Source organism: Eleutherodactylus coqui, chromosome 13 (assembly GCF_035609145.1).
Source record: "Eleutherodactylus coqui strain aEleCoq1 chromosome 13, aEleCoq1.hap1, whole genome shotgun sequence".
NCBI classification, from domain to species: domain Eukaryota; kingdom Metazoa; phylum Chordata; class Amphibia; order Anura; family Eleutherodactylidae; genus Eleutherodactylus; species Eleutherodactylus coqui.
In genome coordinates, this window is record NC_089849.1 from 128,453,755 (window position 1) to 128,513,965 (window position 60,211).

At 54.5% G+C, this 60,211-nt stretch overlaps 1 protein-coding gene across 1 annotated transcript; it reads right to left on the reverse strand.

The window, feature by feature from the left end:
• Positions 1–14,887: 14,887 nt before the first annotated feature.
• LOC136588319 (zinc finger protein 665-like) lies at positions 14,888–46,562 on the reverse strand. The gene is made up of 11 exons (XM_066587432.1): positions 46,493–46,562; positions 41,884–42,527; positions 40,573–40,704; positions 35,443–35,625; positions 29,116–29,239; positions 28,924–29,009; positions 26,848–26,929; positions 24,023–24,949; positions 20,683–20,783; positions 20,492–20,597; positions 14,888–15,925 (listed from the first exon to the last, which is right to left on the reverse strand). Exons 2-11 carry the CDS (start codon positions 42,514–42,516, stop codon positions 14,922–14,924), a joined length of 3,378 nt encoding a protein of 1,125 aa, XP_066443529.1. The 5' UTR covers positions 42,517–42,527; positions 46,493–46,562; the 3' UTR covers positions 14,888–14,921.
• Between the last annotated feature and the right edge of the window lie 13,649 nt (positions 46,563–60,211).

Sequence of the window (60,211 nt, forward strand, 5' to 3'; positions counted from 1 at the left end):
TGGTTGTTTAGGTTGGCTCATTCACGGTGATTGGCTGTTTAGGTTAGCTCATTCACGGTGATTGGCTGTTTAGGTTGGCTCCAGTAGAGGTGCTGTGGAATATAGATGTATGCCTCCCCCGCAGGGTAGTGATCCGCCCTCGGTGCCTCCTCACAGCCGACGCCGGGGGGCGCTCACTGGGAGAGTATCGGTCAGCAGTGGGTGTTTCGGCCGGGTCTGCTGGGAGATGATGGCCGGTGACTCGGTGTGTTTACCCCGTGGCTGGCGGTCCGGTCGTTCTCCTCTGCGGGTCTGCGGCAGGCGGTTGCGTCCTCAGCTGACAGTCTGCATACAGCGGTTACCTCACAGCTGACAGTCTGCATACAGGGGTTACCTCACAGCTGACAGTCTGCATACAGCGGTTACCTCAGAGCCGACAGTCTGCATACAGCGGTTACCTCACAGCTGACAGTCTGCATACAGTGGTTACCTCACAGCTGACAGTCTGCATACAGCGGTTACCTCAGAGCTGACAGTCTGCATACAGCGGTTACCTCACAGCTGACAGTCTGCATACAGTGGTTGCCTCACAGCTGACAGTCTGCATACAGCGGTTACCTCACAGCTGACAGTCTGCATACAGCGGTTACCTCACAGCTGACAGTCTGCATGCAGCGGTTACCTCACAGCTGACAGTCTGCATACAGTGGTTACCTCACAGCTGACAGTCTGCATACAGGGGTTACCTCAGAGCTGACAGTCTGCATGCAGCGGTTACCTCAGAGCTGACAGTCTGCATGCAGCGGTTACCTCACAGCTGACAGTCTGCATACAGCGGTTACCTCAGAGCTGACAGTCTGCATACAGTGGTTACCTCACAGCTGACAGTCTGCATACAGCGGTTACCTCACAGCTGACAGTCTGCATACAGTGGTTACCTCACAGCTGACAGTCTGCATACAGTGGTTACCTCACAGCTGACAGTCTGCATACAGTGGTTACCTCACAGCTGACAGTCTGCATGCAGTGGTTACCTCAGAGCTGACAGTCTGTATACAGTGGTTACCTCACAGCTGACAGTCTGCATACAGTGGTTACCTCACAGCTGACAGTCTGCATGCAGCGGTTACCTCACAGCTGACAGTCTGCATACAGCGGTTACCTCAGAGCTGACAGTCTGCATACAGCGGTTACCTCACAGCTGACAGTCTGCATATAGTGGTTACCTCACAGCTGACAGTCTGCATACAGTGGTTACCTCACAGCTGACAGTCTGCATATAGTGGTTACCTCAGAGCTGACAGTCTGCATACAGTGGTTACCTCACAGCTGACAGTCTGCATATAGTGGTTACCTCACAGCTGACTGCCTGCATACAGTGGTTACCTCACAGCTGACTGCCTGCATACAGTGGTTACCTCACAGCTGACAGTCTGCATACAGTGGTTACCGCACAGCTGACAGTCTGCATACAGTGGTTACCTCACAGCTGACTGCCTGCATACAGTGGTTACCGCACAGCTGACAGTCTGCATACAGTGGTTACCGCACAGCTGACAGTCTGCATACAGTGGTTACCTCACAGCTGACAGACTGCATACAGCGGTTACCTCACAGCTGACAGACTGCATGCAGCGGTTACCTCACAGCTGACAGTCTGCATACAGTGGTTACCTCACAGCCGACAGACTGCATACAGGGGTTACCTCACAGCTGACAGTCTGCATACAGTGGTTACCTCACAGCTGACAGTCTGCATACAGTGGTTACCTCACAGCTGACAGTCTGCATGCAGTGGTTACCTCAGAGGTGACTGTCTGCATACAGCGGTTACCTCACAGCTGACAGTCTGCATACAGCGGTTACCTCACAGCTGACAGTCTGCATACAGTGGTTACCTCAGAGCTGACAGTCTGCATACAGTGGTTACCTCACAGATGACAGTCTGCGGGCAGCGGTTACCTCACAGCTGACAGTCTGCATACAGTGGTTACCTCACAGCTGACAGTCTGCATACAGCGGTTACCTCAGAGCTGACAGTCTGCATACAGTGGTTACCTCACAGCTGACTGCCTGCATACAGTGGTTACCTCACAGCTGACAGTCTGCATACAGTGGTTACCTCACAGCTGACAGTCTGCATGCAGCGGTTACCTCAGAGCTGACAGTCTGCATACAGCGGTTACCTCACAGCTGAAAGTCTGCATACAGCGGTTACCTCACAGCTGACAGTCTGCATGCAGTGGTTACCTCAGAGGTGACTGTCTGCATACAGCGGTTACCTCACAGCTGACAGTCTGCATACAGTGGTTACCTCAGAGCTGACAGTCTGCATACAGCGGTTACCTCAGAGGTGACTGTCTGCATACAGCGGTTACCTCACAGATGACAGTCTGCGGGCAGCGGTTACCTCACAGCTGACAGTCTGCATACAGTGGTTACCTCACAGCTGACAGTCTGCATACAGTGGTTACCTCACGGCTGACAGTCTGCATACAGTGGTTACCTCAGATCTGACAGTCTGCATACAGTGGTTACCTCAGAGCTGACAGTCTGCATGCAGCGGTTACCTCAGAGCTGACAGTCTGCATACAGCGGTTACCTCACAGCTGACAGTCTGCATACAGTGGTTACCTCACAGCTGACTGCCTGCATACAGTGGTTACCTCACAGCTGACAGTCTGCATACAGTGGTTACCGCACAGCTGACAGTCTGCATACAGTGGTTACCTCACAGCTGACAGTCTGCATACAGTGGTTACCTCAGAGCTGACAGTCTGCATACAGTGGTTACCTCACAGCTGACAGACTGCATACAGCGGTTACCTCACAGCTGACAGACTGCATGCAGCGGTTACCTCACAGCTGACAGTCTGCATACAGTGGTTACCTCACAGCCGACAGTCTGCATACAGCGGTTACCTCACAGCTGACAGTCTGCATACAGTGGTTACCTCACAGCCGACAGACTGCATACAGGGGTTACCTCACAGCTGACAGTCTGCATACAGTGGTTACCTCACAGCTGACAGTCTGCATACAGTGGTTACCTCACAGCTGACAGTCTGCATACAGTGGTTACCTCACAGCTGACAGTCTGCATGCAGTGGTTACCTCAGAGGTGACTGTCTGCATACAGCGGTTACCTCACAGCTGACAGTCTGCATACAGCGGTTACCTCACAGCTGACAGTCTGCATACAGTGGTTACCTCAGAGCTGACAGTCTGCATACAGTGGTTACCTCAGAGGTGACTGTCTGCATACAGCGGTTACCTCACAGATGACAGTCTGCGGGCAGCGGTTACCTCACAGCTGACAGTCTGCATACAGTGGTTACCTCACAGCTGACAGTCTGCATACAGTAGTTACCTCACGGCTGACAGTCTGCATACAGTGGTTACCTCAGATCTGACAGTCTGCATACAGTGGTTACCTCAGAGCTGACAGTCTGCATGCAGCGGTTACCTCAGAGCTGACAGTCTGCATACAGCGGTTACCTCACAGCTGACAGTCTGCATACAGTGGTTACCTCACAGCTGACTGCCTGCATACAGTGGTTACCTCACAGCTGACAGTCTGCATACAGTGGTTACCGCACAGCTGACAGTCTGCATACAGTGGTTACCTCACAGCTGACAGTCTGCATACAGTGGTTACCTCACAGCTGACAGACTGCATACAGCGGTTACCTCACAGCTGACAGACTGCATGCAGCGGTTACCTCACAGCTGACAGTCTGCATACAGTGGTTACCTCACAGCCGACAGTCTGCATACAGCGGTTACCTCACAGCCGACAGACTGCATACAGGGGTTACCTCACAGCTGACAGTCTGCATACAGTGGTTACCTCACAGCTGACAGTCTGCATACAGTGGTTACCTCACAGCTGACAGACTGCATACAGTGGTTACCTCACAGCTGACAGTCTGCATACAGGGGTTACCTCAGAGCTGACAGTCTGCATACAGGGGTTACCTCAGAGCTGACAGTCTGCATACAGTGGTTACCTCACAGCTGACAGTCTGCATACAGTGGTTACCTCACAGCCGACAGACTGCATACAGCGGTTACCTCAGAGCTGACAGTCTGCATACAGCGGTTACCTCACAGCTGACAGTCTGCATACAGCGGTTACCTCACAGCTGACAGTCTGCATGCACTGGTTACCTCACAGCTGACTGCCTGCATACAGTGGTTGCCTCACAGCTGACAGTCTGCATACAGTGGTTACCTAACAGCTGACAGTCTGCATACAGTGGTTACCTCACAGCTGACAGACTGCATACAGTGGTTACCTCACAGCTGACAGTCTGCATACAGCGGTTACCTCACAGCTTACAGTCTGCAAACAGTGGTTACCTAACAGCTGACTGTCTGTATACAGTGCTTACTTCAGAGCTGACAGTCTGCATACAGCGGTTGCCTCAGAGCTGACAGTCTGCATACAGTGGTTGCCTCACAGCAGACAGTCTGCATACAGCGGTTACCTCACAGCTGACAGTCTGCATACAGTGGTTACCTCACAGCTGGCTGCCTGCATACAGTGGTTACCTCGGAGCTGACAGTCTCCATACAGTGGTTGCCTCAGAGCTGACAGTCTGCATACAGTGGTTGCCTCACAGCTGACAGTCTGCATACAGTAGTTACCTCACAGTCTGCCTACAGTGGTTGCCTCACAGCTGACAGTCTGCATACAGTGGTTGCCTCACAGCAGACAGTCTGCATACAGTGGTTACCTCACAGCTGACAGTCTGCATGCAGTGGTTACCTCAGAGCTGGCAGTCTGCATACAGTGGTTACCTCGGAGCTGACAGTCTCCATACAGTGGTTACCTCACAGCTGACAGTCTGCATACAGTGGTTACCTCGGAGCTGACAGTCTGCATACAGTGGTTACCTCACAGCTGACAGTCTGCATACAGTGGTTACTTCACAGCTGACAGTCTGCATGCAGTGGTTACCTCAGAGCTGACAGTCTGCATACAGTGGTTGCCTCAGAGCTGACAGTCTGCATACAGTGGTTACCTCGGAGCTGACAGTCTGCATACAGTGGTTGCCTCACAGCAGACAGTCTGCATACAGCGGTAACCTCAGAGCTGACAGTCTGCATACAGCGGTTACCTCAGAGCTGACAGTCTGCATACAGTGGTTACCTCACAGCTGACAGTCTGCATGCAGTGGTTACTTCAGAGCTGACAGTCTGCATACAGTGGTTACCTCAGAGCTGGCTGCCTGCATACAGTGGTTACCTCACAGCTGACAGTCTGCATACAGTGGTTACCTCACAGCCGACAGACTGCATACAGTGGTTACCTCACAGCTGACAGTCTGCATACAGTGGTTACCTCACAGCTGACAGTCTGCACACGGCAGTTACCTCACAGCTGACTGTCTGCATACAGCGGTTACCTCACGGCTGACTGTCTGCATACAGCGGTTGCCTCACGACTGACAGTCTGCATGCAGCGGTTACCTCAGAGCTGGCAGTCTGCATACAGTAGTTACCTCACAGTCTGCCTACAGTGGTTGCCTCAAAGCAGACAGTCTGCATACAGTGGTTACCTCAGAGCTGACAGTCTGCATACAGTGGTTACCTCACAGCTGACAGTCTGCATACAGTGGTTACCTCGGAGCTGACAGTCTGCATACAGTGGTTACCTCAGAGCTGACAGTCTGCATACAGTGGTTACCTCAGAGCTGACAGTCTGCATACAGTGGTTACCTCACAGCTGACAGTCTGCATACAGTGGTTGCCTCAGAGCTGACAGTCTGCATGCAGTGGTTGCCTCACAGCTGACAGTCTGCATGCAGCACTCCGTTACCTCAGCTCAGACATGATACCATTAATAAAACACAACTGTTAAGCAGACATACCTTCCCCCTCATCACCCTGACTCGCCCTTTCTTTACAGCCTAGTAAGGGTTAACATTAACATTTAAAACTGACAAATCTATCTTAGGGGGCGCTCACACGACGGCCCCCATGCCCAGCACCCTGTGAGCCAAAGCCAGGAGCAGAGAGAGAGAGTACAATGGACAGATTCACATGTCTTCCCTATAATGGAGCCGCTCCTGGCTCCGGCCCGCCAAAAAACGAACACAAAAACCGCCGTGCGAAATCACTCCTAACTGCTACACAAGCTAAATCCTTCTATACAGAGGTGCCAGTAACCAGGGGTGAGAGAATAGAAAGAAAAAAAATGGCAATGAAGATGGCGCAACACTCCAGATTTAAGCAATATAAGGAGTGACCAAATGTATGTGAAACTTCTCCTTTTATTTAATAAAGTACGTGGACAGCTTGTGAAAACGCGTTTCGGGGATAACCCCTTCGTCAGTTCAGCTGGTGTTTAAAATATACAGGCAATTGGTGGGTCCCAAAAGATTAGATCTGTTTGCCTGTGGAGTGTGGGTCAGCCAGGGCAGGAGCAGGAGAAGTTACCGGGGGTCTCACCAACTTGTAGAGCTTCACCCATACCCTGCAACTACAGCAGCACAGGACTTGGCAGAGCTGCCGTCGCCATCTTGTAGAGCTTCACCTGAACTCTGCAGCAGTACAGGACTTGGTGTTGGCATCTGGTGGCACTGTTCCTGCTGGTGTTGGCATCTGGTGGCACTGTTCCTGCTGGTGTTGGCATCTGCTGGGCACTGTTCCCGCTGGCAGGTTTCAGTCACCTCCGATCGGATGAAGGTAAAGGCAGCCCCTGTGTTCGCTTTGCTGGTGGTTTTCTACAGACAAGTCCTCCTCAGATACAAGCGTTCACACGATGTCCTCTGCAGCTCCTCCTGGCCGGCGCTGCTGACAAGTCCTAAGCTGAAGTGCAGGGGATTCCAGACATCTCCTCAGCTATTCCTCACCGTCCGCTTCATACACGCCGACAATCAGCCGCTGCAGAAGGTGCTCCATCTTCACAGAGGCTGTGACAGGAATTGTGAGGGGAGCTGACAGAAACAGGGAGCTGTCACCGGGATGCTGCTTCCTTTCCAGATAATGATGGCCCACATCTCTGCACCTCCATATCTCACTGTTGCTCCTCTCAGCTTGTTCCTCTGGACCAATCACCAGCCACTGTCAGGCCACCAGATTCCGCCTGACTACCACAGGCATTTCCCGCCATTTTTCTTCAGCCAATCAGCTGCTGCTGCCAACCAGTCCATCACAGGGCAGAACTCACTCTGTGCCATCTCATCTGACCCAGTAATGACCTTTGTAACATATCATGGTTAACCAAAAAACCTCCTCCATAGAAGGTGACATATCATCCATCCGTCATGTACATAAAGCTCCCAGATCCCATGAGGCTCCATAGAGGGTGACATATCATCCATCCATCATGCACATAAAGCTCCCAGATCCCATGAGGCTCCATAGAGGGTGACATATCATCCATCCATCATGTACATAAAGCTCCCAGATCCCATGAGGCTCCATAGAAGGTGACATATCATCCATCCATCCATCCATCATGTACATAAAGCTCCCAGATCCCATGAGACTCCATAGAGGGTGACATATCATCCACCCATCATGTACATAAAGCTCCCAGATCCCATGAGGCTCCATAGAGAGTGACATATCATCCATCCATCATGTACATAAAGCTCCCAGATCCCATGAGGCTCCATAGAAGGTGACATATCATCCATCCATCATGTACATAAAGCTTCCAGATCCCATGAGGCTCCATAGAGAGTGACATATCATCCATCCATCATGTACATAAAGCTCCCAGATCCCATGAGGCTCCATAGAGGGTGACATATCATCCATCCATCAAGTACATAAAGCTCCCAGATCCCATGAGGCTCCATAGAAGGTGACATATCATCCATCTATCATGTACATAGAGCTCCCAGATCCCATGAGGCTCCATTGAAGGTGACATATCATCCATCCATCATGTACATAAAGCTCCCAGATCCCATGAGGCTCCATAGAGAGTGACATATCATCCATCCATCATGTACATAAAGCTCCCAGATCCCATGAGGCTCCATAGAGGGTGACATATCATCCATCCATCATGTACATAAAGGTCCCAGATCCCATGATGCTCCATAGAGGGTGACATATCATCCATCCACCATGTACATAAAGCTCCCAGATCCCATGAGGCTCCATAGAAGGTGACATATCATCCATCCATCATGTGCATAAAGCTCCCAGATCCCAGGAGGCTCCAAAGAAGGTGACATACCATCCATCATGTACATAAAGCTAACAGATCCCATGAGGCTCCATAGAGGGTGACATATCATCCATCCATCATGTACATAAAGCTCCCAGATCCCATGAGGCTCCATAGAGAGTGACATATCATCCATCCATCATGTACATAAAGCTGCCAGATCCCATGAGGCTCCATAGAGGGTTACATATCATCCATCCATCATGTACATAAAGCTCCCAGATCCCACGAGACTCCATAGAAGGTGACATATCATCCATCCATCATGTACATAAAGCTCCCAGATCCCATGAGGCTCCATAGAAGGTGACATATCATCCATCCATCATGTACATAAAGCTCCCAGATCCCATGAGGCTCCATAGACAGTGACATATCATCCATCCATCATGTACATAAAGCTCCCAGATCCCAGGAGGCTCCATAGACAGTGACATATCATCCATCCATCATGTACATAAAGCTCCCAGATCCCATGAGGCTCCATAGAGAGTGACATATCATCCATCCATCCATCATGTACATAAAGCTCCCAGATCCCATGAGGCTCCATAGAGGGTGACATATCATCCATCCATCATGTACATAAAGCTCCCAGATCTCATGAGGCTCCATAGCAGGTGAAAAATCATCCATCATGTACATAAAGCTCCCAGATCCCATGAGGCTCCATAGAGAGTGACATATCATCCATCCATCATGTACATAAAGCTCCTAGATCCCATGAGGCTCCATAGAGGGTGACATATCATCCATCCATCATGTACATAAAGCTCCCAGATCCCATGAGGCTCCATAGAGGGTGACATATCATCCATCCATCATGTACATAAAGCTCCCAGATCCCATGAGGCTCCATAGAAGGTGACATATCATCCATCCATCATGTACATAAAGATCCCAGATCCCAGGAGGCTCCAAAGAAGGTGACATATCATCCATCCATCATGTACATAAAGCTAACAGATCCCATGAGGCTCCATAGAGGGTGACATATCATCCATCCATCATGTACATAAAGCTCCCAGATCCCATGAGGCTCCATAGAGAGTGACATATCATCCATCCATCATGTACATAAAGCTCCCAGATCCCATGAGGCTCCATAGAAGGTGACATATCATCCATCCATCATGTACATAAAGCTCCCAGATCCCATGAGGCTCCATGGAGGGTGACATATCATCCATCCATCCATCATGTACATAAAGCTCCCAGATCCCATGAGGCTCCATAGACAGCGACATATCATCCATCCATCATGTACATAAAGCTCCCAGATCCCATGAGGCTCCATAGACAGTGACATATCATCCATCCATCATGTACATAAAGCTCCCAGATCCCATGAGGCTCCATAGAGAGTGACATATCATCCATCCATCATGTACATAAAGCTCCCAGATCCCATGAGGCTCCATAGAGGGTGACATATCATCCATCCATCATGTACATAAAGCTGCCAGATCCCATGAGGCTCATCCATCCATCATGTACATAAAGCTCCCCGATCCCATGAGGCTCCATAGAGAGTGACATATCATCCATCCATCATGTACATAAAGCTCCTAGATCCCATGAGGCTCCATAGAGGGTGACATATCATCCATCCATCATGTACATAAAGCTCCCAGATCCCATGAGGCTCCATAGAAGGTGACATATCATCCATCCATCCATCATGTACATAAAGCTCCCAGATCCCAGGAGGCTCCAAAGAAGGTGACATATCATCCATCCATCATGTACATAAAGCTAACAGATCCCATGAGGCTCCATAGAGGGTGACATATCATCCATCCATCATGTACATAAAGCTCCCAGATCCCATGAGGCTCCATAGAGAGTGACATATCATCCATCCATCATGTACATAAAGCTCCCAGATCCCATGAGGCTCCATAGAGGGTGACATATCATCCATCCATCATGTACATAAAGCTCCCCGATCCCATGAGGCTCCATAGACAGTGACATATCATCCATCCATCATGTACATAAAGCTCCCAGATCCCATGAGGCTCCATACAGTGACATATCATCCATCCATCATGTACATAAAGCTCCCAGATCCCATGAGGCTCCATAGAGAGTGACATATCATCCATCCATCCATCATGTACATAAAGCTCCCAGATCCCATGAGGCTCCATAGAGGGTGACATATCATCCATCCATCATGTACATAAAGCTCCCAGATCCCATGAGGCTCCATAGAAGGTGAAAACTCATCCATCCATCATGTACATAAAGCTCCCAGATCCCAGGAGGCTCCAAAGAAGGTGACATATCATCCATCCATCATGTACATAAAGCTAACAGATCCCATGAGGCTCCATAGAGGGTGACATATCATCCATCCATCATGTACATAAAGCTAACAGATCCCATGAGGCTCCATAGAGGGTGACATATCATCCATCCATCATGTACATAAAGCTCCCAGATCCCATGAGGCTCCATAGAGGGTGACATATCATCCATCCATCATGTACATAAAGCTCCCATATCCCATGAGGCTCCATAGATGGTGACATATCATCCATCCATCATGTACATAAAGCTCCCAGATCCCAGGAGGCTCCATAGAAGGTGACATATCATCCATCCATCATGTACATAAAGCTCCCAGATCCCACGAGACTCCATAGAAGGTGACATATCATCCATCCATCATGTACATAAAGCTCCCAGATCCCATGAGGCTCTATAGAAGGTGAAAAATCATCCATTCATCATGTACATAAAGCTCCCCGATCCCATGAGGCTCCATAGAGAGTGACATATCATCCATACATCCATCATGTACATAAAGCTCCCAGATCCCATGAGGCTCCATAGAGGGTGACATATCATCCATCCATCATGTACATAAAGCTCCCAGATCCCATGAGGCTCCATAGAGAGTGACATATCATCCATCCATCATGTACATAAAGCTCCATAGAAGGTGACATATCATCCATCCATCATGTACATAAAGCTCCCAGATCCCACGAGACTCCATAGAAGGTGACATATCATCCATCCATCATGTACATAAAGCTCCCAGATCCCATGAGGCTCCATTGAGGGTGACATATCATCCATCCATCCATCATGTACATAAAGCTCCCAGATCCCAGGAGGCTCCATAGAGAGTGATATATCATCCATCCATCATGTACATAAAGCTCCCAGATCCCATGAGGCTCCATAGAGGGTGACATATCATCCATCCATCATGTACATAAAGCTCCCATATCCCATGAGGCTCCATAGAGAGTGACATATCATCCATCCATCATGTACTTAAAGCTCCCCGATCCCATGAGGCTCCATAGAGAGTGACATATCATCCATCCATCTATCATGTACATAAAGCTCCCAGATCCCATGAGGCTCCATAGAGGGTGACATATCATCCATCCATTATGTACATAAAGCTCCCAGATCCCATGAGGCTCCATAGAGAGTGACATATCATCCATCCATCCATCATGTACATAAAGCTCCATAGAAGGTGACATATCATCCATCCATCATGTACATAAAGCTCCCAGATCCCACGAGACTCCATAGAAGGTGACATATCATCCATCCATCATGTACATAAAGCTCCCAGATCCCATGAGGCTCCATTGAGGGTGACATATCATCCATCCATCCATCATGTACATAAAGCTCCCAGATCCCAGGAGGCTCCATAGAGAGTGATATATCATCCATCCATCATGTACATAAAGCTCCCAGATCCCATGAGGCTCCATAGAGAGTGGCATATCATCCATCCATCATGTACATAAAGCTCCCCGATCCCATGAGGCTCCATAGAGAGTGACATATCATCCATCCATCTATCATGTACATAAAGCTCCCAGATCCCATGAGGCTCCATAGAGGGTGACATATCATCCATCCATCATGTACATAAAGCTCCCATATCCCATGAGGCTCCATAGAGAGTGACATATCATCCATCCATCATGTACATAAAGCTCCCCGATCCCATGAGGCTCCATAGAGAGTGACATATCATCCATCCGTCTATCATGTACATAAAGCTCCCAGATCCCATGAGGCTCCATAGAGGGTGACATATCATCCATCCATCATGTACATAAAGCTCCCAGATCCCACGAGACTCCATAGAAGGTGACATATCATCCATCCATCATGTACATAAAGCTCCCAGATCCCATGAGGCTCCATTGAGGGTGACATATCATCCATCCATCCATCATGTACATAAAGCTCCCAGATCCCAGGAGGCTCCATAGAGAGTGATATATCATCCATCCATCATGTACATAAAGCTCCCAGATCCCATGAGGCTCCATAGAGGGTGACATATCATCCATCCATCATGTACATAAAGCTCCCATATCCCATGAGGCTCCATAGAGAGTGACATATCATCCATCCATCATGTACATAAAGCTCCCCGATCCCATGAGGCTCCATAGAGAGTGACATATCATCCATCCATCTATCATGTACATAAAGCTCCCAGATCCCATGAGGCTCCATAGAGAGTGACATATCATCCATCCATCCATCCATCATGTACATAAAGCTCCCAGATCCCATATGGCTCCATAGAAGGTGACATATCATCCATCCATCATGTACATAAAGCTTCATAGAAGGTGACACATCATCCATCCATCATGTACATAAAGCTCCCAGATCCCATGAGGCTCCATAGAAGGTGACATATCATCCACCCATCATGTACATAAAGCTCCCAGATCCTATGAGGCTCCATAGAGGGTGACATATCATCCATCCATCATGTATATAAAGCTCCCAGATCCTATGAGGCTTTCCCTCCTAACTGTCCCTCAAGCCTTACAATAGGAAGAAGAAATAGAGTAAAGGAAAACTGAAACAGAAGTAAGAGCCCACACAGAGGACTGGCCCGTACTTGGAGGTTGTGGAGAGGTGCCAATGTGGCTTGTGGGCTCCTTTCTCTGGGCAGACGGAACCGCTGTGCTGCTTGGATCTACTCCACTGCAGGAAGTGCCACAAGGCCCGTTGTATTGTGTGCTGCAACTGAAAAGTGTATTTGTTTTACGGTTACCCTGTCTTCTGGAGCTCCTTCTCACCACGACACCATCTGCACACAGGTACCACATCACTCTCCGGGGGTAAGGACTACAACCCACATTTTATTTTAGCCTTTTTTGTTTTCCTTTCGCCTGAAGCAGATTTTGATCTGTGTTCAGGCTCGCATGATGAACTTTGACTTTTTCCCATTTTTATTTACTTGTGGGTAGCTGCCATGGTTGGGAGGGAAGCAGTGGATTCATTGCCACCGCCGACCCGGTCACCAACTCCTCCGCAGATGGGCACCACAATTAGTTTAATATGTGCTATTTCTGTGCGAACGAAATGTGAACGAATGCATTGGAATCATTGAGTTCCATTCACTGCCTATTATACACACAAACGTTATCTGTGGAATGCGCAGCGCAAATATAACCGTGTGGATAAGATGGGATTCACACGGGTGTATGTGCTTTTACGTGTGTATTTGCGCATTGGGTTTTTGATCACGCCTGTGTTTTTTACTGTACTTTTTGTGTGCGCAAAACTCTGTCCTAGGCTTATTGTTATAAATGATCTGGAGGAGGGAATTATGGGAAACTGATCAAATTTGCCGACGACACAAAGCTAGGAGGGATAGCTAACACTAGGGAAGTGAGAGAGTATTCAAAAAGATCTAGAAAAGCTTGAAAAGTGGTCGGCGACTAACAGAATAGTATTTACCAAGGAGAAATGCCAAGTCCTACATCTGGGCAAGAAAAATGAAGAAAGCACATACAGAATGGGAGGAATTGGGCTAAGCAGCAGCAGATGGGAAAAAGACTTGGGTATACTAATAGATCATAGACTGAACATGAGTCAGCAATGTGATGCAGCAGCCAAAAAGGCAAACCCAATTCTGGGATGTATTAGGAGAAGCATAGAGTCTGGATCACGTGAGGTCATTATCCCCTCTACTCCTCCTTAGTCAGACCTCATCTGGAATACTGGGTCCAGTTCTGGGCACCCCACTTTATAACAGACATAGACAAACTGGAGCAAGTTCAGAGAAGAGTTACCAAGATGGGGAGCGGTCTGCAAATCATGTCCTATGAGGAACAGTTAAAGGATCTGGGAATGTTTAGCAGAAGAGAAGGCTGAGAGGAGACTTAATAGCGGTCTACAAATATCTGAAGGGCTGTCACAGTGCAGAGGGATCAGCCCTATTCTCATCTGCACAAGGAAAGACTAGAAGCAATGGGATGAAACTGGAAGGGAGGAGACACAGATTACATATTAGACAGTGAGGGTGATCAATGAGTGGAACAGGTTACCACAGGAGGTGGGGAGCTCTCCTTCAATGGAAGTCTTCAGAGGCCGGACAGACATCCTGATGACCCTTCCATCTCTGCCATTCTATGCAGCCTACCTGATGCACAGTGGGCAGTAGTATGTATTGGTAGTCTAAGACCCTACATGCTGCTCTGATTAGCTGGCACTGCTCATGTGGTCTGCACTGGCCGATCAAAGCAGCCTGTAATTTCTTAGACTAATGATGCATGGTAATACACAGTGTGTATCAGGTAGCCAGAGAAGCTGAGGCGGCCATCTTTGTTTGTCCAGGGTCGGAGGGCTGCTTTAAATATTCAATGAAATTAAGAATTGTTTTTATGCGTTCGGAAAAATATTGTCGGCAGAAAACAGAAGAAGTCGAGAAAGAAGTGATATTTAATAGGTTATCGGGTTAGTTTTCCATAAAAGCGTAATCTGAGCGCTGTAGAAAATACTTTTTATAATCGGGATACAGTAGCGGGGGCCTCTCCTCCACGTGACTCAGCTGATGGGTAAGGAGCGATTTCTGATTATAACATTTCCCACATTGGTCGCACGGATAAAGCCTTTCTCCTACGTGGATTCTCTGATGTTGGACAAGGTTGGACTTGTGAGTAAAGCATTTAGCACACTGAGGACATGAATAGGGCTTCTCCCCTGTGTGGATTCTCTGATGCGTATGAAGATTGGATTTGAGGGTGAAGCACTTTCCGCAGTAAGAACAGGAGAAGGGCTTGTGGCCGGAGTGGATCCTCTCATGTCTGCCAAGGTCCGACTTCAACGAAAAGCATTTCCCACACGCGGAGCAAGAGAACGGTCTCTGCCCCGTGTGAATTCGCTGATGTCTGACCATGTCCGATTTTAGTGTGAAGCATTTCCCACACTCTGGACATGGATGTGGTTTCTGGTCCGTGTGAAGGTTATGATGCTCGACAAGGTGCTGCTTGTGACCAAAGCACGCCCCACGCTCTGAACACACCAATGGCTGCTCACCTGTATAGATGCGCTGGTGAACAATTAGATTGGATCTCCTTGTAAACTGGTTTTCACTTTCTAGACATGGAAATATTTTACCCCCCGTAGGATCTGCACTTCGTATAGAAACATGGGACTCGTCTAAGGAACGATCCGGCGGCTCACATGGTAGGCTTCCACTGTAAAGGTCTGGGGGTATATTTGAGGTAATGGGGTTTTGTGTGCTAATATATGAAGTGTCAGGAGAAGCTTCCCGGTCCTCAGGGGGGTCCGCAGATAGATCCCCCCCATAAAGCACTGCTGGGGTATTTGGGGTCAGATCTTTATTTGTAAGGACTGCAGTTTCTCTTGGAAGAACTTGTCCCCTGACTTGGCCTTCCGTCTCCTTGTCTGGAGATGATGCATGGTGGCTTCTTGAGATGTTACATTCGAAAGGTTCTCCTGTTAGAGAGAAAATAAGTAACGATTCACTCACCAGTCTGTATAGAATCTCAGACACAAACCCGCCAAAGGCTTCTGTTGGCCCTAATGCCGTATTCTTAATGCCGCTGGAAGTTTAAGGGTTCTAAAAAGATGCCATGAATGTCACATTTTTCTACAAGGACTTTTCAATGGCTCTTTAGGGGGGGGGGGGGCACACATTTTTGCATTTGAACAAAGAACAAAAGCCACACCCAGAGCAATGCTGCATTTTAAAAGCTTGGCTAGTGAGAGGCTTATGACGCGGGTCAGGAGGGGTATAGCTTCTTCTTAGGGGGAGAACGTCTGTGAGGAGGTTTATGAGGCTCCTCTGGGAGATACAGGCCTCTCACTAACGAAGCCAGAAAGGGGCAATGCCCTAGAAACAGTCTGTGGATGGTTTCTGTTTTTTGCTCACAATTCCCAGGTCATGATTACAACATTTCTAACATTGACTTGCAGGAATGCTGCCTTCCAATGGGTGGTGCTGCAGGGGTATTGTTCCATCTTCTCATTTGCATAAGTCCCCTCCCACCTTCTAGGTGTCTCCCTAAGCAGTAGCTGTACCGTTCCTGCCCCAGTAGATATGCTGATGTATCGGAGGCACAGGACGACTGGACATTACTGAACGAGTTAGAAGAGTCTAGGAGTAACCAGATCAGGGTTCGTCCCACCCGTGATATTCCCACCATATGCAGACATGTGTTTCTTAATGGTCTCTTCCCGCTTGATGGGAGTAGTAATCTCGCCACAACTGGTCACTCGGAGCAGGATGGGTGCAAGGCTCCAACAAGGAGCACATATAGCAGGGGAGGAATCGTCGCGTGCGGCGGGGAGGAATCGTCGCGTGCGGCGGGGAGGAATCGTCGCGTGCGGCGGGGAGGAATCGTCGCGTGCGGCGGGGAGGAATCGTCGCGTGCGGCGGGGAGGAATCGTCGCGTGTAATCTTCACATGTAGCGGGGGGGGGGGGGGGAATCTTCACATGTAGCGAGGGGGGGGGGGGGAATCTTCACATGTAGCGGGGGGGGGGGGGGGGGGAGGAATCTTCACATGTAGCGGGGGGGGGGGGGGGAATCTTCACATGTAGCCGGGGGGGAAATCTTCACATGTAGCGTGGGAGGGGGAGGAAATCTTCACATGTAGTGGGAGGGGAATCATTACTTCTAGCGGGGGGGGGGGGGGGGGGGTAATCTTGACATGTAGTGGGGGGAGGGGGGGGTGTAATCTTACGGTGCCAGCAGTGCAGATGAAATCCCCAAAGCTCCATCCACAAGCTGCATAAAAATATCATTGCATCCCCTGCAACTCCTAGAACACACGGATCATACCGGAAGGAAGTGTCTCCACGGTAACGGCCCGAGAAAGGCTTCAAAAATAAAAATGAAATATATGAGTCGTTCCCTTTAATAACAGGCGCTCACATCCCGTGCCAAGTCATAGGCCTGGTCTTCGGTGCCGCCACGCTACGCGGGGGCGCTCACACCCATATCCCGTAAAGTTGTGATGTTCACGGCAAATATGTTGCGATTTGCAAGAAAATGGCGTCTCAGAACCGAGATTCAAGTGTGAAAATCGCATGTATTATCCATAGGAAAATTTGAAAATCGCATCCCACTTGCATGAAAGTCGCATGAAGACGCAAGCGAGTCGCCATTATTATTGGAAACAACGGCTAAGATTTCTACGGACTCACAGAAAGAGTGCGGCGACCGTATCCTGCAGCGGCGCCGGGAGAGGAAAGTCACACGTGTAAAACTGAGGGGGCGATTTATGGGCACGTTTGTGGATCACAAGGGTCAGAAGCGGTGTCTTCCCAAGGAGAGCACCCAGAGGGGTGTGGGGACACGTAGGGGGTGAGTGGATCAGGGGATGGTATAGTCTCTTCCCAAGGAGAGCACCCAGAGGGGTGTGGGGACACGTAGGGGGTGAGTGGATCGGGGGATGGTATAGTCTCTCCCCAAGGAGAGCACCCAGAGGGGTGTGGGGACACATATGGGGTGAGTGGATCGGGGGATGGTATAGTCTCTTCCCAAGGAGAGCACCCAGAGGGGTGTGGGGACACGTAGGGGGGTGAGTGGATCGGGGGATGGTATAGTCTCTTCCCAAGGAGAGCACCCAGAGGGGTGTGGGGACACGTAGGGGGTGAGTGGATCAGGGGATGGTATAGTCTCTTCCCAAGGAGAGCACCCAGAGGGGTGTGGGGACACGTAGGGGGTGAGTGGATCGGGGGATGGTATAGTCTCTTCCCAAGGAGAGCACCCAGAGGGGTGTGGGGACACGTAGGGGGTGAGTGGATCGGGGGATGGTATAGTCTCTTCCCAAGGAGAGCACCCAGAGGGGTGTGGGGACACGTAGGGGGTGAGTGGATCGGGGGATGGTATAGTCTCTTCCCAAGGAGAGCACCCAGAGGGGTGTGGGGACACGTAGGGGGTGAGTGGATCGAGGGATGGTATAGTCTCTCCCCAAGGAGAGCACCCAGAGGGGTGTGGGGACACGTATGGGGTGAGTGGATCGGGGGATGGTATAGTCTCTCCCCAAGGAGAGCACCCAGAGGGGTGTGGGGACACGTATGGGGTGAGTGGATCGGGGGATGGTATAGTCTATCCCCAAGGAGAGCACCCAGAGGGGTGTGGGGACACGTATGGGGTGAGTGGATCGAGGGATGGTATAGTCTCTCCCCAAGGAGAGCACCCAGAGGGGTGTGGGGACACGTAGGGGGTGAGTGGATCGGGGGATGGTATAGTCTCTTCCCAAGGAGAGCACCCAGAGGGGTGTGGGGACACGTAGGGGGTGAGTGGATCGGGGGATGGTATAGTCTCTTCCCAAGGAGAGCACCCAGAGGGGTGTGGGGACACGTAGGGGGTGAGTGGATCGAGGGATGGTATAGTCTCTCCCCAAGGAGAGCACCCAGAGGGGTGTGGGGACACGTATGGGGTGAGTGGATCGGGGGATGGTATAGTCTCTCCCCAAGGAGAGCACCCAGAGGGGTGTGGGGACACGTATGGGGTGAGTGGATCGGGGGATGGTATAGTCTATCCCCAAGGAGAGCACCCAGAGGGGTGTGGGGACACGTATGGGGTGAGTGGATCGAGGGATGGTATAGTCTCTCCCCAAGGAGAGCACCCAGAGGGGTGTGGGGACACGTAGGGGGTGAGTGGATCGGGGGATGGTATAGTCTCTCCCCAAGGAGAGCACCCAGAGGGGTGTGGGGACACGTAGGGGGTGAGTGGATCGGGGGATGGTATAGTCTCTTCCCAAGGAGAGCACCCAGAGGGGTGTGGGGACACGTAGGGGGTGAGTGGATCGAGGGATGGTATAGTCTCTCCCCAAGGAGAGCACCCAGAGGGGTGTGGGGACACGTATGGGGTGAGTGGATCGAGGGATGGTATAGTCTCTCCCCAAGGAGAGCACCCAGAGGGGTGTGGGGACACGTATGGGGTGAGTGGATCGGGGGATGGTATAGTCTCTCCCCAAGGAGAGCACCCAGAGGGGTGTGGGGACACGTATGGGGTGAGTGGATCGGGGGATGGTATAGTCTCTCCCCAAGGAGAGCACCCAGAGGGGTGTGGGGACACGTATGGGGTGAGTGGATCGAGGGATGGTATAGTCTCTCCCCAAGGAGAGCACCCAGAGGGGTGTGGGGACACGTAGGGGGTGAGTGGATCGGGGGATGGTATAGTCTCTCCCCAAGGAGAGCACCCAGAGGGGTGTGGGGACACGTAGGGGGTGAGTGGATCGGGGGATGGTATAGCCTCTTCCCAAGGAGAGCACCCAGAGGGGTGTGGGGACACCTAAGAGACGAGTAAGTAGACTTATAAGGCCATGCTAGCTCCTCTGAGAAATGAGCGCCTTCTGTCGATGCATTTCGTTCCCGCAGTTCTGGACTTGTACGTATTGACACGAAAAAAAGCACCTATTAAACGATTTAAGCGTACTCGCCCATTGGAGTCCACAGTGGCACGCCTGCATGATCTTTAGTGCGCTCACATGTCCGCAGCGCATGCGCGTGCGTAAAATACACGCAGGGGTGTGCCAGGACACAACATCAATCCACAATGTGCACTAAATCCGCTTACGCCCGTGTGAAGCCGGCCACTAGCGTATGTGTAAAATGGCGCGGGAATCTGCCATCACAGACACGCGCAGCATGGATACGTATGGAAACAGCACCCTCTTGCAGTGCCTGCGTAGGGACATAGAAGGGCGCCGTATCACACGCAGACAGAGCATGCTGCCATTTATGTCTCTTGTGCATGTAAACGCAGCGTCCGTAGAATGGCAGGCCATTGACTTTCATTGCCTCTGCTCACCACGTATGACGCGTTCATGTAGCACGCATCTAGTGCGCGGTGGACAACCGCCTGTGGCCATGAGCCCTGAGTAGCAGACTTGAGGATTTCCGCTTTCCTACGGTGGCGCGGGCTGTGAAGGGGGCGGTCTGGAGACCTCCAACAGATCTGCGCCTCCACAGAACCCGCCGGATCTCCATGACAACCTCATGTCCCCTAAAGACGTGAAGCGCGGGAGGTCCGGCGGGTGTCACTCACCTCTGTCACCGGGGTGTTCCGTCCCCATGAAGTGATGATCATCCATCAGGAATGTGTCTATTTCATCATCCAGGTCTTCCACTTTAATATTGAGGAAGCTTTCATCCTAAGCGCACACATATAACAACGTGTGTGAGAATGGCGCAGTGCCGCTATAGAGGGTAGAGTACATATCCGCCCGGTCCTCCTACCTGATCGTCCTGCGGGGCAGTGCGGCTCTCCTCCGAAGAGTCCTGGAGGTCTGGCGGGGCGCTGGGACTTCTCTCCGATGGGTTTCCTTTCTTGGTTCTGTCTGTATAAGCAGACACACGTTAATGGCGTCCGGCGCCCTCCTAGGCCCCGCCCACCTCTTGTGCGCAGTGACAATGAGGAGCGTTCAGTGCTACATTTTATCGTAATGACTGAGGGCGGTCAGGCGGAGGTCCAGGACTCCTTCCGGCTGCTTGTATTAAAGGCGGTCCGTTACAATGAAGTGTAAGTGCCACCTTTCAGAACAGCCGCCTCTTTCAAGTTGCCACGTTTGGCTTTATTGTACCGGACCGCATTTAATAAAAGCGGCCCAAAAGACGTCCTGGACCTCGGCCGGGCCCTCCGGGGTCTGGTGTGCAGCGACTGGCCACAGTGTAGCCCTGCGATCTCAGAGCGCTCAATGTGGCTCACAAGCAGATCGCCCAAATGCCACCCAGGTTGTAGTGATCACAATGCGGATCATCCTGGTAAGTCATCCATAGTAGGAGCCCAAACAACAACGGAAACCTCTAGAGGGCGCCACCGGCTGCTGACTGCAATCTGTAATACATGGAGTCCGTGGAAAGAGAAGCCGCCATCTGACAGGCACTCTGTAATGACAGCTCTGGGGCCTTTCAGAAGGCCCCCGGCTGCCACGACAACCGCACAGCAACCCGCAATCTTATTGCAGGGGACAGTGCGGGACCCCTGAACACCGAGGCATTAAAAGGGTTGACAGCTCCAATGAGCGGTGCGGCTTATCAGAGCTGTTGCGGGCGGGTGTGGGCTGTAAGAAACAGCCGGCACCTGTATTGTATGGAGCGGGATCTATACACCCTACGGCCTCATGTCCACGGGCAAATTAACTATTTAAATCCGCAGCGTTTCTCCCGCCCGTGGATCCGTGCCCCATAGGGATGCATTAGACTCCCGCAGGTAGTTAAATATCTGCGGATGTCATTCTTCCCTGAAGGCGCGGGTCCCACGTGCAGGAAAAAATCCGGACATGCTCCATTTAGGTGCGGGGCTCCCGCAGGCTTCTATTGAAGCCTATGGAAGCCGTCCGGATCCGCGGGAGACCCGCGCCTGAATTAAACTCACCTGCTCCGGGCGATGCAGGTCTTCCTTCCTTCGCGGCCGGATCTTCTTTCTTCGGCCCGGCGGATGTGCCTGGCGCATGCGCGCAGCATGCAGCCGACGTGCCGAGCACATCCGCCGGGCCGAAGAAAAAAGATCCGGCCGCGAAGAAAGGAAGATCCGCATCGCCCGGAGCAGGTGAGTTTATTCTGATTTTAATGCCACATGTCCGCGGGGCGGGAGGGACCCGCTATGGATTCTCCATGGAGACTCCGTAGCGGGCCTGATTTTCCCCGTGGACATGAGGCATTAAGCTACAGGACATAACTGTACGTCCTGGAGCGTTAAGGGGTTAATCATAATGCGTCAATATGCAGCCTCACTGCTCAGGGAGGTAAGCTTATTCCATATATAACATAAGCTTACCTCACATCTTACCCAACGAACCTGCATATATTGCAGTGCCATTCATTTCATGTGTGAGGTACAAAGTGAAACCCCTTAACCTACTCTACTATACGTGTACACGACACATATATACTCTACTATACGTGTACACGACACATATATACTCTACTATACGTGTACACGACACATATATACTCTACTATACGTGTACACGACACATATATACTCTACTATACGTGTACACGACACATATATACTCTACTATACGTGTACACGACACATATATACTCTACTATACGTGTACACGACACATGTATACTCTACTATACGTGTACACGACACATGTATACTCTACTATACGTGTACACGACACATGTATACTCTACTATACGTGTACACGACACATATATACTCTACTATACGTGTACACGACACATGTATACTCTACTATACGTGTACACGACACATGTATACTCTACTATACGTGTACACGACACATGTATACTCTACTATACGTGTACACGACACATGTATACTCTACTATACGTGTACACGACACATCCGGTATATACTCTACTATACGTGTACACGACACATCCGGTATATACTCTACTATACGTGTACACGACACATCCGGTATATACTCTACTATACGTGTACACAACACATATATACTCTACTATACGTGTACACGACACATCCGGTATATACTCTACTATACGTGTACACGACACATCCGGTATATACTCTACTATACGTGTACACAACACATATATACTCTACTATACGTGTACACGACACATCCGGTATATACTCTACTATACGTGTACACGACACATCCGGTATATACTCTACTATACGTGTACACAACACATATATACTCTACTATACGTGTACACGACACATCCGGTATATACTCTACTATACGTGTACACGACACATCCGGTATATACTCTATTATACGTGTACACGACACATCCGGTATATACTCTACTATACGTGTACACGACACATCCGGTATATACTCTACTATACGTGTACACGACACATCCGGTATATACTCCACTATACGTGTACACGACACATCCGGTATATACTCCACTATACGTGTACACGACACATCCGGTATATACTCCACTATACGTGTACACGACACATCCGGTATATACTCTACTATACGTGTACACGACCCATCCGGTATATACTCCACTATACGTGTACACGACCCATCCGGTATATACTCTACTATACGTGTACACGACACATCCGGTATATACTCTACTATACGTGTACACGACACATCCGGTATATACTCTACTATACGTGTACACGACACATCCGGTATATACTCTACTATACGTGTACACGACACATCCGGTATATACTCTACTATACGTGTACACGACACATCCGGTATATACTCTACTATACGTGTACACGACACATCCGGTATATACTCTACTATACGTGTACACGACACATCCGGGTATATACTGCACTATACGTGTACACGACACATCCGGTATATACTCTACTATACGTGTAGACGACCCATCCGGTATATACTCTACTATACGTGTACACGACACATCCGGTATATACTCTACTATACGTGTACACGACACATCCGGTATATACTCTACTATACGTGTACACGACACATCCGGTATATACTCTACTATACGTGTACACGACACATCCAGTATATACTCTACTATACGTGTACACGACACATCCGGGTATATATGTGCGGATAGCGAGATCCGGAATGATGACATACTGAAGGGAACTCCTCCGATACGGATGAAGGACACTTACCGTATTGGGGGAAGGTTCCAGGACTTTCTCCTACGTGGATTCTCTGATGTTGGACAAGGTTGGACTTGTGAGTAAAGCATTTCGCACACTGAGGACATGAATAGGGCTTCTCCCCTGTGTGGATTCTCTGATGCGTATGAAGATTGGATTTGAGGGTGAAGCACTTTCCGCAGTAAGAACAGGAGAAGGGCTTGTGGCCGGAGTGGATCCTCTCATGTCTGCCAAGGTCCGACTTCAACGAAAAGCATTTCCCACACGCGGAGCAAGAGAACGGTCTCTGCCCCGTGTGGTTTCTCTGATGTCTGACCATGTCCGATTTGAGTGTGAAGCATTTCCCACACTCCGAACATGGAAACGGCCGCACCATGCCGTGCGCTCTCTGGTGCTTCACAAGGTCTGGCTTCTTAATAAAGCATTTACCGCACTCGGAGCACATATGTGGTTTCTGTCCTGTGTGAATTCTCCGATGTTGAACAAGATTTGACTTGTGACTAAAACTCTTCCCACATTCCAAGCATGAGAAGGGCTTCTCTCTTGTGTGAATTCTCTGATGTACGATGAGATTTGATTTCTGTGTGAAGCATTTTCCACAAGCGGCACATGTGAACCTTCTCCCCTCTCGGTGTCCTCTACTTTCTGAATAAGTACTTGACAGGTCGGAAGAACACTGCAAGTTGCTAGAGAGCTCCAATGATAGACTGTCTGTGAACACCACTGAGGATACATTGTTGGTCATGATATATGAAGCTTCCGGAAAGTGTCCCATGTGATCCGAGGAATCGGGTACCTCATCCCCCTTGTGAGGAGCTGGGGATATAGCTTGAGGAGTAAGACTTTCACTAGAAGGGACAATGACGTTGTGTTGGGTTTCACTGTCAGGAGACCAAACAAGGTGGCTCTCGGAGACAGTCGGACTAATGTGTTCCCCTGCCGGAAAGAAGAAAACATTCCGACTTCAATACAATATATGTATCCATTAGCTTCTATGACTTGATATTACTGTACAGACGGCCATACTCCTCAGGCCAAAGGTGGTCAAAACATCGGTGTTACATTGCCTGCAAGAACCAACTAGGAGAGGGCTCACACCAAGACATGACGCTCCAAGAAGGCCACAGCAAACATAAGAGGAAAGTTATCCTGAGCAACATTTGGGTGAGTGGACCCAGCCTACAAGAGGGCGATCGCCCCGACAAGACCGGTCCTGCATCTCGTACCAAAGGGCCTAGTCACTCCCTAGGTGGAAAGTCCAAAAAACAGAGGCCAGAACTAGGCAGATGTAAAATAAGCCACAGAGGTACTCAACACACAGCAAGACATGGAGTCCGGCGTCCGCACACCAACAGACGGAAGGGGGATTCATTCTGACCAGGCGTCCGCACACCAACAGACAGAAGAGGGATTCATTCTGACCAGGCGTCCGCATAGCAACAGACAGAAGAGGGATTCATTCTGACCAGGCGTCCGCACACCAACAGACGGAAGGGGGATTCATTCTGACCAGGCGTCCGCACACCAACAGACGGAAGGGGGATTCATTCTGACCAGGCGTCCGCATAGCAACAGACAGAAGAGGGATTCATTCTGACCAGGCGTCCGCACAGCAACAGACAGAAGAGGGATTCATTCTGACCAGGCGTCCGCACAACAGACAGACGGAAGGGGGATTCATTCTGACCAGGCGTCCGCACACCAACAGACGGAAGGGGGATTCATTCTGACCAGGCGTCCGCACACCAACAGACGGAAGGGGGATTCATTCTGACCAGGCATCGGCACACCAACAGACGGAAGGGGGATTCATTCTGACCAGGCGTCCGCACACCAACAGACAGAAGGGGGATTCATTCTGACCAGGCGTCTGCACTGCAACAGACGGAAGGGGGATTCATTCTGACCAGGCGTCCGCACACCAACAGACGGAAGGGGGATTCATTCTGACCAGGCGTCCGCACACCAACAGACGGAAGGGGGATTCATTCTGACCAGGCGTCCGCACACCAACAGACGGAAGGGGGATTCATTCTGACCAGGCGTCCGCACGCCAACAGACGGAGGGGAGTCAGGTGTCCACACACCTACGAATGGAGGGACATAAACACCACAAACAGAACATGGAGTTTAGACTCAAACACCAGCAGACTGCCCCCATCTGACACAACGTAGAGCCAGACTCACACCAGACTAGACCCAGACAGAGCTGCACACATCCCCACACCAGCAGCCAGACTACAGAATGACCCACAGCGCCACATGGGTTAAATACACTCACAACAGGGCTGATTGGACAAACAGGGGACACACCTCCCTGTGACCAACCAATCTACATCCGTCTGATGGTGGGGATCTCAGGAGGGCATGAGCACTAGCCTGCAGCCCGGCCTCCAGCCATCGCTGTGCTCTATTTCCTTCCATAGAAGAGTCGGTTGGTTGCCATGGCAACGAGCAGTAAACAACCAGAGGAATCAATAGCTGCAGTGTCTGGAGAAGGGAGCATTCAGGAAATAGACATCTTATGGGCGAGGGCATGGTTCTGTGACTTCTAACACACTGACATAGCATTCCTGAGATGGGCACACCTTCTCAAAACAGACTGTGTTCAAAGCGCCGTGTGAACAGACATGTGGACTACAGTCCAACCGCAGGACCCTCACTGATCAAGATAAGGAATGGTCACCGCAGAGTAAAGGCGCCACGCCAACGGGCACTGCCACCTCCATACCTGGGAGAACTCACTGTTGGCACATTCTAAGGAGACGATACAAATCTGACATTCTGGTCAAGTCCTTACATAATAGATGCATAAATCAAACGCTGCCCGCTACCTTCAGGGACGTCCGCATGGTGCGACCGCTGACCGTCTGCTTCCTCTGGAGCTTCCGCTTTTACATTCTTCACATGTTCACCCTAGGAGTATCAGCAATAATAAGTCACATATGACTACTTGTAGGTAAACTAACTTATTAACCTTGTACGTGTGCGCGGGTCCGAGCACCGTGTGCTTCACTGCCCATGTACTGCCATCGCTGCCACGGCTGGAGCCACATAAGACCGCTCCGCTTCCTACATATGTCTGTATTAGCAAATACTTCTAATCCAAAATACTGGACAACCCGCACTTACACCTCTCTGCAGCGCCGTTCCTCTGCGAATCCTCCTGAAAACGTATGACTGGACACCACGGTGTTTGCATTCCCCTGGCCAGCGCTGCTACCATATGGACACGCTGTATTACACGGGCAGCTAATATGTCCCCACTGGTAGAGGAGTTCTTGAGGTTACGATTATTGCGAGGGGGTTACAGAATGATTGGCCATCAGCACCCGCTCCTCCCATGCCGACTGTACTGCTGACAATCCCCCCCTAATAAAGGAAGCGGCGGGACACAGGCGTAACCGCTAACCCATTCACGGTTTATGGCCCATTCGCCAAGCAGATGGAGGACTGTTCAAACATGCGCACCACTGCTTCCTGCGCTGTGGGAACACGCAGTGCGCCATTCTGGTGGCCCCCAGCAGTTACCCTCCATCCTACGGACGGCTGAGCAGTGCTTGTGCAGGAAAGCTCCGTTACCCTTTAATTCTTTTAGGCTTCTAAACACTTCTTTTTTTAATTTGTGTTTTACAAAATTCATTAATCCCACAAGGAAACGTACAATCGTGTGATCGCTTACATCATTACCGCACCTTCAGTACAAGCTCTCCTGCAATGGGCGTGTTCAAACCAAGGCTGGACAAATAGCTGTCTGGGATCAGCGATCCTGCACTGTGCAGGGGGTTGGACCCGAGGACCTAAGAGTACCGCGATGACCCCAGAGGACCCCAATGACCCCAGAGGACCCCAATGACCCCAGAGGACACCAATGACCCCGGAGGACACCGGATGACCTCGGAGGACACCCGATTACCTCGGAGGACACCCGATTACCTCAGAGGACACCCGATTACCTCAGAGGACACCCGATTACCTCAGAGGACACCAATGACCCCAGAGGACCCCAATGACCTCGGAGGACCCCGATGACCCCGGAGGACCCCGATTACCTCAGAGGACACCCCGATTACCTCAGAGGACACCCGATTACCTCAGAGGACACCCGATTACCTCAGAGGACACCCGATTACCTCAGAGGACACCCGATTACCCCAGAGGACCCCAATGACCTCAGAGGACACCCGATTACCTCAGAGCACCCCGATTACCTCAGAGCACCCCGATTACCTCAGAGCACCCCGATTACCTCAGAGGACACCCGATTACCTCAGAGGACACCCGATTACCTCAGAGGACACCCGATTACCTCAGAGGACACCAATGACCCCAGAGGACCCCAATGACCTCGGAGGACCCCGATGACCTCGGAGGACCCCAATGACCTCGGAGGACCCCGATTACCTCAGAGCACCCCGATTACCTCAGAGCACCCCGATTACCTCAGAGGACACCCGATTACCTCAGAGGACCCCGATGACCCCAGAGAGCCTTTCCAACTCTACCAGTCTATGAAGTTGTGGGTCCAGAAGGGGACTAAAGGGGTTTTACCAGATAAAGGTTCTTTGTAAAAACAAGTCCCCACACTCCATTCTCCCCGCTAGTCCCGTTGAGCCTCCTATTGTTCCCTGGCTGCAGCAGCCTGTATTCCGGTGTTCCTCCACACGGACGTATAAAGCACTGGATAGTGAAGGGATTGATAGAGGAATGATAGAGGAAACTGTTTCTAAATCCACTCCTAGGTTTGTCTTAAAAAGCCGTCTGAATAAGCAGTAGCGGTCCGTGCAGAAGTGCAGCACACACTGCGGAGCAGCGCTGCGGATGACAACGGTGTGGCCAGCAGGCTCCATGCGTGTATTATACAGACCGTCTCGCCTAGAAGGAGCCTGGTAAGACCTCTGTATACAGACCTGATGGTCCTCCATGACATGCAGATATTCCTCGCCATACGGAGGGCTGGGGCATCTGGTGGGGTCACTTCCAGTACTGGATCCCTCTGTAGAAGACATATATAGAGACAGCACTCCATATGTGACGATGAGCGGACCCCCTCACAGTCAGCACTACTGTCTACCCCACAATTCATGGGAGTCTCCTCTTACCCAGTAATGTGGTGGGACAGGGAATCTCCAACATGACGTCCTTGTAGAGACCCTTGTGTCCTTCCAGGTACTCCCACTCCTCCATAGAGAAGAAGACTGCCACATCCTGACACCTTATAGGAACCTGACAACACAACATACAGTCATCAGCCCTTGTGTTACTGTATAATGTCCCCCATCCTCCCCGGCGGTCTCACCTCTCCCTTGTGTTACTATATAACGTCCCCCACCCTCCCCGGTGGTCTCACCTCTCCCTTGTGTTACTGTATAATGTCCCCCATCCCCCCCGGCGGTCTCACCTCTCCCTTGTGTTACTGTATAACGTCCCCCATCCCCCTCCTCCCCGGCGGTCTCACCTCTCCCTTGTGTTACTGTATAATGTCCCCCATCCTCCCCGGTGGTCTCACCTCTCCCTTGTGTTACTGTATAATGTCCCCCATCCTCCCCGGCGGTCTCACCTCTCCCTTGTGTTACTGTATAATGTCCCCCATCCTCCCCGGCGGTCTCACCTCTCCCTTGTGTTACTATATAACGTCCCCCATCCTCCCCGGCGGTCTCACCTCTCCCTTGTGTTACTGTATAACGTCCCCCATCCCCCCCGGCGGTCTCACCTCTCCCTTGTGTTACTGTATAACGTCCCCCCATGGCCCCCGGTGGTCTTACCTCTCCCTTGTGTTACTGTATAACGTCCCCTCCCCGGCGGTCTCACCTCTCCCGTATTACTGTATAACGTCCCCCATCCTCCCCGGCGGTCTCACCTCTCCCTTGTGTTACTGTATAACGTCCCCCATTCCCCCGGTGGTCTCACCTCTCCCTTCTGTTACTATATAACGTCCCCCATCCTCCCCGGCGGTCCCCCCTCCCCCTTGTGTTACTGTATAACATCCCCCATCCTCCCCGGTGGTCTCACCTCTCCCTTGTGTTACTGTATAACGTCCCCCCTCCCCGGCGGTCTCACCTCTCCCTTGTGTTACTGTATAACGTCCCCCCTCCCCGGCGGTCTCACCTCTCCCTTGTGTTACTGTATAACGTCCCCCATCCTCCCCCGGTGGTCTCACCTCTCCCTTCTGTTACTATATAACGTCCCCCATCCTCCCCGGCGGTCCCCCCTCCCCCTTGTGTTACTGTATAACATCACCCATCCTCCCCGGTGGTCTCACCTCTCCCTTGTGTTACTGTATAACGTCCCCCATCCCCCCTGGCGGTCTCACCTCTCCCTTGTGTTACTGTATAACGTCCCCCATCCTCCCCGGCGGTCTCACCTCTCCCTTGTGTTACTGTATAACGTCCCCCATCCTGCCCGGCGGTCTCACCTCTCCCTTGTGTTACTGTATAACGTCCCCCATCCCCCCAGGCGGTCTCACCTCTCCCTTGTGTTACTGTATAACGTCCCCCATCCTCCCCAGCGGTCTCACCTCTCCCTTGTGTTACTATATAACGTCCCCCATCCTCCCCGGCGGTCTCACCTCTCCCTTGTGTTACTGTATAACGTCCCCCATCCTGCCCGGCGGTCTCACCTCTCCCTTGTGTTACTGTATAACGTCCCCCATCCTCCCCGGTGGTCTCACCTCTCCCTTGTGTTACTATATAACGTCCCCCACCCTCCCCGGCGGTCTCACCTCTCCCTTGTGTTACTGTATAACGTCCCCCATCCTGCCCGGCGGTCTCACCTCTCCCTTGTGTTACTGTATAACGTCCCCCATTCTCCCCGGCGGTCTCACCTCTCCCTTGTGTTACTATATAACGTCCCCCATCCTCCCCGGCGGTCTCACCTCTCCCTTGTGTTACTGTATAACGTCCCCCATCCCCCCCGGCGGTCTCACCTCTCCCTTGTGTTACTGTATAACGTCCCCCATCCTCCCCGGCGGTCTCACCTCTCCCTTGTCTTACTATATAGCGTCCCCCATCCTCCCCGGCGGTCTCACCTCTCCCTTGTGTTACTGTATAACGTCCCCCATCCTCCCCGGCGGTCTCACCTCTCCCTTGTGTTACCGTATAACGTTCCCCATCCTCCCCGGCGGTCTCACCTCTCCCTTGTGTTACTATATAACGTCCCCCATCCTCCCCGGTGGTCTCACCTCTCCCTTGTGTTACTGTATAACATCCCCTATCCTGCCCGGCGGTCTCACCTCTCCCTTGTGTTACTGTATAACGTCCCCCATCCTCCCCGGCGGTCTCACCTCTCCCTTGTGTTACTGTATAACGTCCCTCATCCTCCCCGGCGGTCTCACCTCTCCCTTGTGTTACTGTATAACGTCCCCCATCCTCCCCGGTGGTCTCACCTCTCCCTTGTGTTACTGTATAACATCCCCCATCCTCCCCGGTGGTCTCACCTCTCCCTTGTGTTACTATATAACGTCCCCCATCCTCCCCGGCGGTCTCACCTCTCCCTTGTGTTACTGTATAACGTCCCCCATCCCCCCCGGCGGTCTCACCTCTCCCTTGTGTTACTGTATAACGTCCCCCCATGGCCCCCGGTGGTCTTACCTCTCCCTTGTGTTACTGTATAACGTCCCCTCCCCGGCGGTCTCACCTCTCCCGTATTACTGTATAACGTCCCCCATCCTCCCCGGCGGTCTCACCTCTCCCTTGTGTTACTGTATAACGTCCCCCATTCCCCCGGTGGTCTCACCTCTCCCTTCTGTTACTATATAACGTCCCCCATCCTCCCCGGCGGTCCCCCCTCCCCCTTGTGTTACTGTATAACATCCCCCATCCTCCCCGGTGGTCTCACCTCTCCCTTGTGTTACTGTATAACGTCCCCCCTCCCCGGCAGTCTCACCTCTCCCTTGTGTTACTGTATAACGTCCCCCCTCCCCGGCGGTCTCACCTCTCCCTTGTGTTACTGTATAACGTCCCCCATCCTCCCCCGGTGGTCTCACCTCTCCCTTCTGTTACTATATAACGTCCCCCATCCTCCCCGGCGGTCCCCCCTCCCCCTTGTGTTACTGTATAACATCACCCATCCTCCCCGGTGGTCTCACCTCTCCCCTGTGTTACTGTATAATGTCCCCCATCCTCCCCGGTGGTCTCACCTCTCCCCTGTGTTACTGTATAACGTCCTCCCTGGTGGTCTCACCTCTCCCTTGTGTTACTGTATAACGTCCTCCCTGGTGGTCTCACCTCTCCCTTGTGTTACTGTATAACATCACCCATCCTCCCCGGTGGTCTCACCTCTCCCTTGTGTTACTGTATAACGTCCCCCATCCCCCCCGGTGGTCTCACCTCTCCCTTGTGTTACTATATAACGTCCCCCAACCTCCCTGGTGGTCTCACCTCTCCCTTGTGTTACTGTATAATGTCCCCCATCCTCCCCGGTGGTCTCACCTCTCCCTTGTGTTACTGTATAACGTCCCCCATCCCCCCCGGTGGTCTCACCTCTCCCTTGTGTTACTATATAACGTCCCTCATCCTCCCCGGCGGTCTCACCTCTTCCTTGTGTTACTGTATAACGTCCCCCGCTCCCCCCTGGCGGTCTCACCTCTCCCTTGTGTTACTATATAACGTCCCCCATCCTCCCCGGCGGTCTCACCTCTCCCTTGTGTTACTATATAACGTCCCTCATCCTCCCCGGCGGTCTCACCTCTCCCTTCTGTTACTGTATAACATCCCCCATCCTCCCTGGCGGTCTCACCTCTCCCTTGTTACTGTATAACGTCCCCCAGCCCCGGCGGTCTCACCTCTCCCTTGTGTTACTGTATAACGTCCCCCATCCTCCCCGGCGGTCTCACCTCTCCCTTGTGTTACTATATAACGTCCCCCATCCCCCCCGGCGGTCTCACCTCTCCCTTGTGTTACTATATAACGTCCCCCTCCCCGGCAGTCTCACCTCTCCCTTGTGTCACTATATAACGTCCCCCATCCTCCCCGGCGGTCTCACCTCTCCCTTGTTACTGTATAACGTCCCCCATCCTCCCCGGTGGTCTCACCTCTCCCTTGTGTTACTGTATAACGTCCCCCATCCTCCCCGGTGGTCTCACCTCTCCCTTGTGTTACTATATAACGTCCCCCTCCTCAGCGGGCTCACCTCTCCCCTGTGTTACTATATAACGTCCCCCATCCTCAGCGGGCTCACCTCTCCCTTGTGTTACTGTATAACGTCCCCCATCCTCCCCGGCGGTCTCACCTCTCCCTTGTGTTACTATATAACGTCCCCCATCCTCCCCGGTGGTCTCACCTCTCCCTTGTGTTACTGTATAACGTCCCCCTCCTCCCCGGCAGTCTCACCTCTCCCCTGTGTTACTGTATAACGTCCCCCTCCTCCCCGGCAGTCTCACCTCATCCTTGTGTTACTGTATAACGTCCCCCATCCTCCCCGGCAGTCTCACCTCTCCCCTGTGTTACTGTATAACGTCCCCCTCCTCCCCGGCAGTCTCACCTCATCCTTGTGTTACTGTATAACGTCCCCCATCCTCCCCGGCAGTCTCACCTCTCCCTTGTGTTACTGTATAACGTCCTCCCTGGTGGTCTCACCTCTCCCTTGTGTTACTATATAACGTCCCCCATCCTCCCCGGCGGTCTCACCTCTCCCATGTGTTACTGTATAACGTCCCCCACCCTCCCCGGCGGTCTCACCTCTCCCTTGTTACTGTATAACGTCCCCCAGCCCTGGCGGTCTCACCTCTCCCTTGTGTTACTGTATAACGTCCCCCATCCTCCCCGGTGGTCTCACTTCTCCCTTGTGTTACTGTATAACGTCCCCCATCCTGCCCGGCGGTCTTACCTCTCCCATGTGTTACTGTATAACGTCCCCCACCCTCCCCGGCGGTCTCACCTCTCCCTTGTGTTACTGTATAACGTCCCCCCCCTCCCCGGCGGTCTCACCTCTCCCTTGTGTTACTGTATAACGTCCTCCCCGGCGGTCTCACCTCTCCCTTGTGTTACTGTATAACGTCCCCCCCCCTCCCCGGCGGTCTCACCTCTCCCTTGTGTTACTGTATAACGTCCCCCCCCCCCTCCCCGGCGGTCTCACCTCTCCCTTGTGTTACTGTATAACGTCCACCCCCCCTCCCCGGCGGTCTCACCTCTCCCTTGTGTTACTATATAACGTCCCCCATTCTCCCCGGCGGTCTCACCTCTCCCTTGTGTTACTATATAACGTCCCCCATCCTCCCCGGCGGTCTCACCTCTCCCTTGTGTTACTATATAACGTCCCCCATCCTCCCCGGCGGTCTCACCTCTCCCTTGTGTTACTGTATAACGTCCCCCCCCTCCCCGGCGGTCTCACCTCTGCCTTGTGTTACTGTATAACGTCCCCCATCCTCCCCGGCGGTCTCACCCCTCCCTTGTGTTACTATATAACGTCCCCCATCCTCCCCGGCGGTCTCACCTCTCCCTTGTGTTACTATATAACGTCCCCCATCCTCCCCGGCGGTCTCACCTCTCCCTTGTGTTACTGTATAACGTCCCCCATCCTCCCCGGTGGTCTCACCTCTCCCTTGTGTTACTGTATAACATCCCCCATCCTCCCCGGTGGTCTCACCTCTCCCTTGTGTTACTGTATAACATCCCCCATCCTCCCCGGTGGTCTCACCTCTCCCTTGTGCTACTGTATAACATCCCCCTCCTCCCCGGCGGTCTCACCTCTCCCTCGTGTTACTGTATAACGTCCTCCCCGGCGGTCTCAACTCTCCCTTGTGTTACTATATAACGTCCCCCATCCTCCCCGGCGGTCTCACCTCTCCCTTGTGTTACTATATAATGTCCCCCATCCTCCCCGGTGGTCTCACCTCTCCCTTGTGTTACTATATAATGTCCCCCATCCTCCCCGGCGGTCTCACCTCTCCCTTGTGTTACTGTATAACGTCCCCCATCCTCCCCAGCGGTCTCACCTCTCCCTTGTGTTACTATATAACGTCCCCCATCCTCCCCGGCGGTCTCACCTCTCCCTTGTGTTACTGTATAACATCCCCCATCCTCCCCGGCGGTCTCACCTCTCCCTTGTGTTACTGTATAACGTCCTCCCCGGCGGTCTCACCTCTCCCTTGTGTTACTATATAACGTCCCCCATCCTCCCCGGTGGTCTCACCTCTCCCTTGTGTTACTATATAACGTCCCCCATCCCCCCCGGCGGTCTCACCTCTCCCTTGTGTTACTGTATAACGTCCCCCCGCCCCGGCGGTCTCACCTTTCCCTTGTGTTACTATATAACGTCCCCCTCCCCGGCGGTCTCACCTCTCCCCTGTGTTACTGTATAAGGGCCCCCATCCTCCCCAGCGGTCTCACCTCTCCCTTGTGTTACTGTATAACGTCCCCCATCCTCCCCGGTGGTCTCACCTCTCCCTTGTGTTACTGTACAATGTCCCCCATCCTCCCTGGTGGTCTCACCTCTCCCGTCAGCAGCTCAATGATCTTATTGCTGAGCTCTAGGATCTTGCCATCTTTGTCCCTCCGGCATCTCAGACGTGGCGGCTCTGTGATGGCGCTCTTGGTCCTGCATCCTCCTAACATTAGGGGACTACTTCTGGGGCTCTCACACTCCCCGGATGACTTCTTCGTGTCTGTGTGCTCCTGTGTACAGACAGACAGAGTCCCGGGTAAATATCACTGCACAGAAACTCCCGTTAAATGCAGCGTTGGTAAATGCTGGTGGAATAGGGGCCCTTGCAAAAGGACATCCTTGCGGAGCGGGAGACGCCACGGCACATTGACAAGTAGATCCATTAATTCGGCATACCATGTCCGACGCGGCCAATCCGGAGCATTGAGCAGCACCAGAATATATTCCCACTTGATCTTCTTGTGACCTTGTGTAAGAGAGGAATCAGTGGGAATAGGTATGGGAACTGGAACCCTTACCACGGGGTGACGAGGGCGTCCACTGCTGAGGCCCGAGGGTCCTGGGACCTCGATACGAACCGCAAGATCTTGCAGTTGAGCCGGGAGGCCATGAGGTCCACGTCCGGCCGTCCCAAACGACAAAATTGCTGACAGACGTCTGGATGAAGTCCCCACTCGCCTGGATCTACCATTGTTCTGCTCCGGAAGTTGGTGACTAAATTGTCCACTCCGAGTTTTCATACTGCCGATATTGCTGGCACATTGACCTCGGCTCAGGATAGGATGCGGGTTGCTTCTGCCATCGCCTGAGTGCTGCGGGTTCTGCCTTGTCGGTTGATATATGCAATGCCCGTTGCATGGTCTGTCTGGACCCGGAGTGGGTGGCCTTGTAATCGAGGCGCAAATTTGAAAGTTGACAGATAAATTGCCCAAGGCTCCAGGACATTTATCGTGAGACGCGCTTCCGCAGCGGGCGACAGGCTGTGGGTCACGTGAGGAGGGAGCGTTCCCTGTGATAGGCTGCTGTGGGTGGTGACCACCCTTCAGTGGAGGAAGAGGTACGACTGACCCTGGAGTATGACAGTAGACGATACCACTACCACTCTAGGGAGCGGCGGAGCGACTCCAGAAGACTGATCCGCTGGTCCGGGGTCATTGGGTCCTTCTTCACAGGAGAAAACAGGCTTCGCTGCAGATCCCGCGAGTGAAACTGCGTGAAGGATATGGTTGGAAACTACGCCACCATGAGGCCCAAGACTCTCATTGCATGCCGGATGGAAATGGAGCGCCGTTGACGAAGGCTCAGAACCTGACACTGAAGCTCCTGACGCTTTGCGACTGGTAGAGACATGCCTGCCTGCACAGTGTCCAGGGTCATCCCCAGGAACTCCAGACATTGTGAGGGAACGAGCGATGACTTGGCATAGATTACCTTACAGCCGAACTGTTCCGGAGTGGGTAAGGAGATGTGCAAGCTCTCCAGGCGGGCCGTCCGCGACCGACCCTTTTAAGGATACCGTCCAGATAGGGTATGGCTATGATTCCCCTGGAGTGAAGGAGCTCCATTATGGCTGCCAGTACTTTGGTAAACACCCAGGGAGCCGTAGCCACCCAGAAGGGCGAGCCCAGAACTGGCAATGCCTGCCTTGAATTACAAACCACAGGAACTGTTGATGCGCTTGCCGAATGGGAACATGTAGATACGCATCCTGGATGTCGATGGCTGACAGGAATTCGTGGTGGTCCATGGACGCTATGCCCAAGCGGATGGACTCCACATGAAAATACCGCACCTGCATGTACCAGTTCAGCCGCTTGAGGTTCAATACTGGACAAACCGAGCCACCCTTCTTTGACACGATGACCAGGTTTGAGAAGAACCCTGTAAAGCGCTGGCATGGCCTGTTGCACCAATAGATGGTCAATGGCTTCCAGGAGCTTTCTGGCCCTGGCGCCATATCTGAGAACGGGAGATGCGAAAAAGATCCGGTGGAGTGCCTGGGGTGCGCCTAAAGGAGCGAGGCCCCCCCCCCGGGGCGCGCCAGAAGGAGCGAGGCCCCCCCCCCCCGGGGCGCGCCTCAAGGAGCGAGGCCCCCCCCCGGGGCGCGCCTCAAGGAGCGAGGCCCCCCCCCCGGGGCGCACCTCAAGGAGTGAGGCCCCCCCCCGGGGCGCGCCTCACCCGGGGCGCGCCTCAAGGAGCGAGGCCCCCCCCCCCCCGGGCGCGCCTCAAGGAGCGAGGGCGCGTCTCAAGGAGCGAGGGCCCCCCCGGGCGCGCCTCAAGGAGCGAGGGCCCCCCCCCGGGCGGGTCTCAAGGAGCGAGGGCCCCCCCACCCCGGGCGCGCCTCAAGGAGCGAGGGTCCCCCCCCCGGGCGCGCCTCAAGGAGCGAGGGTCCCCCCCCCCGGGCGCGCCTCAAGGAGCGAGGGTCCCCCCCCCCCGGGCGCGCCTCAAGGAGCGAGGGTCCCCCCCCCCCGGGCGCGCCTCAAGGAGCGAGGGCCCCCCCCCCCCCCGGGCGCGCCTCAAGGAGCGAGGGCCCCCCCCCCGGGCGCGCCTCAAGGAGCGAGGGCCCCCCCCCGGGCGCGCCTCAAGGAGCGAGGGCCCCCCCTAGGGGGCGTCTGAAGGAGCGAGGCCCCCCTAGGGGGCGTCTGAAGGAGCGAGGCCCCCCTAGGGGGCGTCTGAAGGAGCGAGGCCCCCCTAGGGGGCGTCTGAAGGAGCGAGGCCCCCCTAGGGGGCGTCTGAAGGAGCGAGCCTCCTCATCGGCAGAGGATCTCTCCTCAGAAATATTAAAGTTATCCTTTATGGCGGTAATCAAGTGTAGCCGCCAGTTTGGAGGAGACGATGCTGCCGCGGAGGGGTGCAGACTTTGCAGAGCGGGGTCACATGGCCGCAGGAGAACTGCTTCTGACAGCGTTCATAATAAGTGTGGAGACCCGGCATCGGCTCGGCTCCCTCAGACCTCAGTGACATGATGGGAGTATGAAGACTAGAAACAACTAGCACTGGCTGAGAACAATAAGGCCTAATGGCAGCCTTACCCCCTGTAGACCAGCAGCTGGAGTCCCCTGAGAATGAGCCCGGCAGTCTAGCAGCACCAGGAGGTGAGCAGCAAGCAGCCCCAACCTTCCCCAACACTGGGCCACGCCCCCCGTGCAGGAAAGGGAGGGGCCTAAACGAGCCTGAGGCCAGGGGCTCAATTATTAGCAAGGCTGGAGGCCTCCAAGGGTTCCCCGTGCCGAAACCGAGCGTCCGAGGACTGGGGCAGGTAGGGCATGCCCCACAAGACGGCGGATGGGAGTCCTGAGCTGTGGTTGAGCTGATAGCAGCCAACAGTGAGACACACGGAGATGCGGAGCCTGCACCCCGGCACTACCCTGGGGGCTGACCCGGCTTGGAGGTCTGTGTAAATAAGCCGTGTGAACTGCGGCAGAAATCCGTCCGTGGGCATTAGCCCAGAATTATGGTTTTAAAAAAAGATAAAGCACGATGGTGGCACCGATAGAGCCGGAGCCACGGCCGGCCAAAGGAGAACCAGCTCATTGTCCAAGACTTAATGTACTCTTCCTGTACAGGTTGCTGGGTTCGGGGTAAATGTAGGGGGGGCTATAGCCTGGCTCGGGGTAAATGCAGGGGGGCTATAGCCTGGCTCGGGGTAAATGCAGGGGGGCTATAGCCTGGCTCGGGGTAAATGCAGGGGGGCTATAGCCTGGCTCGGGGTAAATGCAGGGGGGCTATAGCCTGGCTCGGGGTAAATGCAGGGGGGCTATAGCCTGGCTCGGGGTAAATGCAGGGGGGCTATAGCCTGGCTCGGGGTAAATGCAGGGGGGCTATAGCCTGGCTCGGGGTAAATGCAGGGGGGCTATAGCCTGGCTCGGGGTAAATGCAGGGGGGCTATAGCCTGGTTTGGGGTAAATGTAGGGGGGCTATAGCCTGGCTCGGGGTAAATGCAGGGGGGCTATAGCCTGGCTCGGGGTAAATGCAGGGGGGCTATAGCCTGGCTCGGGGTAAATGCAGGGGGGCTATAGCCTGGCTCGGGGTAAATGCAGGGGGGCTATAGCCTGGCTCGGGGTAAATGCAGGGGGGCTATAGCCTGGCTCGAGGTAAATGCAGGGGGGCTATAGCCTGGCTCGGGGTAAATGCAGGGGGGCTATAGCCTGGCTCGGGGTAAATGCAGGGGGGCTATAGCCTGGCTCGGGGTAAATGCAGGGGGGCTATAGCCTGGCTCGGGGTAAATGCAGGGGGGCTATAGCCTGGCTCGGGGTAAATGCAGGGGGGCTATAGCCTGGCTCGGGGTAAATGCAGGGGGGCTATAGCCTGGCTCGGGGTAAATGCAGGGGGGCTATAGCCTGGCTCGGGGTAAATGCAGGGGGGCTATAGCCTGGCTCGGGGTAAATGCAGGGGGGCTATAGCCTGGTTCGGGGTAAATGTAGGGAGGCTATAGCCTGGCTCTGGGTAAATGTAGAGGGGCTATAGCCTGGTTCGGGGTAAATGTAGGGAGGCTATAGCCTGGTTCGGGGACAACCATTATTGCTCAAGAAATCTTTTGACCGATAATCGCTGTGTGCTTTTACAGCGCAAGGTGATCGTTCAAACGTTGAGCGATCACCTTGCGCTCCAAGCGGGGAATGCAGAAGACAAGCGGGGCCACTTGTCTTCTACATCCAGCTGCTCTCTGCTCGGAGCGCCCGGCTGGTATACAGGGGTGTCCCCACTTGTGTTCTACATTCAGCTGTTCTCTTCTCGGAGCGCCCGGCTGGTATACAGGGGTGTCCCCGCTTGTTTCCTGCACCCAGCTGTTCTCTGCTCGGAGCGCCCGGCTGGTATACAGGGGTGTCCCCGCTTGTGTTCTACCTTCAGCTGGTATACAGCTGAGCGCTCCGAGCGGGGTATGGAGAATGCAGCTGGACCGCTCTGTTCTTCATACCAGCCTGTCATCAGGGAGCGGGATGAAACAATAGTATCAGCTGTATCCCGCTGTGAATCCCTGATGAGGCTCATCGTCGGCACGCTGACAGACAACGAGGAGCAACGGGGGAACCAAAACTGCAGGATGTCAGCGGTCACACAGCGATATCGGCTTTGATCGATTTTTGAGTGATAATCGTTGTGTCTAAATGGGCCTTAAAGCTGCGTGTGATATCGGCACAGATGAGACAGGTGAGCAGATTGCCCGAAGCGCTCACCTCTCCACTCAGCAGGTAGATGATCTTCAGAGCCAGCCTCAGTATTTCCTTAGTCAGGTGATTGTGGTCCTTTTCAATTGTTCGAGTTCTCTTGATGAAATCTAATTGGGGTGGGAATGACTGAGGTGATGTCTGCAAGTACAATCAGAAACATAACTAATGAGGTAAACAGTCCAGGCTTATAATACACTGCAGTAACAGTAATACAGTTATCAAATCCTCAACCAACATGTCTGAAGGGGGAGAGCTGTGTGCAGAACAGGAGAGTTACTAACGAGGTAGATAATGGACCTTGTGGTGCTGCGGCGGATAATCATATATATACCAATGTGTCACCCTTCACAAGCCGCATGCTTCCTGTCACATCCAATTCTTCATGGTTATCAGAGATGGTCCACCCAAACCCTGCCACCATAAAATGTTTAACGGACGGCCGCACCGCAGATTCCGTTCCAAACTCACCCTGTCACCAAGTCGTGCGCGGGACGCCCCCTGCTGGCATTGCTTTATTTAAACCCCTATGTCGCATCTCAGCTCCAAGACACCTTCACAAACACCGTATATATCATTGTGGGCCACCCTGTTAATCAAGCACCACAACGTTACTAAGTAACTGCTCTTCCAGACTATGGACAATCTTTTGAGCTCCGAGTCTGCGATTAGCCGTTTAGGCCCATGCGTTTGCCCGAAAGAATAACGTGACAATTACATTACTTCAAGACAATTCTGTTGACTCAAGATCTACAGGACCAGAACTTTGAGGAACTATCAGTGTCTGAATGCCAAGATGTTCTTAAAGGGGTTGTAGCAGAATAGCAGGGTATTGTCTATCCACAGGATAGGGGATACCTTCCTGATTGGTGGGGGTCCCACCGCTGAGACCACTGCCGATCTGAAGAATGGAGCTCCTGTGTGCCCCGTCCTCCTCACTGCAATGAGCAGATGACTGCATGGAGTGCTGGTTGTGCAAGTGCCCAGAGCTCCATTCACTGTCAGTGGCATTGCTGAGTACCCGAGGGGCGCACCCATTAAAATGAATGGAGAGCTGACTGTGCCTGCTCGGCCAGGGTTCATTCACAGTGACATCCCCGCTGTACATCCTCCAGATGGGTGGAGGTCTCAGTGGTGACCCCTACTGATCAGCACGTTACCCCCATCCTGTCTATAGGGCCTAACTTGATAATCTGCTCCACCCCGTTTAGAGTCCAGCTGACGCCATGACCTGATGTTCTGCGGTTTGGACCCAGAGAGCGCCTGAGGCGTATTCTGAGGCGTCACACTGACCACAGGACTGGATTTCATATATTTTACCTCTTGAGATTTCCCAGATTTTGGTGTTTCCTTGGAGACTGCGGGGTTGAGACAGGCCAATTCTCCCGAACCGCGTCCAGCATAACGTGTATCTACAGAGGACATGAAGCGGTCCTCCGACAACACTTGTGGGTTATTCTCCAGTCTATGACAACTATCTAATCTTCGCTCATAGTCGGCCAGGCTGACACTAGACGATGAGAGGTGTCCGGGTCTGAGCCACGACTCCTCCGTCTGCGTTTGGGCGTCCCGTCTTGTACATCTACATGAACAATGCGCAGCGCCGTCCTCTCTTCTTTGGTGCTTAAAGTTGGGTTTCGGAAGATCCTCCACTTTCCGCAGTTGGAAGGCTGGGAAGATACTGGGCACAGCCTCCGCCTTTAGGTAGCGCCGCTGCCCCACCACCATGTAAGAGTCTGGTGAGAAGTGCCGTGAGCACAGGTAACACGTATTGTTCTCCGCGGCCTGCAGGAGATTTCCTGCTAATTCATTAAGATTAAGAAACTGCGCCATCCGCTGCAGCCATTGCTTGATTCTTTCAATACTCGTCGGAAAGGCGTGCAAGGTGACCCCACACAGATCCTCTGTCCCCAGACATCCGCTCTGACAGTCCTTGACAAGGCAAGCTGGCATGGCAACCGGATCTGCAACAAGGAAAATAAAACAGTGAACCACTGCTTTTATAGCAGGCACCTGCAGAGCCGTTCCCCCAGCTCCGGGCCTCTCGGCCCCCTCCGTTCCCCCAGCTCCTGGCCTCTCGGCCCCCTCCGTTCCCCCAGCTCCTGGCCTCTCGGCCCCCTCCGTTCCCCGGGCCTCTCGGCCCCCTCCGTTCCCCCGGCTCCCGGCCTCACGGCCCCCTCCGTTCCCCCGGCTCCCGGCCTCACGGCCCCCTCCGTTCCCCCGGCTCCCGGCCTCACGGCCCCCTCCGTTCCCCCGGCTCCCGGCCTCCTCCGTTCCCCCGGCTCCCGGCCTCACGGCCCCCTCCGTTCCCCCGGCTCCCGGCCTCACGGCCCCCTCCGTTCCCCCGGCTCCCGGCCTCACGGCCCCCTCCGTTCCCCCGGCTCCCGGCCTCACGGCCCCCTCCGTTCCCCCGGCTCCCGGCCTCACGGCCCCCTCCGTTTCCCCGGCTCCCGGCCTCACGGCCCCCTCCGTTTCCCCGGCTCCCGGCCTCACGGCCCCCTCCGTTTCCCCGGCTCCCGGCCTCACGGCCCCCTCCGTTCCCCCGGCTCCCGGCCTCACAGCCTCCTCCATACCCCTGGCCTCACAACCCCCTCCGTTCCCCCGGCCTCACAACCCCCTCCGTTCCCCCGGCTCCCGGCCTCACGGCCCCCTCCGTTCCCCCGGCTCCCGGCCTCACGGCCCCCTCCGTTCCCCCGGCTCCCGGCCTCACGGCCCCCTCCGTTCCCCCGGCCCCCGGCCTCACGGCCCCCTCCGTTCCCCCGGCTCCCGGCCTCCTCCGTTCCCCCGGCTCCCGGCCTCACGGCCCCCTCCGTTCCCCCGGCCTCACGGCCCCCTCCGTTCCCCCGGCTCCCGGCCTCCTCCGTTCCCCCGGCTCCCGGCCTCACGGCCCCCTCCGTTCCCCCGGCTCCCGGCCTCACGGCCCCCTCCGTTCCCCCGGCTCCCGGCCTCACGGCCCCCTCCGTTCCCCCGGCTCCCGGCCTCACGGCCCCCTCCGTTCCCCCGGCTCCCGGCCTCACGGCCCCCTCCGTTTCCCCGGCTCCCGGCCTCACGGCCCCCTCCGTTTCCCCGGCTCCCGGCCTCACGGCCCCCTCCGTTTCCCCGGCTCCCGGCCTCACGGCCCCCTCCGTTTCCCCGGCTCCCGGCCTCACGGCCCCCTCCGTTCCCCCGGCTCCCGGCCTCACAGCCTCCTCCATACCCCTGGCCTCACAACCCCCTCCGTTCCCCCGGCCTCACAACCCCCTCCGTTCCCCCGGCTCCCGGCCTCACGGCCCCCTCCGTTCCCCCGGCTCCCGGCCTCACGGCCCCCTCCGTTCCCCCGGCTCCCGGCCTCACGGCCCCCTCCGTTCCCCCGGCTCCCGGCCTCACGGCCCCCTCCGTTCCCCCGGCTCCCGGCCTCACGGCCCCCTCCGTTCCCCCGGCTCCCGGCCTCACGGCCCCCTCCGTTCCCCCGGCCCCCTCCGTTCCCCCGGCTCCCTCCGTTCCCCCGACTCCCGGCCTCACGGCCCCCTCCGTTCCCCCGGCCTCACGGCCCCCTCTGTTCCCCGGGCTCCCGGCCTCACGGCCCCCTCCGTTCCCCCGGCCTCACGGCCCCCTCCGTTCCCCCGGCCTCACGGCCCCCTCCGTTCCCCCGGCCTCACGGCCCCCTCCGTTCCCCCGGCCTCACGGCCCCCTCCGTTCCCCCGGCTCCTGGCCTCTCGGCCCCCTCCGTTCCCCCGGCTCCCTCCGTTCCCCGGGCTCCCGGCCCCCTCCGTTCCCCCAGCTCCTGGCCTCACGGCCCCCTCCGTTCCCCCAGCTCCCTCCGTTCCCCGGGCTCCCGGCCTCACGGCCCCCTCCGTTCCCCCGGCTCCCGGCCTCCTCCGTTCCCCCGGCTCCCGGCCTCACGGCCCCCTCCGTTCCCCCGGCCCCCGGCCTCACGGCCCCCTCCGTTCCCCCGGCTCCCGGCCTCCTCCGTTCCCCCGGCTCCCGGCCTCACGGCCCCCTCCGTTCCCCCGGCTCCCGGCCTCACGGCCCCCTCCGTTCCCCCGGCTCCCGGCCTCACGGCCCCCTCCGTTTCCCCGGCTCCCGGCCTCACGGCCCCCTCCGTTTCCCCGGCTCCCGGCCTCACGGCCCCCTCCGTTCCCCCGGCTCCCGGCCTCACAGCCTCCTCCATACCCCTGGCCTCACAACCCCCTCCGTTCCCCCGGCCTCACAACCCCCTCCGTTCCCCCGGCTCCCGGCCTCACGGCCCCCTCCGTTCCCCCGGCTCCCGGCCCCCTCCGTTCCCCCGGCTCCCGGCCTCACGGCCCCCTCCGTTCCCCCGGCTCCCGGCCTCACGGCCCCCTCCGTTCCCCCGGCTCCCGGCCTCACGGCCCCCTCCGTTCCCCCGGCCCCCTCCGTTCCCCCGGCTCCCTCCGTTCCCCCGACTCCCGGCCTCACGGCCCCCTCCGTTCCCCCGGCCTCACGGCCCCCTCTGTTCCCCGGGCTCCCGGCCTCACGGCCCCCTCCGTTCCCCCGGCCTCACGGCCCCCTCCGTTCCCCCGGCCTCACGGCCCCCTCCGTTCCCCCGGCTCCTGGCCTCTCGGCCCCCTCCGTTCCCCCGGCTCCCTCCGTTCCCCGGGCTCCCGGCCTCACGGCCCCCTCCGTTCCCCCAGCTCCTGGCCTCACGGCCCCCTCCGTTCCCCCAGCTCCCTCCGTTCCCCGGGCTCCCGGCCTCACGGCCCCCTCCGTTCCCCGGGCTCCCGGCCCCCTCCGTTCCCCGGGCTCCCGGCCTCACGGCCCCCTCCGTTCCCCGGGCTCCCGGCCTCACGGCCCCCTCCGTTCCCCCGGCTCCCGGCCTCACGGCCCCCTCCGTTCCCCCGGCTCCCGGCCTCACGGCCCCCTCCGTTCCCCCGGCTCCCGGCCCCCTCCGTTCCCCCGGCTCCTGGCCTCACGGCCCCCTCCGTTCCCCCGGCTCCTGGCCTCCTCCGTTCCCCCGGCTCCTGGCCTCCTCCGTTCCCCCGGCTCCTGGCCTCACGGCCCCCTCCGTTCCCCCGGCTCCCTCCGTTCCCCCGGCTCCCGGCCTCTCGGCTCCCTCCGTTCCCCCGGCTCCTGGCCTCACGGCCCCCTCCGTTCCCCCGGCTCCTGGCCTCACGGCCCCCTCCGTTCCCCCGGCTCCTGGCCTCACGGCCCCCTCCGTTCCCCCGGCTCCCGGCCTCACGGCCCCCTCCGTTCCCCCGGCTCCCGGCCTCCTCCGTTCCCCCGGCTCCTGGCCTCACGGCCCCCTCCGTTCCCCCGGCTCCCTCCGTTCCCCCGGCTCCCGGCCTCTCGGCTCCCTCCGTTCCCCCGGCTCCTGGCCTCACGGCCCCCTCCGTTCCCCCGGCTCCTGGCCTCTCGGCCCCCTCCGTTCCCTCGGCTCCCGGCCCCCTCCGTTCCCCCGGCTCCCGGCCTCTCGGCCCCCTCCGTTCCCCCGCCTCCTGGCCTCTCGGCCCCCTCCGTTCCCCCGCCTCCTGGCCTCACGGCCCCCTCCGTTCCCCCGGCTCCTGTCCTCTCGGCCCCCGTCCTCACAGCCCCCTCCGTTCCCCCGGCTCCTGGCCTCACGGCCCCCTCCGTTCCCCCGGCTCCTGGCCTCTCGGCCCCCTCCGTTCCCCGGGCTGCAGGCGCAGTGTGCGGGGCTCCCTGCATTGTGATCACTAGTCCTGTTAGACCCACACCCCGTAGAGGAGCGAGCTGTGCTAAATTCTATCAGGTGGGAAATGGATAAACCGGAGCGCCAGGAATGGGAACAGAACGCTGCGCTGGGGACGGCGACACCACGGCGAACGCAGGATACACGATACACAGCATGCTGACGGGCTCCATCACTAGTCACACAGGAATAGAGATCTACAGAAGGCAGGAGCCGTACTCCGTCACACCGCCTCACAGTCCGGCACCGTATGACGTCATATATCATCTCCGACCGCAAACAGACCTGCACAAGGTAGAGGCTAACATCTGGCGGCTGCAGGACCTGTGGTGACGTCACGCCCATGTGACCGGACACGTGACTGTCATGTGGGCGTTGCCGGCTACGTCTCTCCGGGGTGCATATTTGCACTTTACGCTTAGGTTAAGCAGCGCTGCTGATTAGAGCCACCTGATTGGCTCTTCGGCACCACGTGACTACACAGCGTGCAGCAGCGCTGCTTAACCTAAGCGTAAAGTAGAAATATGCCTCCGGGGTGCATATTAGCCTCTTACTCTCACTCAGTATTATGGAGCAATTCCCGCAACCTCATTGGGTGTGATTCACAATTCCAGTAACCTTATTGGTTGTTTGGGTTGGCTGATTCACAGTGATTGGTTGTTTGGGTTGGCTGGCTCACAGTGATTGGTTGTTTGGGTTGGCTGGCTCACAGTGATTGGTTGTTTGGGTTGGCTGATTCACAGTGATTGGTTGTTTGGGTTGGCTGATTCACAGTGATTGGTTGTTTGGGTTGGCTGGCTCACAGTGATTGGTTGTTTGGGTTGGCTGGCTCACAGTGATTGGTTGTTTGGGTTGGCTGGCTCACAGTGATTGGTTGTTTGGGTTGGCTGGCTCACAGTGATTGGTTGTTTGGGTTGGCTGCTTCACAGTGATTGGTTGTTTGGGTTGGCTGGCTCACAGTGATTGGTTGTTTGGGTTGGCTGGCTCACAGTGATTGCTTGTTTGGGTTGGCTGGCTCACAGTGATTGGTTGTTTGGGTTGGCTGGCTCACAGTGATTGGTTGTTTGGGTTGGCTGGCTCACAGTGATTGGTTGTTTGGGTTGGCTGGCTCACAGTGATTGGTTGTTTGGGTTGGCTGATTCACAGTGATTGGTTGTTTGGGTTGGCTGGCTCACAGTGATTGGTTGTTTGGGTTGGCTGGCTCACAGTGATTGGTTGTTTGGGTTGGCTGGTTCACAGTGATTGGTTGTTTGGGTTGGCTGATTTACAGTGATTGGTTGTTTGGGTTGGCTGGCTCATAGTGATTGGTTGTTTGGGTTGGCTGGCTCACAGTGATTGGTTGTTTGGGTTGGCTGGTTCACAGTGATTGGTTGTTTGGGTTGGCTGGCTCACAGTGATTGGTTGTTTGGGTTGGCTGGTTCACAGTGATTGGTTGTTTGGGTTGGCTGGCTCACAGTGATTGGTTGTTTGGGTTGGCTGGCTCATAGTGATTGGTTGTTTGGGTTGGCTGGCTCACAGTGATTGGTTGTTTGGGTTGGCTGGTTCACAGTGATTGGTTGTTTGGGTTGGCTGGCTCACAGTGATTGGTTGTTTGGGTTGGCTGGTTCACAGTGATTGGTTGTTTGGGTTGGCTCCAGTAGCAGTGTTGTGGACTATAAATATGTGCCTCCGGGTTGCATATTAACATCTTCATCAGCGCATCTCCCTTAATCACCAATCAGGTTGCAGGAATTGCTGAATGGGGCAGAAGTGCTGATGGAGATGTTGATGTGCTGCTTGGAGACATTCTGCTGGTTGTTGGTTTCCTGGAGTTCTTACCGGCGGCTGCAGAATATACCGAGGAGACCCCCGAGTAGTGGGGAGGCAGCGGGCCTACAGGTGTAATACTCTGCAGTACTGGGCTCTGTGTGTCCTCTCCTCCTACAGGTGTAATGCTCTGCAGTACTGGGGCTCTGTGTGTCCTCTCCTACAGGTGTAATACACTGCAGTACTGGGCTCTGTGTGTCCTCTCCTACAGGTGTAATACACTGCAGTACTGGGCTCTGTGTGTCCTCTCCTCCTACAGGTGTAATGCTCTGCAGTACTGGGGCTCTGTGTGTCCTCTCCTACAGGTGTAATGCTCTGCAGTACAGGGCTCTGTGTGTCCTCTCCTACAGGTGTAATACACTGCAGTACTGGGCTCTGTGTGTCCTCTCCTCCTACAGATGTAATACTCTGCAGTACTGGGGCTCTGTGTGTCCTCTCCTCCTACAGGTGTAATACTCTGCAGTACTGGGGCTCTGTGTGTCCTCTCCTCCTACAGGTGTAATGCTCTGCAGTACTGGGCTCTGTGTGTCCTCTCCTACAGGTGTAATACTCTGCAGTACTGGGGCTCTGTGTGTCCTCTCCTCCTACAGGTGTAATACTCTGCAGTACTGGGGCTCTGTGTGTCCTCTCCTCCTACAGGTGTAATACTCTGCAGTACTGGGGTCTGTGTGTCCTCTCCTACAGGTGTAATACTCTGCAGTACTGGGCTCTGTGTGTCCTCTCCTACAGGTGTAATACTCTGCAGTACTGGGCTCTGTGTGTCCTCTCCTACAGGTGTAATACTCTGCAGTACTGGGGCTCTGTGTGTCCTCTCCTCCTACAGGTGTAATACTCTGCAGTACTGGGGCTCTGTGTGTCCTCTCCTCCTACAGGTGTAATACTCTGCAGTACTGGGGCTCTGTGTGTCCTCTCCTCCTACAGGTGTAATACTCTGCAGTACTGGGGTCTGTGTGTTCGCTCCCCCTACAGGTGTAATACTCTGCAGTACTGGGGCTCTGTGTGTCCTCTCCTCCTACAGGTGTGATGCTCTGCAGTACTGGGGCTCTGTGTGTCCTCTCCTCCTACAGGTGTAATACTCTGCAGTACTGGGGCTCTGTGTGTCCTCTCCTCCTACAGGTGTAATGCTCTGCAGTACTGGGCTCTGTGTGTCCTCTCCTCCTACAGGTGTAATACTCTGCAGTACTGGGGTCTGTGTGTCCTCTCCCCCCTACAGGTGTAATACTCTGCAGTACTGGGGCTCTGTGTGTCCTCTCCTCCTACAGGTGTAATACTCTGCAGTACTGGGCTCTGTGTGTCCTCTCCTACAGGTGTAATACACTGCAGTACTGGGCTCTGTGTGTCCTCTCCTCCTACAGATGTAATACTCTGCAGTACTGGGGCTCTGTGTGTCCTCTCCTCCTACAGGTGTAATACTCTGCAGTACTGGGGTCTGTGTGTCCTCTCCTACAGGTGTAATACTCTGCAGTACTGGGGCTCTGTGTGTCCTCTCCTCCTACAGGTGTAATACTCTGCAGTACTGGGGCTCTGTGTGTCCTCTCCTCCTACAGGTGTAATACTCTGCAGTACTGGGCTCTGTGTGTCCTCTCCTCCTACAGGTGTAATACTCTGCAGTACTGGGGCTCTGTGTGTCCTCTCCTCCTACAGGTGTAATACTCTGCAGTACTGGGGCTCTGTGTGTCCTCTCCTCCTACAGGTGTAATACTCTGCAGTACTGGGGTCTGTGTGTCCTCTCCTACAGGTGTAATACTCTGCAGTACTGGGCTCTGTGTGTCCTCTCCTACAGGTGTAATACTCTGCAGTACTGGGGCTCTGTGTGTCCTCTCCTCCTACAGGTGTAATACTCTGCAGTACTGGGGCTCTGTGTGTCCTCTCCTCCTACAGGTGTAATACTCTGCAGTACTGGGGTCTGTGTGTTCGCTCCCCCTACAGGTGTAATACTCTGCAGTACTGGGGCTCTGTGTGTCCTCTCCTCCTACAGGTGTGATGCTCTGCAGTACTGGGGCTCTGTGTGTCCTCTCCTCCTACAGGTGTAATACTCTGCAGTACTGGGGCTCTGTGTGTCCTCTCCTCCTACAGGTGTAATGCTCTGCAGTACTGGGCTCTGTGTGTCCTCTCCTCCTACAGGTGTAATACTCTGCAGTACTGGGGTCTGTGTGTCCTCTCCCCCCTACAGGTGTAATACTCTGCAGTACTGGGGCTCTGTGTGTCCTCTCCTCCTACAGGTGTAATGCTCTGCAGTACTGGGGTCTGTGTGTCGTCTCCTCCTACAGGTGTAATACTCTGCAGTACTGGGGCTCTGTGTGTCCTCTCCTCCTACAGGTGTAATGCTCTGCAGTACTGGGGTCTGTGTGTCGTCTCCTCCTACAGGTGTAATACTCTGCAGTACTGGGGCTCTGTGTGTCCTCTCCTACAGGTGTAATACTCTGCAGTACTGGGGCTCTGTGTGTCCTCTCCTCCTACAGGTGTAATGCTCTGCAGTACTGGGCTCTGTGTGTCCTCTCCCCCTACAGGTGTAATACTCTGCAGTACTGGGGCTCTGTGTGTCCTCTCCTCCTACAGGTGTAATGCTCTGCAGTACTGGGGCTCTGTGTGTCCTCTCCTCCTACAGGTGTAATACTCTGCAGTACTGGGGCTCTGTGTGTCCTCTCCTCCTACAGGTGTAATGCTCTGCAGTACTGGGGCTCTGTGTGTCCTCTCCTATAGGTGTAATGCTCTGCAGTACTGGGGCTCTGTGTGTCCTCTCCTCCTACAGGTGTAATACTCTGCAGTACTGGCCTCTGTGTGTTCTCTCCTCCTACAGGTGTAATGCTCTGCAGTACTGGGGCTCTGTGTGTCCTCTCCTCCTACAGGTGTAATACTCTGCAGTACTGGGGTCTGTGTGTCCTCTCCTCCTACAGGTGTAATGCTCTGCAGTACTGGGGCTCTGTGTGTCCTCTCCTCCTACAGGTGTAATACTCTGCAGTACTGGGGCTCTGTGTGTCCTCTCCTCCTACAGGTGTAATGCTCTGCAGTACTGGGCTCTGTGTGTCCTCTCCCCCTACAGGTGTAATACTCTGCAGTACTGGGGTCTGTGTGTCCTCTCCTCCTACAGGTGTAATGCTCTGCAGTACTGGGGCTCTGTGTGTCCTCTCCTCCTACAGGTGTAATACTCTGCAGTACTGGGGCTCTGTGTGTCCTCTCCTCCTACAGGTGTAATGCTCTGCAGTACTGGGCTCTGTGTGTCCTCTCCTCCTACAGGTGTAATACTCTGCAGTACTGGGGCTCTGTGTGTCCTCTCCTCCTACAGGTGTAATACTCTGCAGTACTGGGGCTCTGTGTGTCCTCCCCCTACAGGTGTAATACTCTGCAGTACTGGGGTCTGTGTGTCCTCTCCTCCTACAGGTGTAATGCTCTGCAGTACTGGGCTCTGTGTGTCCTCTCCTCCTACAGGAGTAATGCTCTGCAGTACTGGGCTCTGTGTGTCCTCTCCTCCTATAGGTGTAATGCTCTGCAGTACTGGGGCTCTGTGTGTCCTCTCCTACAGGTGTAATACTCTGCAGTACTGGGGCTCTGTGTGTCCTCTCCTCCTACAGGTGTAATACTCTGCAGTACTGGGGCTCTGTGTGTCTTCTCCTACAGATGTAATACTCTGCAGTACTGGGCTCTGTGTGTCCTCTCCTCCTACAGGTGTAATACTCTGCAGTACTGGGGCTCTGTGTGTCCTCTCCTCCTACAGGTGTAATACTCTGCAGTACTGGGGCTCTGTGTGTCCTCTCCTACAGGTGTAATACTCTGCAGTACTGGGGCTCTGTGTGTCCTCTCCTCCTATAGGTGTAATGCTCTGCAGTACTGGGGCTCTGTGTGTCCTCTCCTCCTACAGGTGTAATACTCTGCAGTACTGGGCTCTGTGTGTCCTCTCCTCCTAGAGGTGTAATACTCTGCAGTACTGGGGCTCTGTGTGTATCCTCTCCTCCTACAGGTGTAATACTCTGCAGTACTGGGGCTCTGTGTGTCCTCTCCTACAGGTGTAATGCTCTGCAGTACTGGGGCTCTGTGTGTCCTCTCCTACAGGTGTAATACTCTGCAGTACTGGGGCTCTGTGTGTCCTCTCCTCCTACAGGTGTAATACTCTGCAGTACTGGGGTCTGTGTGTCCTCCCCTCCTACAGGTGTAATACTCTGCAGTACTGGGGCTCTGTGTGTCCTCTCCTCCTACAGGTGTAATACTCTGCAGTACTGGGGCTCTGTGTGTCCTCTCCTCCTACAGGTGTAATACTCTGCAGTACTGGGGCTCTGTGTGTCCTCTCCTACAGGTGTAATACTCTGCAGTACTGGGGCTCTGTGTGTCCTCTCCTTCTACAGGTGTAATACTCTGCAGTACTGGGCTCTGTGTGTCCTCTCCTCCTATAGGTGTAATACTCTGCAGTACTGGGGCTCTGTGTGTCCTCTCCTCCTACAGGTGTAATACTCTGCAGTACTGGGGCTCTGTGTGTCCTCTCCTCCTACAGGTGTAATACTCTGCAGTACTGGGGCTCTGTGTGTCCTCTCCTCCTACAGTTGTAATGCTCTGCAGTACTGGGGCTCTGTGTGTCCTCTCCTCCTATAGGTGTAATGCTCTGCAGTACTGGGGCTCTGTGTGTCCTCTCCTCCTACAGGTGTAATACTCTGCAGTACTGGGCTCTGTGTGTCCTCTCCTCCTAGAGGTGTAATACTCTGCAGTACTGGGGCTCTGTGTGTCCTCTCCTCCTACAGGTGTAATACTCTGCAGTACTGGGCTCTGTGTGTCCTCTCCTCCTACAGGTGTAATGCTCTGCAGTACTGGGGTCTGTGTGTCTTCTCCTCCTACAGGTGTAATACTCTGCAGTACTGGGCTCTGTGTGTCCTCTCCTCCTACAGGTGTAATGCTCTGCAGTACTGGGGCTCTGTGTGTCCTCTCCTCCTACAGGTGTAATACTCTGCAGTACTAGGCTCTGTGTGTCCTCTCCTACAGGTGTAATACTCTGCAATACTGGGGCTCTGTGTGTCCTCTCCTCCTACAGGTGTAATGCTCTGCAGTACTGGGGCTCTGTGTGTCCTCTCCTCCTATAGGTGTAATACTCTGCAGTACTGGGGCTCTGTGTGTCTTCTCCTACAGGTGTAATGCTCTGCAGTACTGGGTTCTGTGTGTCCTCTCCTCCTACAGGTGTAATACTCTGCAGTACTGGGGCTCTGTGTGTCCTCTCCTACAGGTGTAATACTCTGCAGTACTGGGGCTCTGTGTGTCCTCTCCTCCTACAGGTGTAATACTCTGCAGTACTGGGGCTCTGTGTGTCCTCTCCTCCTACAGGTGTAATACTCTGCAGTACTGGGGCTCTGTGTGTCCTCTCCTACAGGTGTAATACTCTGCAGTACTGGGGCTCTGTGTGTCCTCTCCTCCTATAGGTGTAATGCTCTGCAGTACTGGGGCTCTGTGTGTCCTCTCCTCCTACAGGTGTAATACTCTGCAGTACTGGGCTCTGTGTGTCCTCTCCTCCTAGAGGTGTAATACTCTGCAGTACTGGGGCTCTGTGTGTCCTCTCCTCCTACAGGTGTAATACTCTGCAGTACTGGGGTCTGTGTGTCCTCTCCTCCTACAGGTGTAATACTCTGCAGTACTGGGCTCTGTGTGTCCTCTCCTCCTACAGGTGTAATACTCTGCAGTACTGGGCTCTGTGTGTCCTCTCCTCCTACAGGTGTAATGCTCTGCAGTACTGGGGCTCTGTGTGTCTTCTCCTACAGGTGTAATGCTCTGCAGTACTGGGTTCTGTGTGTCCTCTCCTCCTACAGGTGTAATACTCTGCAGTACTGGGGCTCTGTGTGTCCTCTCCTCCTAGAGGTGTAATACTCTGCAGTACTGGGGCTCTGTGTGTCCTCTCCTCCTACAGGTGTAATACTCTGCAGTACTGGGCTCTGTGTGTCCTCTCCTCCTACAGGTGTAATACTCTGCAGTACTGGGGCTCTGTGTGTCCTCTCCTCCTACAGGTGTAATACTCTGCAGTACTGGGGCTCTGTGTGTCCTCTCCTCCTACAGGTGTAATACTCTGCAGTACTGGGGCTCTGTGTGTCCTCTCCTCCTACAGGTGTAATACTCTGCAGTACTGGGCCTCTGTGTGTCCTCTCCTCCTACAGGTGTAATACTCTGCAGTACTGGGGCTCTGTGTGTCCTCTCCTCCTACAGGTGTAATACTCTGCAGTACTGGGGTCTGTGTGTCCTCTCCTCCTACAGGTGTAATGCTCTGCAGTACTAGTGCTCTGTGTGTCCTCTCCTACAGGTGTAATACTCTGCAGTACTGGGCTCTATGTGTCCTCTCCTCCTACAGGTGTAATACTCTGCAGTACTGGGCTCTGTGTGTCCTCTCCTCCTACAGGTGTAATACTCTGCAGTACTGGGCTCTGTGTGTCCTCTCCTCCTACAGGTGTAATACTCTGCAGTACTGGGGTCTGTGTGTCCTCTCCTCCTACAGGTGTAATGCTCTGCAGTACAGGGCACTGTGTGTCCTCCCCTCCTACAGGTGTAATACTCTGCAGTACTGGGGCTCTGTGTGTCCTCTCCTCCTACAGGTGTAATACTCTGCAGTACTGGGGTCTGTGTGTCCTCTCCTCCTACAGGTGTAATGCTCTGCAGTACAGGGCACTGTGTGTCCTCTTCCCCTACAGGTGTAATACTCTGCAGTACTGGGGTCTGTGTGTCCTCTCCTCCTACAGGTGTAATACTCTGCAGTACTGGTGTCTGTGTGTCCTCTCCTCCTACAGGTGTAATACTCTGCAGTACTGGGCTCTGTGTGTCCTCTCCTCCTACAGGTGTAATGCTCTGCAGTATTGGGGCTCTGTGTGTCCTCTCCTACAGGTGTAATACTCTGCAGTACTGGGGCTCTGTGTGTCCTCTCCTCCTACAGGTGTGATGCTCTGCAGTACTGGGGCTCTGTGTGTCCTCTCCTCCTACAGGTGTGATGCTCTGCAGTACTGGGGCTCTGTGTGTCCTCTCCTCCTACAGGTGTGATGCTCTGCAGTACTGGGGCTCTGTGTGTCCTCTCCTCCTACAGGTGTGATGCTCTGCAGTACTGGGGCTCTTGTGTGTCCTCTCCTCCTACAGGTGTGATGCTCTGCAGTACTGGGGCTCTTGTGTGTCCTCTCCTCCTACAGGTGTAATGCTCTGCAGTACTGGGGCTCTTGTGTGTCCTCTCCTCTTACAGGTGTAATGCTCTGCAGTACTGGGGCTCTGTGTGTCCTCTCCTACAGGTGTAATACTCTGCAGTACTGGGGCTCTGTGTGTCCTCTCCTCCTACAGGTGTGATGCTCTGCAGTACTGGGGCTCTGTGTGTCCTCTCCTCCTACAGGTGTGATGCTCTGCAGTACTGGGGCTCTGTGTGTCCTCTCCTCCTACAGGTGTGATGCTCTGCAGTACTGGGGCTCTGTGTGTCCTCTCCTCCTACAGGTGTGATGCTCTGCAGTACTGGGGCTCTGTGTGTCCTCTCCTCCTACAGGTGTGATGCTCTGCAGTACTGGGGTTTTTCCTAAGGATATAATGCTCTGGATGGACAGCGTGCACTGGGATGCAATGCTCTGCCTGTACTGGGGACTTTGGGCTCACTGGGATGCAATGCTCTGCATGGACTTGGGGCTCTGGGATGCAATGCTCTACATGGACTGGGGGCTCAGATGCAATGCTCTGCATGGACCTAGGGTTTTGGAATGCAATGTGGACTCTGGGATGCAATGCTCCGCATGGACTGGGGGCTCTGGGATGCAATGCTCTGCATAGACTGCTGACTCTGGAATGCAATGCTGTGCATGGACTGGGGGCTCTGGGATGCAATCCTCTGCATGCAATGTGGACTGTGGCATGCAATGCTCTGCATGGACTGGGGACTCTGGGGTGCAATGCTCTGCATGGACCAGGCGCTCTGGGATGCAATGCTCTGCATGGACTAGGGGCTCTGGGATGCAATGCTCTGCATGGACCTAGGGTTTTGGGATGCAATGCTCTGTATAGACTGGTGGCTCTGGGACGCAATGCTCTGCATGGACTTAGGGTTTTGGGATGCAATGCTCTGCATGGACCTAGGGTTTTGGGATGCAATGCTCTGTATAGACTGGTGGCTCTGGGACGCAATGCTCTGCATGGACTTAGGGTTTTGGGATGCAATGCTCTGAATGGACTGGGGGCTCTGGGATGCAATGCTGTGCATGGACTGGGGGCTCTGGGATGCAATGCTCTGCATGGACTGGGGGCTCTGGGATGTAATGCTCAAAATAAACAAAGAAGATCCGCAGCAGACCAGAGGATGAAGTAAAACAAAGTTCTTTTATTCCAAATCCATAAACGGTACAGGCATGCTTGATAAAGACCGGAGACGGTCGAAACGTCGCTGCTTGTACCGCTTATGGATTTGGAATAGAAGAACTTTGTTTTACTTCATCCTCTGATCTGCTGCGGATCTTCTTTGTTTATTTTGGACTGCGCTATATAAAGGTTGGTTCACCCTTATTGATCGGCTGTGCAGAAGTTCTTCCCCATGATTGGGTACTGAAAGTGGTGCTGCAGGACCTCTTCATCTATATTGGGATGTAATGCTCTGCATGGCCTGGGGGCTCTGGGATGCAATGCTCTGCTGTGTGATCCGCAGTGGATGTTTCCTAGAGGACGCGGTGCAGCCGCCCGTACACACTGCGTGTGGCGCTCGCCATCTCTTCTCCTTTCACCTAGGGGGGGTAAGGTTAGTGGAATTGTTCACAACAACCACCTGACTCGGTGGCGGCGATCCACGGGTTTTACCGTTCTTGCGTCTCTCTGATCACCGTCTCCAGGGGTCACGGTGAGAACATTGTTACCAGGCGGCCCTTGCCCTGAAGAGGCGCCCTAAATCATTGTTTACCGCTAACCAGTCCAGGAATGGTGCCCGTTCTGCATGGACCCCCGTGCGGAGAGGCGGCAGGCGTTCCCATAGCTGCTGATCACTCCGGGGTCTTCACACAGGAAGCGTATTCAGCGCTCTTCATGCTTCGGGACCTCATTGTTGACCCTTTAACCCCTTCACGCTGCGGGATGGACCTTCACCTTTTAGTACCTTGTGCAATAACAATTGGGCTTTTTGGGGAGAGATAAGGCATTTAGTATCGCCCGGCTCTGGCGCCGCACCTCTTTAATCGCCCGGCGCTGGGCCTGTTTTTGCAAGATATTGAAGCTTTTCTTTAGAAGGTCACGCTCCGGGGTCACACAACAATGTATCCAAAAACAAAAGGAAACTCATTTTTTTCATTGTTATCTCTTGGATGGCGGTTAAACCAATCATGGGGGTACATTGTGCTGACATTATGGTTTCCCACCTCCGGTCCTCGGGACCCCCAACAGGTCATGTTCTCAGGATGTTCTCAGCATTGCCACCAGTGTTCTACCATAGGATATCCTGAAGACCTGACCTGCGGGGGTCCCTGAGGACTGGAGGTGGGAACTCCATCTACCGCCGTGTAGTGATACGCAGTGTATTTCAGCTGGTCAGAACGGTGGTTCCAGCTAACTCCTCACTCGCCCCCTACTGGCAGCTCCGGGTCTCTTCATACGCCTCACTCACTCCCACTGGCGGCTCCAGGTCTCTTTACCCTCCTCACTCACCCCCATGGGAGGTTTCGGGTCTCTTCACGCCTCACTCGCCCCCAACGGCAGCTCCGGGTCTCTTTACCTTACTCACCCCCCACCGGCGGTTCCGGGTCTCTTTACCTTCCTCACTCACACCCCCCCCCCCCCCCACACCGGCGGTTCCGGGTCTCTTTACCTTCCTCACTCGCGCCCCCGCCCCCACCCCCACCCCCGCACCAGCGGTTCCGGGTCTCTTTACCTTCCTCACTCACCCCCCACCAGCGGTTCCGGGTCTCTTTACCTTCCTCACTCACCCCCCACCAGCGGTTCCGGGTCTCTTCATACCTCACTCGCCCCCCACCGGCGGCTCCAGGTCTCTTCATACTCATCACTCAGCCCCCAACAGCAGCTCCGGGTCTCTTTACCTTCCTCACTCACCCCCCCACTGGTGGTTCCGGGTCTCTTTACCTTTCCCACTTACCCCCCACCAGCGGTTCCAGGTCTCTTCACACCTCACGCGCCCCCCACCGGGTAGTCCAGGTCTCTTCATACTCATCACTCAGCCCCCAACAGCGGCTCCGGGTCTATTTACCTTCCTCACTCACCCCCCATCAGCGGTTCCGGGTCTCTTTACCTTCCTCACTCACCCCCCACCAGCGGTTCCGGGTCGCTTTGCACCTCACTTGCCCCCCACCAGTGGTTCCGGGTCGCTTTGCACCTCACTTGCCCCCCACCAGTGGTTCCGGGTCTCTTCACACCTCACTCGCCCCCCACTGGCGGCTGAGGGTTTCTTCATACTCCTCACTCGCCCCCCACCCCGGTCTCTGTGCCGACAGCCTCTTCACAAGCTGCCGACAGCGCTCAGCAAAGATCTAGCTGCAGCAGCAGGTCTACAGGACATTACAGGTAAAGCGCAGAGCGGAGACGCGGCATGCCGGCAGAGGGAGGGATCAGGGGGCCCGTCCAGGTGCTCCTTATAACTCAGACGACTCCTTTTATAAGACAGACCCTGTGCATTTGTAACATGTATAGTCCGGCGCCTCAGATGAAGGGAGAGAGCAACAACCTTTCCTCGTCTAGACGCTCCGCCAAATGCTGACCGGCTGAACACTCCGCCATCATCCTCATCATCCTGTTTAAGCAGCAAATATAATTGACTGTGTGGCAGGGCAGTGGCAGGCTGGCCTGCAGAGGGCGCTAGATAGGCAGTCTGGTACCTGGAGAAAGGAAAGGGTTAACACCTGATGGGTGCAGCAGGAAGGGGCCACAAAAGAGCCAGTTACTGCCAGAGAGGGGGTGAAGGCGCCGCATCAGGGACTTGGAGCCTGAGATCCGGTGCGGACCAGCTGGGTCTGTCACCCTGTCTGATGGAGGAAGACGCCCTCCAGACGCCCCAGGAGGGGTTGGTGACCGGACCCTGTGGGCTGTGAACCCTAAAGCTATATGGACTGTGTATGATCTGTGATGTGCTGTGAGTAAAGGCTGGCAGGAGCCAGATCGAAAGACACTTCAGACTGCGGAGCACAAGACGTGTGAACGTCTGCTGGACGCAGGTTAAAGGGCCAGGAGGCCGACTGCGGCTGCTGCTGGAACAGCATTTAAAGGGCCAGGAGGCCGAAGAATTGCAGTTGCTGTGGGAGCAACAAGGGACCTCACTGAGGACGTCTGCGAGGCAAGTTGGTGAACTTGTTGCATTGGTTTATTTTTGGGACTGAGAAATCAAGATGGCGGTCGTTGCAGGAGGCAACCAAAAAGAGCCGCGCTGGGGGTGTCTACAGATGGACTTGTGCATGTATGGATGCGCAGTGGCAAAGTGGCCAGTAAAACCCCACTGGTCTGTGTTGGAGGCTGACTGCAGGGGGCACAACAGGAGACGTCCTGGCCAAAGGACTGTGACAAACATCCGGAGAAGACTCCATGGAGGGGTGAGGCCACTAAAAAGCCTGTGGCTTCTGTGCAGGATGGACCTGACGGTGAAAGAATCGGTGCCAAAGTAGTTAAAAGGCTGCGAAACGTGTCTGTGCTGCAGGTCGGTGCAGGGGAATCTGCACAATGTGAGCTGACATCCATTAACCCTGAAATGTCATGTGTGGGGGATGGGGGGAAGTGTTTGCTATATGATCTGCCTAATATGTGTTATGTTCCCCGAAGTAAGCCACCATGTGAACAGGTTTCTACAGGCAGTGCAGCCAACGCCCATGGGGGAGCTAGCACAACTATGCCTCTACTGGTAGAGGGGAGAACTGAAAGTGAACTTAACAGAGAGTTGACAAGTTGTATTAAAGGTGGAAAAAGACTGCTTCTAGCAAAGAGACAGAAAGTGCCGCCCGTGCAGACCCTGACGTCCAAAGGGAGACAGACAGAAAGTGCCGTCCGTGCAGACCCTGACGTCCAAAGGGAGACAGACAGAAAGTGCCGTCCGTGCAGACCCTGACGTCCAAAGGGAGACAGACAGAAAGTGCCGTCCGTGCAGACCCTGACGTCCAAAGGGAGACAGACAGAAAGTGCCGTCCGTGCAGACCCTGACGTCCAAAGGGAGACAGACAGAAAGTGCCGTCCGTGCAGACCCTGACGTCCAAAAGGGAGACAGACAGAAAGTGCCGTCCGTGCAGACCCTGACGTCCA

Coding starts and splice junctions, on each gene's coding strand:
- LOC136588319 (XM_066587432.1), bottom strand. CDS start 42,516: ATGCCAGCTTGCCTTGTCAAGGACTGTCAGAGCGGATGTCTGGGGACA. Junction 35,626..40,572: donor TCTACCTGCTGAGTGGAGAG/GTGAGCGCTTCG, acceptor GTCTGTACACAG/GAGCACACAGACACGAAGAA. Junction 26,930..28,923: donor ATGTCATGGAGGACCATCAG/GTCTGTATACAG, acceptor TGATACTCCTAG/GGTGAACATGTGAAGAATGT.